Source organism: Peromyscus leucopus, chromosome 8b (assembly GCF_004664715.2).
Source record: "Peromyscus leucopus breed LL Stock chromosome 8b, UCI_PerLeu_2.1, whole genome shotgun sequence".
Classification (NCBI taxonomy): Eukaryota; Metazoa; Chordata; class Mammalia; order Rodentia; family Cricetidae; genus Peromyscus; species Peromyscus leucopus.
The window spans coordinates 37,751,697-37,809,521 of NC_051086.1; the positions used below are offsets into that span (position 1 = coordinate 37,751,697).

At 48.3% G+C, this 57,825-nt stretch overlaps 1 protein-coding gene across 5 annotated transcripts; it reads left to right on the forward strand.

The window, feature by feature from the left end:
* Positions 1–13,617: 13,617 nt before the first annotated feature.
* LOC114700410 (proton-coupled amino acid transporter 1) lies at positions 13,618–56,594 on the forward strand. Of its 5 annotated transcripts, XM_037201526.1 has the most exons (12): positions 20,090–20,235; positions 30,932–31,077; positions 37,282–37,372; positions 37,920–38,008; positions 38,716–38,811; positions 40,421–40,505; positions 41,798–42,016; positions 43,787–43,885; positions 45,256–45,422; positions 47,559–47,728; positions 52,674–52,774; positions 56,341–56,594. In XM_037201526.1, the coding sequence occupies exons 4-12, from the start codon at positions 37,968–37,970 to the stop codon at positions 56,344–56,346; spliced, it is 984 nt and encodes a 327-aa protein (XP_037057421.1). In that variant the 5' UTR covers positions 20,090–20,235; positions 30,932–31,077; positions 37,282–37,372; positions 37,920–37,967; the 3' UTR covers positions 56,347–56,594. The 5 variants fall into 5 exon arrangements, with proteins under 5 accessions (XP_037057419.1, XP_028735871.1, XP_037057420.1 ...); XM_037201524.1 differs by lacking the exons at positions 20,090–20,235; positions 56,341–56,594 and adding an exon at positions 13,618–13,698 and having other exon boundaries at positions 52,674–54,301; XM_028880038.2 differs by lacking the exon at positions 56,341–56,594 and having other exon boundaries at positions 20,089–20,235; positions 30,932–31,064; positions 37,270–37,372; positions 52,674–54,301.
* The last annotated feature ends 1,231 nt before the right edge of the window (positions 56,595–57,825 follow it).

The window sequence follows — 57,825 nt, forward strand, 5'->3', positions numbered from 1 at the left end:
CAACTGTGGCCCTGGCTGTGGTTTGCAAAATGTCCTTTCTTCCCTTGTCTGGCACCATCACACGGTGCTATTCCTGGTCTGTGGAGTGGCAGGCTGCATAATGGGGCCTGCAATTGAAATTCCACGGTTCGATTCTAATTTTAGATTTCATCTTGCCGATAAAGCTCGGCTCCCTCCAGGCAATGAGATCTGTAAATTCAGAGTGTCGGAGGCTTAGGGTCAAATTGGTTTTGCTTTCCTCTCCAGATTGATTAAGAATCTGGCGTTAATCTTCAGATCTTTTGGAAAGGGGTGACCGGAATACTGGTGTCTGACTCAGGGCCCTTCATGGACATCAGCCCAAAGAAACTGTGTTGGGCGGGGTGAAGGTGTACACTCCAAACTTGCAACACCACTGGTCAGACAAGAGGATGAGGACTCCAACATAAGCCAGTGGGAGTCAGGCATTTGGAGACCTGGATTCCAACATAGTGTCCCCAAAAAGCCATTGGGACCCTGGGAAGGACACTGTCCCTCTCCGAGCCTCACCCTACACCATGAAGAAGATAACAGTACACATGACTTCTAAAGGCCTGAGGGCCAGAGGGACATGGGTGGGGTTCTCTCTAAAGCTGACCAACAGGCCTGGCTCCTCATGGTGGGGCCCATGTACTCTGTGTGAGAACAGTGTGCCAACAGTGTGTCCAGCTGAGAACAATGTAGAGGGTGGGAGAAGTGAACACAATTTAGTTACACTTTAAAAAATTGTGTGTGTGTGTGTGTGTGTGTGTGTGTATGTGTGTGTGTGTGTGTGTGTGTGTGTGTGTGTGTGTGTGTGTGTGTGTGAAGGAGTGTGCCATGGCTTAAGTGTGGAGGTCAGAGGACTACTTGCAGGAATTGGTTCTCTCTTTCCACGTGTGGGTTCTGGGCTTGCATTCTTGCCTTTTGGCTTGGTAGCAGGTGCCTTTCCCCTCTGAAGTATCTTGCTGACCCCAAGTACAACTTAAATGATGATGATGTATCTGGTTTTTCAAGACAGGGTTTTTCTGTGAAGCAGTCCTAGCTGTCCTGGAACTCACTCTGTAGACCATACTGGCCTCGAACTCTTAGAGATCCACCTGCCCCTGCCTCCCAAGTGCTGCAAGTGCTGGGGTTAAAGGTGTGCACCACCATTGCCTGCCTGATAAAATATTTTTTGTGACAATGTAGAGTTGAGGTGGTGTGGGGGGCTTCTTTCATTCTTGTATGGCAGTTCGAGGCATAGGGTCTTGGAGGTGTACTGAATAGTCTATGGAGATATGAAGGAATGTAGGCATGCAGGCTTGAAGGGGCCTCAGATATGGGCTGTGTGTGTGTGTCTTCTAAATTCACTGGACTATTTTGAACCTGGCCTTGGAGTTAGACTGTTCATCTGGGTAAGAGTCATCTCTCTTCCTTTTAAACTAATATAACCATACATCTTCATGGTCATTATGTGGTTGGTGTTCTAGATATATATAGACTCCATATTGAGCAAATCAAGACGCTTAGATTGTTCATCATTTCAAATATCTATTGTTTCTTTGTGACAAGACATTAGAAGTATGCTCTGGCCTGGTATGCCTTTAATCCCAGCATTTGGGGGTACAGAGGCAGGTGAATTCCTGAGATGGAGGCCAGCCTGTTCTATATAGGGAGTCCCAGACCAGCTAGGGCTACCTTTGGAGACCCCGTCAAAATTTTTTTGAAGTAATTGTACTTATTTTACAAGATACAAGATGGCTGGCCATAAATAGCCTTCTGTAATAGTGTCAGAAGTGTACTCCTCTGCTGTTACCTTGTCACCTGTTGTACTCTGAGGTTACAGTGTTCCCTGCTGTACTCTGCGGTTACATTGTTACCTGCTGTACTCCTCTGCTGTTACCTTGTCACCTGCTGTACTCCTCTGCTGTTACATTGTTACCCGCTGTACTCCTCTGTTGTTACATTGTTACCTGCTGTACTCCTCTGTGGTTACATTGTTACCTGCTGTACTCCTCTGAGGTTACATTGTTACCTGCTGTACTCCTCTGTTGTTACAGTGTTACCTGCTATACTCCTCTGCTGTTACAGTGTTACCTGCTGTACTCTGTGGTTACATTGTCACCTGCTGTACTCCTCTGCGGTTACATTGTTACCTGCTGTACTCTGAGGTTACATTGTTACCTGCTGTACTCTGAGGTTACATTGTTACCTGCTGTACTCCTCTGTGGTTACAGTGTTATCTGCTGTACTCTGTGGTTACACTGTTACTTGCTGTACTCCTCTGTGGTTACAGTGTTACCTGCTGTACTCCTCTGTGGTTACAGTGTTACCTGCTGTACCCTCTGTGGTTACAGTGTTACCTGCTGTACCCTCTGTGGTTACAGTGTTACCTGCTGTATTCCTCTGAAGTTACATTGTTACCTGTTAACCAGTGTCTCTCCCTTGCCAAGCCCCCTACCCTTCCTGACCTCCCCTGACCTCTCCTCTGTCTCTAGTTTAGGGTTCTGGGGTTATTTATCTTTCTGTGTCTGATTTGTTTTACTTAACATTAAGATCCCAATGTTTCCACAAATGACACAATCTCATTCCTTCTAATGGCTGAATGGTATTCCACCATGTCTATGACCATATATAGATTTGTCCATCCATTCTTTGATAGACACCTTCCTTGACTCCATATCTTGCCTCTTGTGAACAATGCTGCAGTAAGTAGCTTCTTAGTGCATTAGAAAACAGATGAGGAACTGGGAGTGGCTCACCTGAGATCATATAATCTGGTCCAAACATTAGTACCTAAAAGTGAATTCATCACCCCACCCATATTCCACCGGAAACTTCCTCCGGCCTGTGGCTGAGTGTAGCTGCCCTCCCTCTCTGCACCAGAGTGACAATAGCAATCTTGTGTATGACTTTATCCTCTACCCCAAGCTCCAGACCAAGGGTGTTACTTGAGGTAGGTGGTTCCCTCTCCCATTTGACAGATGAGAAAAATGAGTCTCACAGGAGTTATTTTATGGTTAAAGAGACCAAGTTGGGACTCCAGGTAGAGTTTTGGTGTGAGTGTAGAACTCTTCAGATATGTCTCTGAAGAAGCTGTTTTATTATTTCTGTGTCTACCTGGTACCTTGTAGAAACTCAGCAATTTCTTTTTTTTTCTTTTTTGGTTTTTCAAGACAAAGCTGTGTGTAGCTTTGTGACTCTCCTGGAACTCACTCTGTAGCCCAGGCTGGCCTCGAACTCACAGAGATCCGCCTGCCTCTACCTCCCGAGTGCTGGGATTAAAGGTATGTGCCACCACCGCATGGCTAGCAAATTCTAAAACCCCTTCTGCAAGCTTGGCCTGTGTGGTCCAAAGCTTAGGAGTTCTGGGTATTACTCAATTCTCCAAATAAAATTTAAGGGCAGCATAGATGGCCACATTCTTATTTCTTTCTCTAAGGGCCTTTGCATTATTTCTTCTGTTCCTCCTCCTTCTCCTCTTCCTCCTTCCTTCTCTTGTTCTCCTTCACAGGGTTTTGTGTAGCCCAGGCTGGCCTCTACCTTGCTATGTAGCCAGTCTTGGCATTTGAACCCCTGGTCTTATCGCCCCCCAACCCCCAAGAGATTCTAGGCTTGTGTCACCATGCTGGGCTTATTTTTTATTTATATGTTTGTGTATGTATCTGTGTGTCTGCCATGTGCATACAGGTACCCATGAAGGCCAGAGGAGTGTGTTGGGTTCCTCGGGACAGGAGTTATGGGGTCATTGTGAGCTGCCATTGGTGTTGGGAACTGAACTTTGGAAGAACAGCCATAGCTCTCAACTGCTGAGCCATCTCTCTAGTCTCACTATTATTATTTCTTTAAAAGAAGGCTGTTTGGGGGCTGGAGAGGTGGCTCAGAGGTTAAGAGCACTGGCTGCTCTTCCAGAGGTCCTGAGTTCAATACCCAGCAACCACGAGGTGGCTCACAACTATCTACAATGACATCTGGTGCCCTCTTCTGGCCTGCAGGTATACATGCAGGCAGAATACTCTATACATAATAAATAAATAAATAAATAAATAAATAAATAAATAAATAAAATCTTTTTAAAAAATGGAAGGCTATTTCAGAGCTGGGAGGGCAGGGTAGAGGAGGGGCGTAGGGAGGGAGAGCTGACACTGAAGAATGATGCTCTTAGCCTCTGGTGTTCCTCCCTTTGGGGGTCACCACTGTGCCATGTGTCTGCCAGTTATAAAGTACCAATGGGTGAGATTGGTTGAGAAAAGGAGCAGGTACTGTTCCTGGGTCACAGTCCTGCCCACAGAGGTCACTGAGTTTGCTTGTTTTTTTTTTTTTTATTGATTTGTTTTTCCATTTTCGTGTGTGTGTGTGTGTGTGTGTGTGTGTGTGTGTGTGTGTGTAATATGAACATGTGTATACATGTTTGCCTGTGTGTATGCACTCAGAGGCCTGACATTGATGTTGGGAATCAGCCTTGATCACTCTTCTACCTGATTCACCTTATTGAGGTATTGTTTCTCAATCTAATCCAGAGCTGGTCAGTATGGCTAGTCTCGACAGCCAGCTTGCTCTGGTGATTCCCCATCTCTCCTTTTTTTTTTTTTTTTTTTCTGGAATCACAGGAGGGCCTCTATGTCCACCCCTCATTTATGTGTTTTCTACAGATCCCATCTCTAGTCTTCATGCTTACACAGTCAGGGTCTAACCACTGAGTTACATCCTCACCCGGCAATAAGAGGTATGAGATCACTTGCAACTGGAGAGAACTTGGGGTCATTTTCTTGAGTTGTCCTGTGTTGGGGAAACTGAGGTCCAGAAACAGGAAAGGACACAGTGACTGAAGAGTGATTCCATGGCATATCAGTGGTGACTGGGGTGGAGACAGCTCACAGCAGCGATAGTCTGCTGTGTTCTCCTCAGAGACCTCCACACAGTTGAGACAGGGGTCTGTGCCTTCAATGAGAAGAACTCCAAGGCTGGCCGAACAAAGCAGAGTTTGGTTTTGTTAAGAGTAGAGAGAAAGTGACTCAGAGAACAGAGTCCCAGAGAACACAGGTGTCAGGGCTGTGCTCTCTCAAAGGAGAGTTACAATGAGGTCTCTCTTTTTAAAAAGAATGTACTTTTATTGTATGTACACTGGTGTTTTGCCTGCATGGATGTCTGTGTGAAGGTGTTGCATCCCCTGGAGCTGGAGTAACAGTTGTGAGCTGCCATGTGGGTGCTGGGAATTGAACTCAGGACCTCTGGAAGAGCAGCCAGTGCTCTCAACTGCTGATCCACCTCTCCAGCCCATGAAGTCACTTTATAATGGGTCTTTGGTAGCTCTTAAGTCGTATCTCCAGAGGTGGTTCTGTATCCCGCTCTCCTCTCCTCCTCCTCCTCCCCCTCCTCCTTCCTCTCTCTCTCTCAGTTGAAAATAGATCCTTCTCTCATACAATACATCCCAACCACAGGTCCCCCCCATCTACTCCGCCCAGCTGTCCCCACCTCCCCTCTCCCCCAGATCCACTCCCCTTCCGATTCTCTTCAGAAAAGAGCAACAACCAAACATGGGAAACAAGATACAAGGAAACAGGGCACAAGCCCTCGTATCGAGGCTGGGCAGGCAACCCAATCAGAGGAAAAGAGCCCCCAAAGCAGGCCAAAGAGTCAAGACCCATCTGCTCCCATGGAAGGAGTTAGGAGTCCCACAAAAACACCAAGCTCACAGCCAGAGCATATGCGCAGAGGACCTGGTGCAGACCTGTGCAAGCCCTGAGCTTGCTGCCTCGGTCTCTGGGAGCCCATGTGAGCCCTGCAGAGCTGATTCAGTGGGCCGTGTTCTCCTGGGGTCCTCCACCCCCTCTTCTGACTCCTACAGTCTTTCATCCCTCTCTTCTCTGGGGTTCCCCGAGGGGAGGGGCCTGATGGAGATCTCCAGTTTAGACTCTCTCTCTCTGCATAATGTCCAGCTGTGGGTCTCTGCTTCCACTCCCATCTGAAAGCATTTTTTTTTTAAAAGACAATATCTTAAGATGAATTTATCAGGGGGGTATTGTTTAGGTTTAGGGAAGGGCTAGAAACTCAGGGTTCTACATCATTTGGGCTCCATGTGAGCTCAGTTTATTTATTGCCTTAGACAAGATGTCTTTTGGGAAACATACACTATCTCCTTGGGTAGTTAGGGTGTTATCAGCAGCATCCAAAGTCTCCTGCCTTTCTCAGCAGAAAAGCCCCACAGGGATGACGGGTTCTTCTCTTTCCCATGCTTTTCTTCCTATGTCCATAGGGCTTTCCTGGTCTTTCTACCGTGGACATTGTGACCCAGCCCTTGGCCCATTCCTGCTACCCAACCATGAGGATGCCTGGCTGCCTTGTTACTAGCTGCAGGATGGGAGGATGTGCACATCCATTCAGTTAGTACTGTCTGAGTCTCCCCAGCTTGGAGTGGGGGAAGGAGTCGTGTGGATGTTTCTTCTTGCTTTCTTCAATTTAGCTTTTCATATTTCTTATGTTGGAAATCAGGTGCCTGATATTGTAGCATGAGTCTTAAAAGTTCTTATTAATAAAATCAAACCTGAGCCAGGTATTGGGGTGAATGCTGGAAGATCAGATAGACAGAACAAGCCACAGCTAACCTCACCTGGCCAACTTCTCAGCTGGTCTTGTTTCCTCAGACTGGAAGCTTCTGAGTCCTCATCCAAATGGATCTCAGCTGAACTGCTGTAGAAGCCTGAATGCTTAACCAGCCAAATGCTTCTAGTTTCTGGTCCTCACACCTTATATACCTTTCTGCTTTCTACCACCACTCCCCTGGGATTAAAGGCTTGCTTTCTGGGATTAAAGGCGTGATGAGTCACCATGCCTGTCTGTATCCTTGAACACATGGATTTCTGCCTCTGGAATGCTAGGATTAAAGGCGTGTGCTACCACTGCCTATCCTTTATGTTTAATATTGTGGCTGTTCTGTCTCTGACCCCGGATAAGTTTATTAGCTTGCACAGTATTTGGGGGAATACAATACCACATGATATTCCTCAGGTAGGTCTGGTGGGGGTAGTTTGGGAGCAGGGATGGGGCTCTGTGGGGAAAGATGGAGGAGGGGCTTGCGCTGTGCTCCTCTCGCTCTGCTTCTCCTCCATGGATGCTTTTGCATTGGTGTATGTTGTCTACTTTCATGGGGAGACGCCGATGTACTGTGCTGTTAGGTCAGGGTTCCGGAACAACCACTCCCCAGGAAATGTCTGTGTGCTCAAACCCAGGTCCAAAAGTTCATCCCAAAGAAAAGCCAGTGCCCCAGTGTCCAAGGGACAAGCACCGGGGTCAAAAAGGACTTTATTCAATAGCCAAAGAAAGGAGAAGCAGGGGCCTTGCTCGTGAGTTAACTTGTAAGCCAGCAGACTGGGGAGAAGAGGGGCAGGGCAGGCTAATAAAGGGGAGGGACATGTATGTTCCTTCTGGGAAGAGGTGGCGACCTTCTAGGAGGTGGACACTACCTCTCCTTGCTTCTCTCCTGGTGTTTACAGTCACGGTGGCCCATAAGTGATTTGAGCCTTAAAAGGGAGGGAGGTAAGACGTTAGACAAGTCTAGGTGGAGTTAACCCTGCCTTGTACTTCGGGACAAAATATTTCTCAAATGGTCATCATGTCTACAGGTAGGGCTGAGAAGGCTCTGCTGTGAAGTGTAAGGTTGATGAGACAGATACAATATGATATATGTGTGGTTTTCTTTTTTCTTGTTCTATTTCTTCACTGGGCTTCTGCAGGCCCAAACATTAAGCTGTTATTTAGGCAAATGGCCTTTGAGACTCCAAAGAGCAAGCCTGATCATCGTTATTGCCATAAGCGACATGGTAGGGTTAGTGAGGCGACTCAGTGCATAAAGGTGCTTGTTGCCAAGCCCAGAGACCTCTGATTTGTAAGATGGCTCATCAGATAAATGGGCTCGCTATGCCAGCCCAACAACCTGAGTTTGCTCTCCAGAGCCCACAGGAAGGTGGTAAAGAAGAGAATCAATTCTGTAAAGTTGCCCTCTGACCTGAGCGTGTGCTCTGCAGCATGCGTGCAGGCACACACACACACAAATAAAAAAAAGAAAAAACCATACACATGAACAACCACCAGCTCAAGACAAATGCACACCAGAGTATCAGTTGTGCACATACATATGTGCGCTGGAGAAGCAGGGGACTTTAGTGGAGAGCTAGGCTGAAATTTCACATTGACTTTGACACTTCTGACTTTTGAAGCCATGTAGAGTTTTTTTTGTTACACAACTAAGAACTTTAAAGGGAGGACTAAGACTACAGGACGGCCCAACAAAATACTGTAAGAAAAAGAGAGAGGGTCTAGAAGGACTGTCAGGACTTCTGCTGTCAGGCCTTCCCAGGGAGCCGCTGATGTTTGCAGGCGATGAGATATGTTTTGATCACCCCTACTTGCCTCCTTCATTCTCTCCGGGTCCCCTCTTTTTTCCCCACCCTTTCCTTTTTCAGACTGGGTCTCACCTAGCCCAGGCTACCTTAAATTCCCCTGCAGTGGAGGATGACTTAAGTTTCTGGTCCTCCTGCCTCTGCCTCCCTGGTGGAAGATTTTTCGGGAGCTGGGGACATAATCCAGGGTTTGGTGTGTGCTAGGGGAACACTACCCACTGAGCTCCGCCCCCAGCCCTTTCCCTGCTCAGTGCTGTGTCTGGCACACACTGGGTGCCCTTAATGCGCTCTATTATTCTCCTGAATTGACTCTTTCAAGAACTGGTTGTCGTTCTGAAATCTGCAGAGGGAATGTCAAACACTGAAGCCCAGATTTGAGCCCCACCCTCCCACCCACTCACAGAGACAAAGATGGAACCAGTTCAGAAAATCCTCCCACGTCTAAGTTTGAGGCTGAGAAGCCTGTTCTTGGCCACAGAGCTCCATGAAGCAAGGGATAGGCAGCTGGAAGCATTTCCTCCTCAGCTTTAAGCATAGACAGAATGTTCCCTTTTACTTTTGAGTGTCCTTGTTCAAAGGTGTGGACTGATAAGGGGGCGGGAAGAGGCGCTGTTTGGGATCTAAGGAAAACGGCAGACAGAGTGTGCTTATGGGTGCGGGGTTAACTTTGGTCTCCAGTGTCTCCAGGTGTGCAGCTCACCCAGAATCCAAGACATCCACCCTAGGAGGAAGACAGGTAGGAGTATAGTGTTCCCGATACAGATGAGGACCATGAAGCCAGAGAGAGGTATGACAGCATGCCCAAGAGAGGTGGGAACATCTGGGAAACGGGTGTGCTCAATGCTGGTCTCTCTGACTCAGGGTGCTACCCAGGTGACAGATACTATGGCACTGCACTTATGACATCTTCAGCCAGGGTGCCAACATTCTCCTCAAGAAGTTAGCTCATTGGGCCGAAGGCCCAACAAACCAGGGCCGGGCCAGCCTCCTGTTAAGAAGTCTTTGAGACTAGAAGAACAGAGGTAGTGGGACACACACACACACACACACACACACACACACACACACACAGAGGCATGCACACATGTATATATATATACACACACAAACAAATAAATGTAAAAGAAAAAAGAAAGAAAGAAAAAGAAAAGACAACTACAATTGTGCAAGCCTCCTTGCAGGGGTTGCATTTCGTGTTCAGCCCAGCAGGGGGAGCACCATGATGGTTAAGATTGAAGGTGACTCACGCGCCTTGGGTGGAGAGTCTATCTTAGCCACCAGAATATATAGCATCTCCGTATCAACGGATGGAAAAGCAGCAGAGGCTACCCTGGCCCCAAGATTGAAGAAAACCCTACAGTCCTCGTTCGTGCTGCTGGTTGTTGAGAAAACTCATGGTGCTCATCTTTCTTCCTGGATGCCTGCACAAGTTCCTGAGAGGAGACATGGAGCACGACTCTGACTCACACTCTGCTGCTGATGGAGGACCCAAATGAAGCTGTTGAAAAGGAACACGAAGGGCAAACACAGCAGAGCACTTAACACACACACACACACACACACACACACACACACACACACACACACACGAGGCCCTGGGGTTCAGTCCCCAGCCTGGCCTTAGAAAGAGAGAGGAGGATGTGTGAGGACCCGCCAGGGCGAGCATACGGCCTGCAGCCAGACACTGGGACTGTAAGTCCCAGTTTTGGAACTGAACAGTTTTGTTGTAGACAGTTATTTATGCGTGGACGGGGCAGCCTCCTGGGGACAGAGTTCTGACCATGTGTGTTGGATCCCACATTCCCTCTACCAGTACTCAATAGTTTCTGTGTGTATGCATTTAAAATACATTGATATTACATATGTTCGTACATATTAATATATATTCTCACATGTATTGGCTGTATCTAGTATTTTTTGAGTCACGCAAGAATATCTCTGACTTACTTATTCATTTACTATCTGTAGGGAAAAGGGGCTGGCTAAAGAAATCCACCCTAGCCCTGGAGCCCAGAACTAGGGAAAGATGGCTCAGATCAGGGCAGAAAGAAACACAGTTTGACTCAGTCAGATCAGAGCCATCTCTGCCCCTGGCCAACTGACTTGTGAAACCAACCAATCACAGAACAGGACAGTAGAACCCTGGGCCCAAAGTCAACCCCCTGGTTGACTCCACCCCCAAGACTTCCTGTGTAAACCGCCCTGCCTAGTCAGTTAGAAAAAAAGGTTGTTCTCCCCACCCTGGTAGAGGCAGCTACTCTCCTGGACTCCTCCTTTCCAAATAAATCTCTTTCTCAAAAGAGTTTTGGGTGTGAAGATCTTCATTCACTGGTGTAGAGAAGATCCTTGCTGAGACGTCCCCCAGTGGACAAGACAAGGGAGAGCTGAAAGAGCAGAGCAAGGAGGAGCTGAACAGAAGATCTTTGCTGAGACGTCCCTCAGTGGACAAAGAGAGAGAGAGAGCTGAAAAGTAACACTTTTCTCCTGAGCGGGAGGAGATTGCTACATTTCTGCAGGGGTTTCCCCTTTTGCAGAGTGAAGCAAAAGAAGCAACATCTTAGACCGGAGAAACAGAGCTCTGCTAGGAAGCCCTTAAGTGGGGACTGAGCAAAGCTCAGCTGTAGCCGCTCTCCAGGAGAGGAGCAGGATTGCTATATCCTGCAGGGAGACCATCCCCCACCACACCAGGTATACCTTGACTTTCCTGAACAGTCAGGATACCCTTCCCTGCTGAAGCAGTTCCAGGCCTAACTCTCCCAAGAGAAGTCAGCAAAATTTCCCTTCCAGGGTTGGGCTGCTTCTTCGCAGTTCCAGCCATCAGAGCTGAGCTAAACAGCTCTAGGTGTCCGGGACATCTTCAGGGCAGAGCTGTTGTTCTGAGCAGCTCGAGGTGTCCGGAATACCTGGCTCTCCAGGGCTGAACTCTCTCCTTGCAGTTCAGCCATCAGAGCTGTCCTAAGCAGCTCAAGGTGTCGCCTGACTCTCAGGTAGTTAGGACACCTTTCCCAGAGTTACAAAACTCACATTTTGGTGCCAAAATTCGGGACCAAACCCAGAATTGTTGCAACTAATTTACATTTTTGTTGCCGAAACCCAGGACACCAAACCCACAGAGTTGTAAAGCTCACGTTTTTGCAACCAATTTACCTACACTATCATTCTAAAACTTTTTAGTTTTGCTTGTGTGTATGTGTGTGCAGATATGTACGTGAGTGCAGGTACCTGTAGAGGCCAGGAGAGGGTATCAGATGCCTCTGGAGCTGGAGTTAAAGGCAGCCATGGACACCTGACGTGGGTACTGGTAACTGAACTCAGGTCCTCTGGAAGAGCTGGAAGCTCTCTTAACCACAAAGCCAGTTCTCTAATCTCCAATCATTGTTATTTTTTAATCTTTGATTTATTCTTTGATAATTTCATATATGAATACAATGTATCTTAATCATACCCCTACCCCTAACTGCCCTTGCATACTCCCTGACCCTCCCCCCCCCAACATGGTACCTCACTAACTTCATGTTCTCTCGTTTTTCTTCTTTGGTAATCCCCTAAATCCAATTAGTGGAGCTTGCTGGAATGTTGACTGATCTCACGCAGGTAACCAGAGATACAATGTGGCCATGGGTACAATGGCCTGTCATGTCTGGAAGTCAGGGTTTTGCAACATCCCTCCCCACCCTCCGGCTCTTACAGGTTTCCAGCTGTACTTTAATTCAAAAGGTTCGGGAGAGGAGGAAGACTTGAAGCTGATTTCGAACTGCCTGCCTTCCAGTGATGACTTCTTAATAACACTCTCATGCCAACATCCACATACACCAGTTGAAGATGCTCCAAAGTCTATAGAAACTTAATTTGAACGCCACAGTGCTGGAATTGTCACATAGGGCCTTTCCATTCTCCTGATTCACAGATGGATAAAACGAGGATCACTAAGAAAAGATTTTCCCATCATCCCACAGCTTTCTCTTACTTTATTATTAATGCCCCACTAATCATACAAGTTATTGGGGTACACTATCTTTACACACACACACACACACACACACCACTACACACACAATGTGTGGATTTTGTCTATCTCTTCTACCCTCAACCCTTCTTCCCCTCCCCTCCCCGTCAATATCCTTCCTAGTCTCTAGAAGTCTGCATTAGTTATTTTTTGCTGCTGTGATAAAATACTGGGACACATACAAACACAGGTGGCAGTGGGAAAGATAAGACCCACATGACGTGCATCCTTGTATCCTCCTGACACTCAGTCAATGAGGGAATGGAGGAAGAGGATGTATGCATCAGGGCTCTAGAAACTGCTCTCTGTGCTATCAAAGACCTATCATTCTGGCCTGACAGCTGCCCTTGCAAAGATGTAAAATAAACATCCCTAGTGTCGCTTCTCCGAGTCTCCAGTGCTCTTATTATGAAGTTGATGTCTTTGTTTCTCATTGTCATCACCCCTGGACACATAGGCTCAATGACACGCCTTAGCTTCTTGTCACCTTAGCGTGTGCCCCGTCCCAAGAACTTTGCCTTAATGAGATAGTTTCTTGTGCTCTTTTTATTATTTCCAACCCCTGTAGTACCGGGAGGCATGTGGAGGGCAGTTGGAATTGATGTTGACAGCCCTCCACACCTCACATTCTGTCCCTTCTTAGGGCAGGTTGTGAGCAAGGACCCCTCCAGTCGGAGTAAGGGGACATGCATTCTCACCTGAGCACACGATAAACTGTGACCAGAGAACTCTGAGGCTGAAGTGAGGGATCACGGGAAGACCCCAGGTCTTGACAAGTGTCAGGAAGCATGACTGCGCACAGAGGTCTTCACTGAAGGCCTGGCTTCCCATGGCTGTGGTGAACCTGCTACAGCAGGCTGTCTGAAAGCAACCCGGGAACTCGATAGGGAGTGGTTCTGAGGCTGACCCCACCCATCACCTCAGAGAGACACAGTTCTTGAAGCAGGGGAAAGAAAGGCCCAGAGAGCAGGAAGCCTGAGGAAAACGAGCTTCCTTCTACTCATTTTATGAGGGAGGAGTTGGAGTCCCGAGGGGAGGGGACTGCTAGCAAGCGGCAGAGTTGTCTCTGCCTTTCCTGTGGCTCCTACATTAGTGCTTGAACGAGACATAGGACGCACTGCCCTCATCTAAGTGACCAGGGCCCTTTGTCGCCATTGTGAGGTAATGCCAGGTCTGCCAAACCCGCAGCTGGGGATTTAGGGCTTTGCTCGACGTTTCATAATCTGCCTGGACCCGACCCCTGGAATAGTCCAGTGTCTTTTTCGGCTAATTGGCCCTGAAGACTGAGTCTGGAAGCTGTGGGCTGAGTAAGAGGTGAGGGACGTGGAGGGACAGAGGGAGGGGCAAAGTCTGTAGACATTTTCAGCTGTGGTGTGGCTAGAGCCGTGGAGACCCTGACACACACAGTGTGTTCTTGGAGCTGGCCCCCCGCACAACCTGACTTTAAAGATGCATTTTATTATTCGTGTGTGTGTGTGTGTGTGTGTGTGTGTGTGTGTGTGTGTGTGTGAGTATATGAAGTACAGGTGCCCCTGGAGGCAGAGGAGCAAGTTGAATCCCCCTAGATGTAGGATAGATGATTGTGAGCCACCTTACATGGGTCCTGGGAACTAATCTTGGGCCGTCTGCAAGAGAAGTACCTACCTAAAGACTGAGTCGACTTTCCAGCACCCAAATTTGTTATAAATTATAAATAGTGCTTGTTTGAGTTTCCTATCCTTCTATAATAACTACACACAGATTTTTAAAACACAAGTTTATTCACTCATAGCACCAGAGGTTGGGAGTCCCAAAGCCATGGTGTCCTCAGGACTCGGTCATTCTGAGGCTTTAAGAAAGACACCATTTCTTTGCTTTTCAGCTTTTAGAGGCTCCTGTAGACACTAGGCTCATGGCTCTTCCTCTTATCCTTCCAACTGGTGGGAGACCATCTTCCTATCCCACACTCTTCCCTTCCTCCCTCCTATATACCCAGCTAGTCCTGGATAATCTCATGTCAAGTTCTTTAATTGACTCACATCCACAAAGCCCCTTTGCTATCAAAGGGAGTCTTCTCACAGGTTCTGAGGTTAGGAGCCATCTCTGGAGGCCATCATCATCATTTTGTCTACATTAGAGTTTCTTAAACTTCTTCCCAACTCTGACCCCTTTCTGCCTGAGAAAGTTTTTGTTTTGTTTTGTGAATTTGGGTATGCAGGCATCTAAAATAGATATAAGCATCAAATGTTTACTAGTAACAAATCATAAATACATTTACTTTAAAACTGTTCTGTCTCTGGGCATGGTGGTACACACCTTTAATCCCAGCACTAAGGAGGTAGAGACAGGCGGATCTCTGTGAGTTCGAGGCCAGCCTGGGCTACCAAGTGAGCTCCAGGAAAGGCGCAAAGCTACACAGAGAAACCCTGTCTCGAAAAAACAAAAACAAAAAAAACAAAAACAAAAAAACAAAAAAACACCCCCCCCCAAAAAAAAACCCAAATATTCTGTTCCACAACAGTGGAGGGCAGAAAAGAGCATGGGATCCCCTGGAACTGAAATTACTGGTGGTTGTGAGCCTCTGTGTAGGTAGGTGCTGGGAACTGAGCCTGGGTTCTCTTCAAGAACAGCAAGGACTTTTAATTTCTGGGCTATCTCTCCAGTCCCAAAAACCCAATTTTAAAAATTAAACCTAATCCAATCCAATCCAATCCAATCCAATCCAATCCAATCCAATCCAATCCAAAGACAGACTGATTTGACACATGCTGAGTAGTGATCCTAGGTAAATATTAAAAGTCTTTGTTTTTCATAACTCAGCTTTATGTTTCTGTAAGAGTAGGAACTGAACATACAGTAAAAACATTGCAGTTTATAACATATAATGCAAAAATTTGGAATATAACTGAGGTGTTTCATGCTACATTCCTTGGTGTTGTGTGGCCATGAGCATGTACACAGCATGTGTGTTATGTTCTCAGAGCCAATCCATTTCATACAACTATGGTAAAGACTCATAGAAATGCCCCAGACTCAGGGTAAATTTGATTTTGAAGCATTTTTTTTGTCACTGCACATTTAGAAACCTTTGACTAGTACTACGTTTTCACAACCCCACAGTCAGTTACAAGATGCTGTAGAGGGCCACAACCCACGGTTTAAGTGGCTGTGTTTTACCCCATACAGCCCTGATTGCCTAGGATAATTCCATTATAGTCCTGAAGGTCACACAGCCTCTTTGATTCTTGTGTCTCCAGCTGAACAAAACATACTTAGAATGCTTCTCTTGCCCAGTGCTTTCCCGACTTGCCAACGTCCCGGCAGGCAGAAAATGATAACATTTTGAAAGCTCTCGAAATAAAAGAACAAGACTGATGCTAGCTGTGCCAGCCTTGGTTTGGTACCAAGGACAGGACGTGCCTCACCTGGGCCCACGGGCTCTGACACTCCTGTCATTTGGTTTTGCCTTGGTCGGTGCATGTTGTAAGCTGGTGCACCCCTTGGCATTTTGGCGTCATGCTCCTACCCCAGCCTGTGTTCTCCAGGATCCTCCACTTCTCCTTCACACTAAGTGTGGGGTGCTGGTGTTGCTGTCAGTCGATTAACCCAGAACAAATGACTCTTGATAGTTTGCAGACATTTTCCTGGATCATTGCTGTTCGTAACTCGTAATAGGGCTGCTAATTCATTGTTCTGGTGACACTGCATCTTGTTTTATCACATCACATGATCTAAAAGCCAATACAGGAAATAGGCAGTTTTCCTGACTGTACTAGTCCTTGAATTGTGTTTATGCTTTACCATACAGCCTATTTAGTAATTCTTTGTTTACAGACATGCACTGTGCCTGCACCGGGGGCCCACGGGCTCTGACACTCCTGTCATTTGGTTTTGCCTGGGTCGGTGCATGTTGTAAGCTGGTGCACCCCTTGGCATTTTGGCGTCATGCTCCCTACCCCCAGCCCTGTGTTCCTCCAGGATCCTCCACTTCTCCTTCACACTAAGTGTGGGGGTGCTGGTGTTGCTGTCAGTCCGATTTAACCCCAGAACAAATGGACTCTTGAATAGTTTGCAGACATTTTTCCTGGGACCTCAATTGCTGTGTCTGTAACTCTAATAGCTTTTTTTTTTTTTTTTTTTTTTTTAAACTGGGAATGGAGTCCAGATGCTTCTGGTGACACTCACCTGTGTTTTATCACATGAATGATGCTACACACACACACACACACACACACACACACACACACACACACACACTCACCCCAGGCAGGCTCTCTGCCCCTGAGCTGTAGCTCCAGCCTTGATTGTGTCTTTGATGCTTTGCCATAATGTATCTTCAAAAATATTATTTGCAGTATTTTTTTTTAAATTGCATGGTCTCCTTCCACGGTCTCAAGAACCATAAGAAAAGAGTCAAAACAGGTTAGGCAGATGGCTCGGTTGAGAAAGTGTCCACTGTGCAAGCGTGGAGACTCCAGTCTGATCCCCAGCACCTGTATAAAAAAGCTGGACTCAGCGGCACTGGCTTGTAACCCCAGGGCTGGGAAGGTGAAGACGGGCAGATCCCCGGGGCTCAGGGGACACCAGTACAGTTTACTTGGTGAATCCCAGGCCAGTGAGAGACTCTCTCTCCAAAAACACGGTGAGGGCTGGCAGAATGACTGAGCTGCTGACTGGGGGCAGACACCTCCCAGGCCCGCGGAGCTGGCTCCAGTCCTCCTGATGTTTGCTCCCTCAAGCATCACTCTTGCCCCCAAGGCCATTTCACTGCTGTTGCTCGCTTGCTTTGTATTGTAGCACAGCCCACAGTGTCCTCATGGAGCCTAGCCTTCTTCAAAGCCATTTTCTCTTTTCTAATTGTTGTTCCAAAATGAAAATGTGTCTACATCATTCACATTACTTAATGGGTTCTTGAATCGTGTTGCTGTGGCTTCCAAAATATTTGAGTCTCTAGCAGTGCTGAATGCTTCTGCTCTAGCAAAGGTCCGTGAACAGTGACATTTTGTTCTTGGGATACCGACAAAAGAGGGCCTGGCTTTCTATGTCCCAGCCTCCGTGGTTACTGTCCTGCAATAGGAGCATGGTGTTTACTGCAGCCGGGGCTTGGAAGCCTCCTCTGGGAAAGTGGTGCTGGATTGGCCACTGCCAGTGTTCTGACATGTATCTTGAAGGTCCACATGGTGACTAAACCAGTTAACATACAAGGGAGCTTTGCATGGGCCCAGGCACGTTGTAAGATACAAGACCTTCAGCACAAGGCATGGAAGCTGAGTGTACCCAAAATGGAACAGAGAACAATGTACCAACCAGCAAAGGAGAGCGGATCTGAGCAGAGTTCATGACATTTCAGGACCCATCACCCTTGAGGGTGGCGCATGGGTAGGGTTTAGGGGAGAATAGAAGTGACCCCCTACTGTTAGGTGCAGAAGGAGGCTTCTTTAAGTGACAGATGTTATGTGATTTGCGAATGACCAGGGAAGGGGAAGAGCTGAGCATTGCTTCCAGATGGGGAAAAGCAGTATTTTCTAGATGGGGAACCTACAGGGAGCTTAGAAGCCACCCAGCGGGAAGTGATGGCGACAGACAGGCCTGGGGTTCCTCTCTGCCACGCTGCAGCAAGCGCTGGACTGACACTCAGCACTTCCAGCCTTTCCGCTGGCTGACAGGGCTCTCAGCAGGGGAATCCAAATCTCCCTGTGTCTTTCCAGATACCACTCCTGGGTGGGGATCTCCGACCAGCCAGTGTGGAGAGGGACTCTGCAAGTTGTATTTTTCTTTTCCTTTCTTAAAAAAGTAGTCTTTCACATTTATTTGTTAATTACTCTGTGTGTGTGTGTGTGTGTGTGTGTGTGTGTGTGTGTGTGAAGTATGTGTGTGGCGTATGGAGCATATGCATACGTGTAAGGAGTATGGAGTATATGTATGCATAGGTATATGTGTGTTTGTGTGTGTTGTTGTTGTGTGTGTTTGGTTATTATTGTGTGTGTGTTTTTTTTTTTGTGTGTATGGAGTATGTGTGTGTGTGTGGTTTATGGAGTATGTGTGTGTGTGTGTGTTGGTAGTTGTGTGTGTGTGTTGTTGTTTTTGGTTATTTGTGTTTGTGTTGGTGTTGGTGTTTTTTTTTTTTTTTTTTTTGTTGTTGTGTGTGGTGTATTTGTGTGTTTGTGTTGTTTGTGTTGGTGTATGGAGTATGTGTGTGTGTGTGGTGTATGGAGTATATGTGTGTGTGTGGTGTATGTGTGTGTGTGGTGTATGGAGTATGTGTGTGTGTGTGGTTTATGGAGTATATGTGTGTGTGTGTGGTGTATGGAGTATGTGTGTGTGTGTGGTGTATGGAGTATGTGTGTGTGTGTGTGTATGGAGTATGTGTGTGTGTGGTGTATGGAGTATATGTGTGTGTGTGTGGTGTATGTGTGTGTGGTGTATGGAGTATGTGTGTGTGTGTGGTGTATGGAGTATGTGTGTGTGTGTGGTGTATGGAGTATGTGTGTGTGTGGTGTATGGAGTATGTGTGTGTGTGTGGTGTATGGAGTATGTGTGTGTGTGTGGTGTATGGAGTATATGTGTGTGTGTGGTGTATGAGTGTGTGTGGTGTGTGTGTGTGTGTGTGTGTGTGTGGTGTATGGAGTATATGTGTGTGTGTGGTGTATGGAGTATATGTGTGTGTGTGTGGTGTATGGAGTATGTGTGTGTGTGTGTGTGGGTATGTGTGTGTGTGGTGATGGGGTATGTGTGTGTGGTGTATGGAGTTATGTGTGTGGTGGGAGGTGTGGTGTGGTGTATGGAGTATATGTGTGTGTGTGTGTGGTGTATGGAGTATATGTGTGTGTGTGTGGTGTATGGAGTATATGTGTGTGTGTGTGGTGTGTGTTAGGGACGGGGCAGAGGGACATCAGATGGTGATGTTCTTTGTCTCCTGGAGTTGCTCCCTCCACCTTTATTTATTTATTTTTTCAGCCAGGGTCTCTCACTGAACCTGAAGTCCACTGTTTTGTCTAGATCAGTTAGTTGCTGAAAACGCCCAGGGATCTCTGTGCCTCTGGCCCCCCACCCTGGTGTTATGGCACACATTGCCATGCTTGCCTTTTTTATGTGGGTGCTAGGAATCTTAACTCAGGTCCTCATTATACCCAGTGAACCATTTCTCCAGCACACACACCCTCCATGTAAAAATACTTAAATGAAGGCTGGAGAGATGGCTCAGCGGTTAAGAGCACTGACTGCTCTTCCAGAGGACCCAGGTTCAATTCCCAGCACCCACATGGCAGCTCACAACTGTCTATAATTCCAGTTCCAGGGGACCTGACACCCTTACACAGACATACATGCAGGCAAAAATACTAATTCTCTTAAAATAAATAAATTTAAAAAAATTAAGTTGAAATAAGGTGTTTTTAAGTTAACCAAGCTGGCCTTGAACTCACTCTGTACCCAAACAGGTCTTGAACTTTCCTTTTTCCCTGCTCTGGGATAGCAATCTTTTACCACCAGGCCTGGCCGCATTATTCCCCGTCCCCCAAAGGTGCATATTTGTGATTATAAACGTGTCCAAGCTCATTGATATACGTTGCAAAAATGGGGACAGCCCCTCCCCCCCAACCCAGTCAAGGTCGCCTTAGCTGTGGTGGTCCCAGGAGTGCGGCCCTTTCTGCAGCAGCGGCTGGACACCGCCAGGTGGCGCTGCGGAACAAGGACCTGGGAGGAGGAGCGTGGAGCGCGGCAGCACATGACTTCGGCTAGGGAGCCGGCATCACGTGACGGGGCCCGGAAGCGGCTGTCCGGGCGACTAAGAAACGATGGCTAGGGGTCGGCGCTGAGGCTGCGCGGGGTGGGTTGAGCTGGAGCGGAGCCCGGGCCGGACAGGGCCGAGTGGTGAGTAGTGCACGCCTTGCGCTGCAGTCCGGAGTCAACCTCCTGCTGCAGCGCCCGGCGCCGCGTCCTCCCGCTAAGCCAGTGCTGCTGCTCAGGGATAGGTCACCCGTGGGGTGGGGTCTCCCGAGCCCCTTTGACAGGTGTGTGGTCGCGGTTCCCCGATGGAGAGGGTCTCACGGATGCCCAGCTCCGGTCAACCCCACGTTTCCCAATGAGGCTAGACGAGCCGTGCCCTTGCCTTGGGTCACAGGGTACCAGACTGCAACTCCCCTCCTCCGATAGGAGGGGAAACTGAGGCCCAGGGCTGTGTGGGGGCTTCCGAGATACCCCCGCGGCAGGGTGTCAGTTCCGGCAATTGTTTGCTTTCTGCCGCGTCTCCTGCGGGGAAACTCGCCCTGAGAAGAGCCACTTGTCCCTTCTGCCGTGGGTCGCGTCCTTGTTTAGTTCTGCTCTGCCTGGGTTCTCTACGCCAGGCTTGGGCTCTGGGTGTGGTTCTGTTCGCTGATGTGTTTTTTTTTTTTTTTTTTTTTTTTTTTTTTTTTTTTTTTATCTTTTTTGCACACTCATCAGTCTGTAGGCTTCGTTTTTAACAGTCCTGCAGTTTGTGGAAGTCACACGGAAATATGAAGGAGGAGCTGAAACAGGCTAGAGGGGCCAGGGCGTGGAGAAGCCCTCACGTGAACTTGAAGACCGTTTGCTTTGTTTTGTTTTCCTTAATTTGGCAGCTTTTGGTAGCGACTGCTTATGTGGATGGATTTTGAGGGGAGGGCGTGGGGGGAAAGCTTGTTGAAACAGGATAGCAACATAGTGTCCTGGAAGAAACTGACACTGGGGGATCGCATAGTGTTTTAGCTTTTACCTCTGGCTTGACGCCTTAGGTGACTCAGAATCCTCAGCTGGTTTACATTCTTCAGTGTACGGTAATAGGGCCGATAGAGTTCCCTGGGTTTTTTTTTTTTTTTTTCTCTCAGCATTCTCATCTTTGAGGTCTGTGTAAGGAATTTTACCTGTACTTATTTCCTGATTGTCTTGAACGCACCTCGCTCCCCCTGCCCCCCCCCCCCATTATGATTAAACTAGACACTGGCAACTTATCCTTCTCACGACCAAGACTTCTTTCGGCTCCTGTTTGAATTCTAATTTACAGTAACTAACAGGTCTATTTAGCATAGAGGGTTTTTTGTTTGGATGGAACCCAGGGCCTTGGACACACTGAGAAAACACTCTTCCACTGGACTGCATCTCAGCCCTTAGTGTTCGTCTATGGACCATGTTTCTTTACAGATGTTCTTGAGGTTGAAAGAGGCGCGGCTCTCAGCACTTAGCTTTTACTTGAGGCTGTCTCTGCCCTGGTGACGTATGTGCTCGCATGCTGCAGCCTCTTTGTTTTGTGTCTCTATTTTCTCCTTAAACCCTGTGGCTGTTGGTTCGGCCTCATCTATGTTTAGCTGGCTTTGTCTAGCCCTGAGTCGGGAAGAGAGGGATTTATTTTGTTATTCTGGAGAGTACAGTTGAGATCAGTGCAGTCAGGGAAGTGGTTTTGAGCATGAAAACTTGCAAGGAATCAGTTCTCTTTTGTGTTGGGACACCGTGTGGAGTTCCTTGTCGCCACATGGAATTGTCATTGGGCATTTCATTGATTACCTTGGGGGATGTTGCAGGTGAAATGGCCGTGCTGGGTGGAGAGCTGACCTGAATACAGTTATGTTTTCCTCCTCTATCTCCTTTTCCCTCTTTCCTAATCCTTTCCCCCTCCTACCCCCTCTCTTCCCTCTTTCCCTGTCCCCCATCCCCCTCCCTCTTCCTTTCTCTGTGTGTTTGTGTGTGTGCACATGCATGAGTGCATGCGTGTGTGTGTGTGTGTGTGTGTGTGTGTGTGTGTGTGTGTAAGTCAGAGCACCACCTCAGGTGGTGTTCCCCAGACAGTCTACCTTTGCTGAGACAGAGTCTCCTTGGCCTTGAGCTTGCTGATTGGTTAGGACAGGCTGGCCATGAGCCCCATGGATTCACCTGTCTGCTCCTCTCCGGCACCAGGATTATGAGGGCATCATCGTGCTGGCTTTGTCTCTTAGATTCGGGAATTGAACTCAGGTCCTTGTGTTTGCAAGGCAAGATTTTACTCGCCAGCACCCCGTTTTCTTCCTTTTTGCCCCAACTTCCACCTCATGAGGGTCTCAGCTCTTAAGCTTCCTGACTGCTGTTGCTTCTTCTCGGTCTTGAAGCCAGACCTTGTGCTGGGCTGGGGAATGGCTTTGTCTCTGTTTTTACCGGCCCCCGAAGCTTCTGCTAACCCTTTCTAGAACTGTGTTCCTGAAGTGAGTTTTCTTTTTCCTGTGAAGGAGAGTCATGTTTATTCTGTTGACCTAAACTCAGGCCTTGGAGATCTCATGCCTCCTTCCTTTGGCCAGATGCAAAATGCCGACCTCCACCTCACAGATTGGTACGTCAGGTACCTAGCTAGCATGGAAACCACAGAATGCTGAATCTGAGGCTACCCCCAAACACATTGCTCTTGGAAGCCTGGACACCCAAGCCAGGACTCAGTGACCTGTTCCTGTGGGGAGGGGATCAGGGGGGGTGCTCCTCTGTGCTGCTTTCTCTGTGAATTCGGCAGTCTGCCTGTGTGGGGGCATTGCAGGGCTTTGGCACTTAGCCCACCATTTCCAAGTTAGAGACCCATCTCAGTCCTTGTCCTAGTTAGCTTTCTGTTCCTGTGAACAAACACCGTGGCCAAAAGCAACTTGGGCAGGAGAGGCTGTATTACATTTATAGCTTATAATGAAGGGCATTGGGGCAGGAATCAGCAAGGCAGGACCCGAAGCAGAGACCATTGAGGAACACTGCTTCCTGGCTTGCTCCCCATGATTGCTCAGTCTGCTTTCTTACACCAACCAGGACCACTCACTCATGAGTGGTACCAGCTATAGTGAACTGGACCCTCCCACGGTCAATCATTAATCAAGGAAATGCTTACAGATGTACCTATAGGACAGTCTGATGTCGGCATTTTCTCAATTGAGATTCCCTTCTCCTGAGTGACTGTGATGGCCATTCTTTGTTGTTAACTTGACTACAGCTGGAATTAACCCAAACCCAAGCAGCTGGGTACATCTGTGAGGGATTTTTTTTTCTTAATTAAATCATTTGAAATGGGAAGACCCACTTTTAATCCAGATCTTTTGAGATGGGAAGATCCACCTTTAATCTGGGCCACACCTTTTGCTAGCAGCCTATATAAAGGACACGGAAGAAGGAAGAGCTCTCTCTCTCTCTCTCTGCCTGCTTGCTCTTGCTGACAAACCCATTCCTTCACTGTAATTAGAGCCTACTTCTTTAGGATTCTGGCATGTACCGAATGAAGACCAGCACTGAGACATCCAACCCTGTGGCCTGAACAACTACTGGGTTCTTCTAGTCAGTTCTGGAGAACACAACTCTAGAGAATCCGGCTAATACAGTGACCCTGGCTTGAGGTGCCAAATTGTCGAAAACCTGGACACTCCTGTAGAGTGTTAACTGGGAAAAGCACTGAAAAGTTTGTGTAAAGAATCTTTGTCCGGTCCAGAGTGTCTCCATGGTAACAATCACTACTCTCACTGAGTCCACTGTGTGCCAGGCAGCGCGCCTGCCGTTTATCTTATCTTCCTAACAGTATTTTAGCTTGGTGTACTGGGAACGTCTCTCAGGTGAAGGAAGCCAGACAAAAGCAGAGTGAATGACTTAGCTGGAGTTGCACTCCTGATGCCAGCCTGTATATATCATGCAGAATACCCTCTGTCTACCCAGCTCTGGGACCAGTTTGGGGCTAGGCATGTTAGAGCGTGTACCATCTGGTGATAGAAGGGTATTGGTCTGGGACTGTGGTTTGCTGGCTCAGAATCTCAGGTGATCTTTCAGCATCTGGTGGCTGGATGGGGCCATCTCTGCATGTGCCTTGCTTTGCCTCTGGGTGAGAAGCTGGAGTAGGCTCTTCTGAAGTCACGCCTGGCCCTGGCATTTTGTGTGTGTGTGTGTGTGTGTGTGTGTGTGTGTGTGTGTGTGTGTAAAAACTGAGCGTGCTTGCCTGCCCCTTAGTCGCCGTGCACTGTGGACAACAGCAGCTGGCCTGGGGCTGCCCGCAGCATGGGACTCCTTCGGGCACGAGGCTGGGTTGCAGAAGACACTGTGGTGGCCGTGGTGGAGTGCTTCCCGATGCTGTTTCTAACTGTTCTTGTAGATGTAACAAGTTTTCACTTCCCTCCCTCTAGACCGCACTGGGCAACTCAGTCTGTGTCCTCTGCTCATGTCTTTAGAATTCTAGCACCAGAGAAAAGGATTTGCTGCTTGCTCTGCGTTCCAGAGTCCAACTCATGGCCTGGAAATAATAGACTGTGCTTTTAGCTTGCAAGCAATCACCATGGTGTGCTGGAGAGATGGCTCAGAGGTTAAGCACATTTGCTCATCTACCCAGAGGGCCAAGCTTGGTTTCCAGCTCCCACCTTGGAAGGACGCAGCTGCTTGTAACTCCAACTACAGGGGCTCTGACACCCTTTTCTGACATATATTCACACAAAGTGCACATACATACACGTCAGTAAACTAAATCTTAAAAACTATTTTTAAAAATTGCCACCAGTTCCTGACTGTGGTGGGAGGTGAGGCCTGAAGTATAGACATCATAATAAGATTATGTATTTTGAAGCCCTTTATGTGAATTACTGTGGTCAGGGTCACCTAGGAAGTCCAATAAAACCCAAACTGCTGAGTGGTGGGGTGCACACCTGTAACCCAGCACTTGAGTGGCTGACACAGGACAGTGGAGAGTTTGAGGCCAGTCTGGGTTACAGAGAGAGGAGGCCCTGAGTCCAAAAGAAAGAAAAAAATTTCAAATAAGGATTCCTAGACTTGACTGAGTAGAGCCAATGGGTAAGAATGCACATTCTGTCTGATTTCTAAATTTAATGTAATAGTATTAAAATCTAGCAAAAAAAAAATCTTTTTCTTTGCAATTTCTACTTCTGATCTTAGTCAAAAGGCCAAGAAGTAATTTTTTGCATTTTAATATTTAACTGAGTATATTCCAAAGTAATATTACTGTAACACATAGGCAACACAAAATTACAAATTCATGAGGCATTGTGTCATTTTTATTCTGGTGTGTACGGGGTTCACTTTTGGTCCCTGAATTTGTGTCGTCTCACTTTGTAGCCCATCCTGGCAATCCTGCCTCAGCCTCCCCGGGGGTACTGCCGGGTGGAGGTTTTACCCTCTGTTGATGGACCACACATCATCTATAAACTGTGGCTATCCTCAAGAACCTGAAAGACGAGCCTGCCTCAACTTTCTCGTATTACACAACCCTCATTTCACATTAACAGGCCCCATTAACTCTCCCGAGGGGGCAGGGGTTGGCAATTGCTGTAGCTGGTGTGGATGCCTGGCTTCCTCAAGGGAGCCTGGGGGTGGGGGTGGTGGGTGCCCAGCAGGGGAACAGGAAAGGGAAGAGTAAGAGGAGGCCCTGTGTAGATTGGGGTGGCTGTGCGCACCCTCCCCAGTGTACCAGCTGAGGACGGGCTGCTGCCCAGCCTTGCTGGGGATGGACTCTCTCTGTGCGCCCTCCCATTCCCTCCTTTTCTCTGTCTCTGAAACAGGGTCTCTTGTAACCTGGGCCAGCCTTGGATGGCCTTGAACTTGTGATCCTTCTTGTCTGCATCTCCTGAGTGCTGGATTACAGACCTGCACTCCCACACTGGTGCTGGAGATGGAACCAGGGGCCTGGTGCATGCTAGGCAAGCAATCGTCTCCCACCAGCTGGGGCCTATCCCCAGCCCTGGGAAACATGCCTTCTCCCAGACTGGTCTTGTCCGTTTGGACAACTGTGCAAATATAATATAAGGTTCTTCCTGAACAAGCAAGCACCTCCCTCCTCCTTCCCACCTGTCCATCTCAGCGCAGAAGGATCTTTAAGATCCCGAAGAAAAGGGCTAATATATGTGTCGGCCCTTAGAGACTGTTTCTGTGGCCCGGCCTGGGAGCGAAGGCCTGTAATCCCAGCTACTTGGGAGGCCGAGGCCAGAAGATCTCATGAGTGAGTTCAAGGGCAAGACCCTGTCTCAATACTACCAACAAAATGGGGGTGAGAGGGGTACCAATGATACAGCCTAGTGGTAGAACATCCATGGATTTGATCTCTATCACAAAACCAGAAACAAACAAGGCAAAACAAAACAAATGTAGCTCTTGAGTCACAAGGTTGGATGTTCTCATTGCCTCCTTGGTTATTAGATTTCTACCCCTTTCATGGTCCTGGCCTTGAGCCCTGGATGTACAGTGTGTTGTAACTTCATGCTTCTTTCAGCGCATTCCTCGGTTACACAATGCAACATATGTCCAACCCATGTGCTACTGTCGTCTGCCTGCTTCTTCTTCCCCTTGCTGGTGCAGCCGGGAATCACCTGCTTCTTTATCATGTGTTATTGATTTATTTTAAGTTTATCATTAACCAGCACCTATAAGTGGCATCTCCTCTGTTATCAATATGCATGGAGTTGCTAAGTCATATTCCCCTATCGGTAGTTGCCAGATCTAGAGATTTCAGTTTTTTTCTGAGTAGTTGCCTTAGCTTCATCCTCCTGCGAGGAACTTCACTTTTTACCGAGGACACAGAGAGACCTCTTTACAGTGTCAGGGATAAACTGAGAGTCTGTGCTGCATCAGTTTCTTTAAAATAAACTTTCTGTATTTTATTATTAAATTGTATTTAATTTTTTTTTTTTTTTTTTTAGATGAGATCTCATTATGTAGCTCTGACTAGCCTGGAACTTGCTGAGATCCACCTACCTTTGTCTCCCAAGGGCTGGGATGAAAGGGATGAGCCACCATACCTGGCTTAATTAGGTTTTTGAGACAGACAGGGTCTGACTGTATTGCTCAGGCTGGCCTTGAATTTGTAATTTGTCTCCTGGCTGCTGAGATTATAGGGTGTGCCAGCACACCCTGGCTTCAGTGGTTTTGGTGATGGGTTGGGGTTGGGGGATTTACCGTCGCCCTGTTTTGTCTCTGCCTTCAGCCACACTCACGGTTCACATACAAGGTTATGTTTAGCTGCATCGGGTGTGTTGGCAGAGACTAGAAATAAGTTGATATTCACTTAAGTAAGTACATCCTCTGATCGGAACATCAGCGCCGCAGAGGAGCCCCAGTCTGAACTTCCCACACTGCTGTTTGCATTGGCAAACTAAGATCAGAGGAAAGAAAATTGTTCAGAGTCACCAAGCAAATCGGAGACAAGAGGCCGACGTCACACCCAGGTCTCCTCGACTTATTCTTAGCTCTTGCTTGTATGACGAAGAGGTTTTCGGCTCTCTACATCAATGTAGGTTTTCCTTTCCTGGCCCACGTGTGAGTTTACTTTCCCCGGATACGCTGGAATCTTTGCATCACATGAGTAAGTGGAACCCTTAGACTCTCAGTGGGTACCCGGGCAGTGGAACAGGGAGCTTCCTCCCTGGGGTTGCAGGCACTGTGTGGATTGAATGTGCTTTATCTACACCGAAAGTCATGTTGAGGCTCTGACCCCAAGTTGATGGCCTTGAGAAACACTGGGGTCTTTAAGAGACCCATGGGACTCTACTCTCATGGAGGGATTAACGTAATTGCCCAGCAAGTGGGTTAGTAACCGTTAGTAACCGTGGGAATAGACAGGAAGTGAGCATGGCTCCTCCCCTTGGTCTCTTTTCACCTTGTGACCTCTTCTCACTCTTGTGACCTCCTTTCCTCACTTCCCTATGAGTTTCTGGTTTTCTGCTGTGCCTAAAGCAGTGTGAGACCCTTGAGGGAAGCCAGCAGTTACCTGAACCCTTAGAATTGTGAGCTCATTTCTCTCTCTCTCTCTCTCTCTCTCTCTCTCTCTCTTGATTTATTTATTTTATGCATGAGTGCTCTATCTGCATGTACACTTTTTTTTTTTTTTTTTTTTGCCAGAAAAGGGCATCAGATCCCACTAGAGATGGTTGTGAGCTACCATGTGGTTGCTGGGAATTGAACTCAGGACCTCTGGAAGATCAGCCAGTGCTCTCAACTGCTGAGCCATCTCGACAGACCCTGCTCATTTCTTAATAAATTACCTAGCTTCAGATAGTTTGTTACAGCGACGGAGAGTGGACTAAGACAGGCCCATTACTGACTTTCCACTATGCAGTTCCTTTGTGAGGATGCACGGATCCTTTCCTGACTTGCAGTTGGTAAAAGATGATGTGTCCCTGGACCACTCTTGTGCTGGAGGCAGGGCTGGTTTTCAGGCATCCCCAGAGGGGAGCCCTTAGCAGAGAGACATCTTCTGGGCAGCTGGTGTTGGGGTGGCAGTTGGAGAGGCAGCTTCTCACCCTGAGATAGCATCTCAGAGCCAGGCTGGTGTCTGCGTGCTGGGGGAGAGCCTGATGGAGAAGGGATGGGTTGTCTTGATCATTTTTATTGCTAATGTACTTTCCACCCTTATTTGACTGCGGATTCTTGAAGGATATGGAGTTGACTTTTTTCCATTTAGTTTCCACAGCACCTGGCGCTGTCATCAGTAGACATTTCCACACAGGAGGCAGTCAGGAGGGACATAGACTTCCTGCCTTGCTAATGCTTAGCAGGACAGGTTCCTCCATCTTTGGGGGAGAGCCTTTATCTATGCAACGAGGGGCTTGAGGTGACCTGTGAAGGCTCCTTAGCGCTGGGCTAGGATTCTAGGGGCTTCCACAACTTTCACCTGGCTGAGAGAAGCCCTCCCCTCCTCTCTTTCCCAGAGCCACATGGAGAGGACGCATCCTCACCACCCCTCCTCAGTACACGACAGGGAGGGTTACTTCTTTCACCACCTTTTAAACATGAGCAAATCTATAAAAATTTAAGAGAAGGCCGAGGGCTGGAAAGGCGTGACACCGTCCTCTCCATCATGAAGGTCACGGCCAACACTCCTGTAACAAGACAGGTTAATGAGGGCGCAAGTGTTTATTCAGTCAGCATTTTGTGTGACATGGGAGCCTTCAGAGGAGACTATGAAAGGATCCAGGGGGAACAGCCCACCCTGAGCTCACATTCCCATCTGTATGCTCCGATTTGCTGAATTGTGGGCAGCTGTGTGGAGAGCTGGTCACAGTGAGTGTGTAGTGGAAGCCAGCTGGGCTCCACCCCGGCAGTCTGACCACTCAGTCCTTTCTGCCTCCGTGTGGATCTTTCTCTCCTTCCAGGACAGGTCTACGAAGGCAGAAGGGACAGAATGGCCATTTTAGGTTTTGTGGCTGCTTTGCAGAGAATTTGGGGGAGACTTCTGGTTTCTGAGATTCACTCCAGGGACAAAGGTTGGGAGGGAGGCACGGGAAAGGAGAAGGTCAATGGACTTTGCTGTTGGGGTCGTTTCTGTGGCCTTCAGGTCTCCTTTAGTTCAACGTGCTTGGCATGCCAAAGCTGTACTTTCGTACTGTACTTTTGGGGTATCATTTTGTGAGCCCCAGCACAGCATCGTGGAGAGGAGCTCCCGAGACAGAGATGGAGTATCTCATGGTCTCTCCTGCTCCTATTCCTTTTCCTCTGAGCTGTGGTCAGCCACCCTATTCCAGCACTCAGGTTGGTGGCAAGAAGAGAGCCCAGGGTGAGGAGACCAGCCCTCCTGATCACTCCAATCTTAGTTTCATCCCTGTTGCTGTGATGAAAGGCCCGGATGCAAACAAGCTTGGAGGAGAAAGGGTTTAGTTTAACTCATAATTTTAGGCAGTAGCCCATTCATTTCAGGGACGTCAAGGTGACAGAAACTTGAAAGAATTAATTTCATCCACAGTCAAGAGCAAAAAGAAATGAATGTAGACATGCTCTCTTGCTTGTCTGTGCTCAGCTTGATTTTTCTAGGGAGTGGTGTTGCCCATAATGGGCGGTGTCTTCCCACATCAGTTAACTTAATGAAGACAGTTTCCCCATAGACAAGCCCACAGGCCAACCTGATCTAGACGGCCCTTTGTTGAGATTCTCTTTTTGGGCGATTGTAGGTTGTGTCAAGGTGACAACTAAAATTAACCATCACAGCTTCCAAAGAGTGGGAGATGGCCTGAGCCCATGGTGGGAAAGAGGGGGTTGTTTGTGGTCTGGGACCCTGTGGAGCTGGAGCAGAATTGGGTGACCCAGAGGGGATTTCATGACTATAACCGTGCTCTCTGCTGAAGGCAGAGGATAAAAAGGACATCTGAAGAAACATCCAGGTTCATGTCACCTCACGAGAGCTCGCTCTCATGATTGATTGAAACAGTAGTTAAATCATGTGTGATTTAACTACTGTTTGAGGTCCAAGAGATAAGGTCGGAGGAGGGTGGGGGTGGACCAAACCAGAAGACCAGGGAAGGCGTCCTGGAAGTGCACACTTGCATTCCCCTGCCCTGCCCAGCATTGCCTCACCTATCCGTTGCCCAGGTGCCCTAGAATGAATTTAGAAATTTATGAGTGTGGCACCATGTGGGAAGGTGGGGAGGCAGAGGCCAAGCAGGCCCAGCCTGCCCTGTGGACTTTGTGCCTCTTGCATTCTCCTTGGTTGGCACTGGGCATTCTGGTTAGACCCAGTCCGTAGGGCATCCATCCCAGGGAGCAGCTGGGACAATGTCTACCTCTGCGGCTGAGCCCACCCCACACTTGGAGATGAAGGCTCCAGCTCCTGGAGGTCTTAGCGCTGCCCCTGTCCCCGCAGCTACCATGTCCACGCAGAGACTTCGGAACGAAGACTATCACGACTACAGCTCCACGGACGTGAGCCCCGAGGAGAGCCCATCTGAAGGTCTTGGCAACTTCTCTCCCGGCTCCTACCAGCGCTTAGGGGAGAAACAGTAGCACGACGTGAGTACTTGTGACTTCCTGCCATGGAGTGGGCTCTCCTGTCCCCAAGTCTCCCTTGGAGCAGTGTGGGCCTCCGTCTTCCCATTCTGCATACCCTCCCTGTTTGACAGGGGAAAGCAGGCTATCGACGACGGGCAGGACCAGCAAGGGGCTCCTCCCCACCCTAGTCATTTCTTATTCCTTGTTAGTTCCAGGAGGCTGGTGGCCAGGAAGAGCTTTGGCTTAAAAGCCTCTAGAGGATAATCTCTTGGGCTAGAACCAAGTGTCAGATACCTCCCGGCCCCATTAACGCCTGCTCGGCAGAGCCTCCTGGCAGAGCTGAGGGAGGGAGTGGCAGCTGTATTTGAGAGCCCTCCAGAGTTGGTAGGGAAGAGACACTTTGCGTCCCATAAGGAGGCTGCAGTCTCAAACCTGGAAGCGGTACCAGTCTCCTCTGTTACAGTCTGGCCCTCTGGTTCTCAATCTCTCCAGATACGAGGACGGGTTGAGAAGCCCGCTGGGAAACTGGACTGGCTGTAGGAGGTTTACTCCTTGACTTGCAAACTTCAGAGGGAGGGGTTCCGTGCTGAGTTTCCCAGCATGCCCCTGGCCTTTTCCAAGGTCCCAGGACCCTGTCCTTGGTAGCCCTGTCGTTCATCCCCAGGCTCAACTGTCACCCTTTCTGTGTTCCATTGTGGGTTGGCTGTGACTTAAGGGAGGGCTGCTTTGTGCCTTAGTGTAATGCTACACGCCCCCACTCTCCATGACTGCTCCAGAGGACTGTGGAAGTTGTGGGGACATGCCCTCTGCCTGCGCTCTCTCCCGAGAGGGGCATTTTCCCCTGTGAACTGAGCCGGGCGTGGAGAATGGTCTGTTCACACGATTGGCTCCTTGCCTCTGCTAGCACAAGGCTTCTGGCTTGTAGCACATTACCATACAGCACACTACTGTAGAGTCCTGATTTATTTGCATATTTAGGTGGTGGAAAAGGTTGCTTAAGGTGTTGCTGGCGACAGCCAGGACCTCCTTCCTGTCTTCCCTCTGGCCTCATCCGCCCCATCAGTGTCTCCCAGGGAGAAGGAACTCCCTTCAGGGGTTGTGAAATACTTCTTCCAATCTTCAGTTGTTTGCACAGTGCTTTCTGTGCACAGTCTAAATTTTCACTTTTATAGAGGTCTTTCTGAAACTCAAGACCAGCTGCCCAGCCTTTCCGGGCCAGCCGTTCAAGGACACATGCCTGGACTGTCCTCAAGGTTGCTTTTATCACTTTCTCTGGTCTCTTGGAAATCAAGCCAAGCAGACAGTTCCCTCCTTTGGCTCGTGTTAGGACATTTTCTAAGGCACAGGGCAAAGTAGGGTCTTAGAGTGTCGGTCACTCCGGTCTGGGGACAGGATCTACCCAGGCATTTATTCAGGAAACATGCCAGGTGGGCCAAGGTGGGACCCTTGTTAATCTCTCCGAGTAGTGTGAGGGACATGATGTGAAGCCCTCACCCTCCCTTATCATCTACGTTATTAAGGAGCAAAGTACCTTGGAAGAGCTGCTTAAGCATACCCAACTCTTCTAGAAGTTAAAAGCCGAGAATAGTGAGTGCGATAAAATCGAGATCTTAGGCATTTCTGTGCCAGAGTGTCGTGACTTCCGCCAACGTCCAGGGCCATGGAGCTGTTGTTAACACTGACAACAGCCTCCATTAACGCTCCAGGGCGGATCACACACACTAGGGCACTATTACACACAGTAGGAGAGTTTACACACAGTAGGGCTCATTTTCCTTCTTGTGGCCCTGTTGAGTCCTTCGTAACAGTTCTCTGTCCCACCTCAGTGGTGCTTCCCCAGGCCAGCAGGCTGAGACACCAGCTAGCTGCCTCCTGGTCTTTGTTGACTTGGAACAGCCTTTTGCCAAATTTGCTCTGCAGAGCTTTTGGGGTCCCAAGACCATTTCTCTTCCTAAGAGTGCTAAGGTGTCATTTGCCTTTCGCCCTGTTCACATGTGCATGAGGACGCAGGAGCAGTGTGTGTCTGCAGCTCCCTCCCCATCGGGCCCCCAAGTCTCCACTCCCCTAGTCACCTGTGAGTAGAAGGAAAAGGCCAGTTTCACTTGAGATCGTCCGTGAGGAGGGCTGGGGCTGTAGCTTAGGCGGCAGAGTGCTTGCCTAGGTCTCATCACACATAAACTCAGCGTGGTGACATTTGGGAGCTGGAGGCCGGAGGATCAGAAGTTCAAGGTCATCCTGGACTACATAGGGAGTTCAAGGCCAGCCTGGGATGCATGAGACCCTGTCTCCAATAATCAAAAAAGTCCTTGATGAGATAGTGAGATCATTAATTCTTATAAAATTGCAACCCTTAGCATGGGTCTCTTGGTAGTCACTATATAAAATACCAGATCCCAGAGTGCGAGTATTGGCAGTTGCCAACTAAACTAACTGAAATTTTTGTTCTTTTTTTTTTTTTAACAGAAAAGGTTTATTTTACTAGAAAGGACAACTAGTTAACTAGGTTTCTCATACCCTAGTATTTAAGCATTTCCTTTGAAAAATGAAAGAAATGAACCCATTAACTCAAGAAAAACCATCAACAATGTTTTTGTGATTCACATGAAATTTGAGCTTTCAAGAAAAATTAGAAAACAAAACAAAAACCCCCAAACAAACAGAACATCCAAGCCACCCTATTACCCAGCACTATGAGCTCACACATGTTTTCCCATGAGGTCAAAGTGTGGCTCTGAGCTGCTGTCATGAGAGAGGTTGGTATTCAGAACCTTGGAACCTCCACGTATGTTAGGAAATTGTGCGTGAGGGAAAGGTTGCTGCAGACAGCTGCAACAGTGCGTTAAAGGAAGGGATCATGGAAGGTTCAGAGTCCACATTGCAGCTAACTGATAAAGAACCCATGCATAGAGGCAGGTGGATCTGTGAGTTGGAGGCCAGCCTGGTCTACAGAGCGAGTTCCAGGAGAGCCAGGACTGTTATACAGAGAAATCCTGTCTTAAAACAACAACAACAACAACAACAGCAAAAAAGCACCCATGCATTTCATTTTGGAGTGATGTCAGAGAAGAACTGCCGTAGTTGAAGAGGCGGTTAAAATGTTCCTCCTTTTTCCAGCTATGTGTCTAGGGAGAGCACACTTTCTCATAGACTTTCAGCAAAGCAGCACATGTAGATTGAAGGCTGAAGCAGAAACCCAGCTGTCTTCTGTTAGGTGAGACATTTAGGAGATATTTTAAACAGTGATGGGGGCGAGGTGGTGCTGGAGCGCAGGCTCGGTGGTTAAGAGCATTTGTTGCCCTTGCAGAGGACCTGAGTTCTAGTCTCAGCACCCACATTTGAGCAGCTCACAACTCCCTTTAACTTCAGCTTTAGGGGATCCCATACCCTCTTCTGGCCTCTGAGGGCATGCTCACTCATACGTGAGTGCGCATACGCACACACATAAATACAGTTTTAAAAAGATGAGTGCCTGGAGGTCTAGATGGTTGCTGCTGCTCCAGGGGACCCGGATTTGATACTCAGCAACCACATGGTGGATCAACTGTCCATAACTCCAGTCCCAGGAGATCCGACACTCTCTTCTGGCTTGTGAGAGCACTACGCTTACATGTTTCACAGACATGAGTGCAGACAAAACACTCATACACATAAATTAAAAAATTAAGTGACTCTTTATAAAAACAAGAGATGCAATACCATTCCCATATTTAACGTTAATCATTAAACTATTAGTATGTATTAGACTTACTGTTATTTTAAATTTTAAGATTTAAAATTTGGGTTTTAGTAATATAACTTACCTTATGTAGATAAAACCTACATAAGCAAAGATATCAGGGGTCCTTAATTCATCAGAGAATAAAAGAAGACCTGGGACAAAACAAAACAAAACAAAACAAAAAACAAACAAACAAAAAAAAAAAAAACAAAGAAAGAAAGAAAAGAAAAGCCTAAGAGCCACTGACAGCACAAACGAAAACTAGAGGGGCCTGGTAGGTCTTCAGAAGCTAGCCCACCCTGTGGCTAGACTGTCAGCCTTGGAGGTGATACTGTGATGCCTACCTGGTGCTGAGAGGACATCATGTTGGACAGTTTTGACCCTTGGCCTAGAATCCTGATGTTTCTGAGCAGAAGGGACTTCGGGATCACCTTGCCCCAGTCCCGTTACCTCACGGTTCGGGTGAGATAACAATTCCCAGAGTAGAAGGGAGTGGCCACGCAGAACGACAGACAGCCAAGTCGGGGCCAGGAAGCCCAGCACAGCGGCGGAGTTTGGGGAAGGATTCAGGGAGGAGGGAGGGTGTGGTACAAACTTACCTTTGTCCTTCAGTGGGTTAGACATTTGTTTGCCAGGACAGAGACTTAACAGTCCGTTGTCTCCTGGCTGCTGGCTGCTGATAATGCGGTTGGACCCTTGCAGGACTCCTGGGAGTCAAAGGCCTTTTCTCGATGGTCCATCCTGCAGATGCTAGAATGGAGGTAGATCAGATGACCTTCCTGGTAGACCTGAAGGAATGGCCTTTGTGGGCAGCAGTGTTGTTGACTTTTGATTTCTGCCAAATGCAGATTTGTGTGCAAATGTCAGTTTTGAAGGATCTTGAGGGCTATTTGTGCAAAAGGATTTTTCCGTTCAGGGCCAAGTCTTGAGGGATTGAAGGCACCTCACTTGAGCTGTTTCCTACTCTGTCATGGGGGAACAAGAGGCAAAGAAAAGCACGACCAGCACCCTCCTGTGTGGTCTGGGTTGCCTCTGCCTACAGAAGGGGAAACTCCTGACTCACCCTTGCTGTTACCACAACCCATTCCTCAGGTGATCCTTGTTTCTCAGCAGGGCCTGTAGCCTCCCCTTGCCTGTGGCAGTGAGCTCCCCCATCCCACCACACACACTTCACCTTTTGGCCTCAGGTCTCTGCCCCTCACTCACCTGCCTCAATTCTCCCTGGCTCTGTCCTCCTACCCCTTCATCTCTTCTTTCACTTGAGATATTCCATATCTCTAGAGGCTGACATCCACATCTGACTCATCCATATCCACCCAAGTATTTGTGGAGTGAAAGAAAATGAATGAGAACACATGAGAGGCTTTATATGAAGTCATAAAACAATGGGGGCAATCTGTACAAATTTAGAGGGACTTCTGTCCTTAGGGCACAGGGGTGAACCAGGGACCACTGAAGAGGGCTTCTCTAGTCCTGAGCCCAAAGTAGCAGTTGGCTTTTATTTTTTCAAACACAAAGTCCAATAGAAAATTTTTGGTGTCTTTTTTTTTTTTTTTTTTTTTTTTTTGAGACAGGGTTTCTCTGTGTAGCTTTGCGCCTTTCCTGGGATTCACTTGGTAGCCCAGGCTGGCCTCGAATTCACAGAGATCCGCCTGGCTCTGCCTCCTGAGTGCTGGGATTAAAGGCATGCGCCACCACTGCCCGGCCGAAACTTTTTGTTGTTGTTGTTTTAAGACAGGGTCTCTCTATTTAGTTTTGGCTGTCTTGGAACTTATGTAGAACTTATGTAGATTCTCCTGCCTCTGCCTCCCAAGGGCTGGGATTCATGGTGTGTGCCACCATGCCTGGCCTAGTAGGAATGTTGAGTTCCTCATGGTACTGGCTGACTGACTGTTAGAGGAGTTGGGCTTTATTTTATTTATTTATTGAGTAGTTTTTTTGTTTATTTGTTTTTAGCTTTTAAGACAGAGACTCACTATATAGTCCTGGCTGGCATGGAACTGGCTGTGAGGATCAGGCTAGCTTTGAACTCTTGAAGCTCCACCTGTCTCTGCCTCCTAGGTGCTGGGATTAAATGTTGTCACCACCACAGCCAGCTTGGACTTTTATTTATTTATTTATTTATTTATTTATTTATTTATTTATTTATTTATTTAATTACCCCTGTTTCCCCACACTGAGGTCTACCCTTCATAGTTACATCTTGTCATCCTCTGTGGCATTTTGGGAGTCATCAGGGTGGTTCACTCAGTGGTCAAATCCAGCCCTGAATGCAGCCAGAAAAGATGGGATGCCTAGAGAGAGCCTCCATTATCCCTCTGAACTGGCTTCTAAGAGAGGAGGGCTCAGGAAGTGCTGTTCCTGGGAGGCATGCCCCTTGAACAAGTTGGTCCCTCATCTATGAAATACGACATCACAAGATTGTTTGAGAAATCAGATAAGATAACGTGCGGATAAGCATCGGCCCTAATTGTAACTAATGCTTCCTCCTTGCCTTCCTACCTCAGATGGTTCCAGACCTTGGTCCACCTGCTAAAAGGCAACATTGGCACCGGACTCCTGGGGCTGCCGCTGGCAGTGAAAAATGCAGGCCTCTTGGTAAAGGTTTTAGACATTCATGCTTCGAAAGCTGTGCATTAGGGCTCTCTGTGTGCCAGGCACTTCCTAGGCTCTGAGCCGGGGCCAGTGGCTTTAGCTGGCAGCCCCCCCCCCCTTTGACTCACCACACGTAAGCTGCTTGCTTGCCTAGCGCCATCACGGTTTCAGAGTGTGTTTGGTCCCCAGTCCAAATCCAAGTGCGACCTTGCTGATCACCCTCAGGATAACTCTACTCCCTTTTTTTTTTTTTTTTTTTTTTTTTTTTTTTTTGCTACATCTCCTCATGAGCCTATTATCCAGAGACTTCATGCCACTGGATCTCAACTTCAGTCCACTGTGGATCCATTGTCCACAGATCAACCGTCTAGACCAGGGCTGAGGACACACACAGATCCAGTCCCCTGGATCATGCCTCTCTCCTGCTGTCCTGGCGCTCTGTCCCTAGAAGTGCCTCATAGCATTGTTACCATCTGCACATCCAGTCTCTTTCGGGCTCTCTCCTAATTCTGCTGCTTCTCTCTCTTTTGTCCGCAACCTCGGTGCCCAGTTGGGTCCTCTCAGCCTGCTGGTGATTGGCATCGTGGCCGTGCACTGCATGAGTATCCTGGTGAAGTGTGCTCATCACTTATGCCGCAGGTGAGAGCCCCGAGCCACTTCCCGAGGGGCGGAGATTGCCAGCGTGGTCCTTCTTCCGGGTTCGTCACCTAGCTGGGGATTGGCTGCTGACACCGTGGTGTTGCTTTTTTTTTTTTACCTTTTTTTGGGCTCATCTGTTAAATTTACATATGTCCAGTGGGCAGAGACCACATTCTAGTTATTGCACTTGTTAGTTTATTGCATCGAAATATCTCTAGCTTATGGATTAGGATGAGGATTCCATCCATTTACTTAATACCTGTGACCCAGGGCTTGGAAGAGGGCTCATTTGGTAAAATGCTTAGTGTGTAGGCATGGGCATCTGAGTTCAGAAACCCAGTGACCATGTTAAAAAGCAGAAGAAGAAGGTGGGTGCAGGGGTGAGCTCCTGCAGTGACTGCCCCGGCGAGGCAGAGACAGGAAGCTCCCCGGACAGCTGTTCTAATAGTGGGTAAGCCCCAGGTTCAGGGAGAGGTAGAGAGCGATTGGGGAAGACACCAGCATCCACAACTGGCCTCCATGTGTGTGCACCTGTACACACATGAACATGTATGCATGTGCACACACATATGTACGTGCACCCCACGTGTGGTCCTTGCAGGACTCAGAGGTCCCCTGGGGTGACAGGCGGAGAGCTGGCCCGTGTCTCAGTGTCTCCGTCTTTTCTTTTGCCCTCGTTGTCTAACCCAGACATTCTGCTTTTCCAGACTGAACAAACCCTTTTTGGACTATGGGGACACAGTGATGCACGGACTGGAGTGCAGCCCCAGTGCCTGGGTCCGGAGCCACTCCCATTGGGGAAGGTGACTGACCCCTCTCTTCCTCTTGACCACAGCTCCCAGCGTGGGGACCGGAAACAGGAGGGTGTGATGTGGGGACAGTGCCAGGAGCAGAGGGTGGCGTTGGGATTAGCTCGACATGGTAGGCCGTGAGCCCGGCCTTCTTTGGGCCTCAGTTTCCTCATCTTCAGTATCTGGCACCTGACCTGAAGGACCTCTGAAGGCTTCCCAGCCCCGAGAGCCTGAGGATGTGGGCACTCTGAGGCCCCCCGAAGGCTGTGAGTGCTCCGATCGTTCAACAAATGTATCTTATGCCGTCTCTCATAAGTGGCACAAAAAAAATTCCAGCTTAAAAAAGGAGCTTCCCTGACAGAAATGATGTTGTCCCCACCCTGCAGGGGCTTCATAGGGTGAAAGGTGCATGGGAAGGGAAGAGAAGTCAGGAACAATGGAGTCAGCAATGGAGTGTGCAGACGAGAGGCCGGAGGGTGGATTCTGGCCGTGTGGGCCGAAGGGCATGGGGTAGGCAAGGGCAGCATCCAGAGCAGGTGGGGAGCTCTGGGGGATTTCTCCTGACTTTCCAGGTGACTGGAGAGAAACAACCCACTTTCTGTTCCTGTGTAGATGGAGAGAATTCACACTGTCAAGGGCCTGAATCCTGACTTTTGTTTCAGTGAGGAGGGTGCTTGCCATCATGTACAGCTCTACCCTATAACATGGCGTGTGCCTCCCCCCCCCCCCTTCCGTCCTTCCTTTCTTTCTTCTCTGGCAGAATCATCTGTTGAGGAGCAGCCAGGTCACCAAGTGTCCACCATAGTTTGTCTGTCTGTCCCCCTCCCTCTTTTTCCTCTATTCTCCCACACACCCTCCCTGTTCTCATAGGGAGAACACTGTTTGCATTTGGCAAGAGGGCACAGTTTGAAAAATAGAATTACATACTGGCCACAGTCCGGTGGCATGGGTACCCTTCTGGTTCTTCTGGAACTTGCTGTATACGTAGAAACATGCATGTGCTCTTGCGTTTATCCTTTTTTGGCAAGTGGCTCTTCCTGTGTCTGCTGTTTGGAAACTTGCTTTTTGTCCTTGGATGCCTAGGATAGTTTCCTCCAGAAATGGTTCTCGTTCTTTCTAAGTGCCGTGCCGTGTTCCATTTGAGAAGGGTCCGTAACCCTGTTCCTCTCGCTGGGGCTTCAGATCGTCCCCAGCTGTGGCCACGCTGCTCTAACAGCTGTCTGCTTCGGCATACCTGTTTCTGCTCATTCACCTGCAGCTAGGTCGGTCCTTGGGTCCCGGTTGTAGGAAGAGCTGAGAAGGGCCTGCTTCCTGGTCTTTCATGCCGAGGGCTCTCTGTAGCTTTAGGAAGGAAGAGTTGAGTGTGGTGCATGGGCAGGAGAAGGCCAGGTGCCAGGCTGTGCTCTGGTGATGCCCTGAGCTCGTGCAGAAAGACAAGAGCCCGGGGAGGGACTTGCAGAGCATAGATGCCCCTCTGCGCCCTCCTTCCCAAACGGTTCTGGTGACACTGGCATGCTTTGTCCTGTCACTCCAGCTTGTCTTATCACTGCTGCTCAGGGGCTCGTCTCCCGGGCAGCCTTGGGATCTGATGGTCTGTGTCTTCCTCTCGCCCCCTCTGCAGGCACATCGTGGACTTTTTCCTCATTGTCACTCAGCTGGGATTCTGCTGCGTCTACTTTGTGTTTCTGGCTGACAATTTTAAACAGGTAGAGTTCTTCTGAAAAACAGGGAAGGGCGAGAATCGAGTAGATTTTTGTTCAAGACTCCTTCCAAGCCACAGTGGTTTGGGTTTGAGCCTTTGGTGTTGGCATCTCATCTGAAAACCTGTGATGTAAAGAGACTTTGCCTTGTCTTGCCTGTGTGGCCATCGGCTGGCTCCAGGTCCTTGGACTCTACCTGGCTGAAGTCACCCCTGTGTAAGGAGGAGAAGCTCTTCAAGACCTGGGCTTGGGTAGCTTTTGTAATCCTTGGCAGCAGGCTGAGGGAAGCCTCAGTAGTCGGCGCCCTCTAGTGTTACTCCTGTGGAAGCCTTTAGTGATGGAGCCTTTATCTGTAGACATGCATAGTTCTCTCTGTAGAGGCTGCAGGGCAGACTTAGGTGTCAGGATCCTTCAGTCCTTGACAGAAGCCAGGGTTGTATCTCAGACATGGGGTGTCTGAAACCCTTGGCCCTAAAGACTGTGTTAATGGAGTTAGGGTCAGAGCCTGTGTCCTAGCTCTCTAATAAGCTAGGTTCAGCCTCCTGTCCTGAATGAGTCAATTAAAAGAGCAGAGTTGGTATTGAAGAGCAGAAAAAGACTTATTCAGTATGGCCTCACTGAGAGGAAGGATCCATGGGTCCCCACCAAGTACATCTCCAGGGTCCCGACAGGAGATTAAGGTTTAAATAGAAGGAAAGAGAAAGATATAATGAAGCAGCCCTGGTCAAGGTGTGGTCCTGTTGTCACTGACCCGTCATTGTTTCTGCTCCAGTCTCTCCTGCAAGGTGGTTGGACAGGTTGTCTTGTTGGCACTGTGTGGAATCCCTGCCCTTTCCCAGGAGACTAGTTCCCCATCTGGCTGGCACCAGGGCTCTTCCTTTTCTCAGCATTAGATTACTGGGGGAATTCCAACTGTCTAGGGTTCCAGAGTCCAGACAGCCAGAAGGAGGGACTCAGGTGTTAGAGCGTCCCCCTTCATTTCAGGCATGAGAGCTCAGGGCCTCCAGGCTTCTCTGCTTCCCGAACACCAGCAGGAATGCTTAGGACCAGAACGGGAAGAACTTACCGTTAAATTGCTGCTCATCTGTCTCCCACATCCTTCTGTCTTTTGGAAACATGATCAGACCCAGCTCAGATGGTTTGCAACAGTGAAGACTCCCAGGAAGGTTCCTCAGCCATCGATCGGTGCCTACATAAAATGCCGAGTTCACACACCTGACCCTCCGTCAGGACTCTCTCCAGCTGGACACCCGCTGGCTCTCGTCACCTACGGCTTTTCTCCTTCCTTCTCATTCCAGGTGATAGAGGCGGCCAACGGGACCACCACCAACTGCCACAACAACGAGACTGTGGTCCTGACGCCCACCATGGACTCTCGACTCTACATGCTCGCCTTCCTGCCCTTCCTGGTGCTGCTGACCTTCATCAGGAACCTGCGCGTCCTGTCTATCTTCTCCCTGCTGGCCAACATCAGCATGCTGGTCAGCCTTGTCACAATCTACCAGTTCACCATCCAGGTACAACCCCAAGGCCTCCCCCATCCTGCGGAACATGAGAAATCAAAGGGTGTGATCACGCACTACTTACATGATGTATATTTAGATTAGATGTTGCACCACTTCCTGGGGAGATGGGGATAAATATTGACTCCAGATGGGCCTCCAGTGACAGATCAAAGAGATCATCCCACCTAGGTCTTTCGATCTATGTATTTTATGACACTTCTCTTGAGCTTTTATTTTATTGGTCTTGTTGTAGAGTTGAGCTTGTGTTTATAATTTACAAGCTCCTTTGGATAGGGAACTTACTCTACTTCACTGAGTTGTAGATCAGTATCGTCAACATCAATCACTCCATTGATGGAATGAATGATGGCTGTCCTATCCGCCTGTCTCAGTCACCCAGCACCCATAGCTGTGAACTGTGAAACTCCCTCCTCACAGCTCCAGCTGATTGATAGGTAAACCTGGTAGCCAGCTGTCAGTCACTTACCTATGGGCAGCACCTGTTTCCAGTATCTTTTCATCTGTGACTCAGGAGTAATTACTAGCGAGCTTGTGCTCAGGTTTCATTTTAGAGCAGAGATACCTATTTGTCTATATCCCGAATACCAAAATGTCCTTTTTTTTTTTGTCAAATTTTAAAAAATAAAATTATGCATAATATGTGTGGGTATGTGTACATGAGTACAGGTCCCATAGAGGTCTCAAGAGGGTGTCAGAGCCTCCTGGAGTCACATAATAGTAGTAAGGCACTCAGTGTAGTGCTGGGAATTGAACCTGGGTCTTCTGCAAGAGCAGTGTGTCCTCTTGTAACGACCGAGCCACCCTCATCCTCAGCTTTGACTTTTATGTTTAAAAAAGAAATTGTTTTGCTTCCTGTCCTCAGCATTCCTCAGCATTCTTCCTGTGTGCTTCTTGATATTTTTAAAGTGCTCAGTCCAATTGATGAAAAAAAGGAAGGTGGAAGAGACCCATCTAGAGATCACGTCTTCCAGCTTTATCCCTGCCGATGTTTGCATAGTTGCAGAATGATTATTAAATGACTTTGTGGTGGTAGTTAGTTAGTTAGTTAGTTTGTTTGTTTTTTAGACCAGGTAGCCCAGGCTGGCCTCCAGCTCACTATATATCATAGGTTCATCTTGAACTCCTAATCCTCCTGCCTCAGCCTCCTGAGGACTAGGATTACGGAAATAAGTCACATCACCTGGCTATAATGTACTAAGTATTTCCTCAATATTATCCAATAGTCAGTTTTTCATGTTCTTCTTCTTTACTGTCTCACATACCGAGTCCCAGCTGACTTCAAACTCCTGATCCTCCTGCCTCAGCCTCCTAAAGTGCCGGGTTTATAGGCATGCACTCCCAGGTTTGCCTTTAACTTTTACTTTTTATATAGTGTGTAATATTCTGTGATATGTTCAGCATGTGGTTAATTGATCTCTTCTTTTGGAGTATTCAAGATGTCTTTCCGTTTCTTTGCTAAGTAGCTTTGCTCAGTTTCTCTTATCTCTTGAGTTTCTTATATCAAATGTCTAGGGCTGGGCTCACCTAGTGAAAGAGTGAGGCTTTATGCAGGCGTCAGCATGTGAGCATCTGGTATGCTGGGCAGATGTTTATCCACAGCAAGTAGGGGCTTCCCAGCCTGAAGAGAGAGAAAGGCTGACTGTTCCAGCTTGCTCGTTAGCTTCTTCCTTTTTTGAAATCTTGGATTTAGGAGAAGGTGTGCCCTGACTTGTGATTCAAAGTCTGAATCTCTGAATAGCCCTTGAAAATCATCTTTTCCAGAGGATCCCGGACCCCAGCCACCTCCCCTTGGTGGCTCCATGGAAGACCTACCCTCTGTTCTTTGGCACGGCAATCTTTGCTTTTGAAGGCATCGGCATGGTAAGAGGGGTACTGTGGATTGGGCCTGAGTGCTCCCTGGTCCCTCAGCATTCCCACTGTCTGCTTTAATGCTTAGGAAACCCCAGTGGGGATTATCTCTTGAGCTGGATGTGGTGGTGCGTGCCCGTTGTCACAGCACCCAGGAGGTGGGTGTTTCAGTCATCACTGGCTACATAGCTAGTTTGAGGCCAGCCTAGGTACAGGAGACCCTTCCCCCACACACAAAAAAAAAATGAAGAAGGGAAGCTCATGCTTAGAAAAATTGGCTGGAGGCTGTAATCTCAGGACAAGCATCAGAGTCTTGCTGGGCGCCATACTGCTATGAGGTGAAGGCGCCCCCAGCCTCTGACGTCTTATACTTCTCCTCACCCCTGGTTAGACGGTGGCTTCTGAAGCCCGTTGTAAGCCTGAGAGTGTAGTTGCTGACAGAATAACTGACTTCACTGTGCACTGAAGGAAAGCACACTTTGGGGTCTGGCAATGAAGATTCTATTTTCTTTTTTTGTTTTTTTGAATCTATATATTTTATTTTACAATACCATTCAGTTCTACATATCAGCATGGTTCCCCTTTCTCCCCCTCCCCTCCCTCCCCTACCCCAGCCTACCCTCCATTCCCACCTCCTCCAGACAAGTCTCCCCGAGGACTGTGATCAACCTGGTAGACTCAGTCCAGGCAGTCCATCCCTTCCTCCCAGACTGAGCCAAGTGTCCCTGCATAAGCTCCAGTTTCAAACAGCCAACTCATGCAATAAGCACAGACTTGGTCCACTGCCTAGTTGCCTCCCAACTGATCAAGCAATCAACTGTCTCACCTATTCAGAGGCTGATCCAGCTGGGGCCCTCAGCTTTGGTTCATAGTTCATGTGTTTCCATTCATGTGGCTATTTTTTTTCAATAATTGAGTAAAACTGAAATTTATTATATGCCACAGAAGATTCTATTTTCTTTCAAGATGCTCTGTCTGTGTGTGTGTGTTCATGTACATGTGCTTACGTGTGTGTGTGTGTGTGTGTGTGTGTGTGTGTGTGTGTGTCTATGCTTTTGTGTTTGGAAGCCAGAAGTCAACATCACGTGTCTCCCCCTGGCACTGTCTGTTTTTGGACATGACGTCTCTCACTGAACCTAGAATTTCCTGCTTTGGCTAGACTGTTGTCTGGTCACCGAGCTCCATTGATCAGCCTGTCCTCCCACCCCACCCCACTTCTGTCAGGTGCCGGGGTTATAGATTTGTGCCACCACACCTGGCTTTTTTGTGGGTTCTGGGCATCTGAACTCAGGTTCTCATGAGGCCACTGATAATGCATTTCTGTGGTGTGTCCACTTTTCTTTCTCACATGCTTTCTTTCCCCTTATCACGTTTTTTTATAGGTTCTGCCCCTTGAGAACAAAATGAAGGACTCCCAGAAGTTTCCATTCATCCTGTACTTGGGGATGACCATCATCACTGCCCTCTATATCAGCCTGGGGACCCTGGGGTACCTGCAATTTGGAGATAGTATTAAGGGCAGCATCACACTCAACCTGCCCAACTGCTGGTATGTGGCGGGGATGGGGGGGGTTGGAAACTTCCAGAAGGTGATAGGTCAGAATGTCACTTTTCCTTGTCACTTGGCTACCATGAGCTTGTGATTCCTGCAGCAGCTTGTACTGAATTCATGCATGAATCTCCCGTCTGTTAAGGCATTTCTCCTGGGAAATATTGAGCCCAGAAGGACTGAGCATCCGCTCTGTGCCTAAAGTCATTCCAGACACCTGTGCAGGAGGGCAGGCCTGTCTGGACAGTCCACAGATGGGCCGTGCAGGTGGGAACATCTCCCTGTGGACTGCTGGCTCTTGGGAGTCCTTCCTCAAATGTCTTTCCTCGGTGGACACGCTACAGGGAAAAACTGAGACCTGCAGAAGTGCCTGGACGTCCCAGAGCATGTGCGAAGCAGCCTCTGTTTGGAAGTTGAAAACCTCATTGTAGAGAGCAGTTGTTTTGCTCACATGAGAAACACCCAGGGACCTAGAGCAGCCTTTCCATGCAGCCTTTCATGGCACTCTGAATGGTGAGACTCTGGGTGAGGGCAGATAGAGAAAAATGCTGACTTAGTAAGGTCAGTGTGTACACAGGATCCTCGTCAGCGGGCATCTGAGGGTCAGGTTCACCACACTTCCAACCAAGGGGGCTGCTGTTCAGAGCGATTTCAGTCTTTCCCTCCAGGCTGCTTTTAAATGACTGAATGTGCCTTCGAATGCTGGGTGGGGCTGTGTCCCCGTTCCCAAAGGGTGACTAGGTCAGGAACTCCTGACACAGCTAGCCGGTACCGTCCGACCCCAGTGAGCAGCAGTCTTCCCTTTTGTGCCCAACTCAGGTGCGCTCGACTCACCAACCCCCCCCATGCTTCCGTACGGCTGCATTCACCTGGATGTCCCTGCAGGGGACGCTCCTGACTCCAGCTTTAGCAGCTCTCTGGAGGGCTCAGGATCTTGACTCAGAGCACCACCAGCTGAGTTATTTTTTACCCCTCAAAGAGTTTTTATTGTCCATGCTTAGCAAGTGAGACTTTTTACCCATACCAGTCTTTTCCAGGGTGCTCTCACAGCTTAAGAACCTCATCTTGGTGTTTAGTCCAGTTATAGAGATGACCTGTTCTCATTACACACATAAGACATTTAAATCAATCCCAAGAGTGGCCAGTGGCTCTCGCTGCCATATGCACAGGCCTTGATGAAGGTGGAGTTCTGTTAAGACAGAGTGGCCCTTCCTGTATATACTAAGTCAGATTAGCAAGCACTGTGCTCTGGGGTGGTAAGTTGGAGTACCTCATGGCATGTCAGTGGCCTCCATGTGGAGTGCCAGATATCTGTGATAAAAGGCCCAGGGGACCCCCTCGCCACTAGCTGATTCGAAGATGCCTGAATTGCGTGGGAAGGGCAGAAGTAGTCTTGTTGGAGTCTAATAGTTATTTTTGAAAGGTATTTGCTCCTGTTCACAGGGCAAAGGTTTCAGATATGCAGGTATACAGAGAACGTTTTACCACACCATGAGGACACAGGCTCTGAGCTCACAGTGTATCACTAGGAGGTGTGTAAGTGTGTTGTGTGTGTGTGTGGAGGAGTTCTTCCTTTTTTTTTTCCTTTTCTTTGTTCTCTCTCTTTTTCTCTCTTTTTTTTTTTTTTTTTTTTTTTTATTTTCATGTAGCTCAGGCTTGTCTGAAACTCACTGTGTAGCAGAGGCTGACCTTGAACTCTTGACCCTCCTACTTCCTTCTCCAGAGTGCTAGGGTTATGATGTACCTGGCTTGCCTCCTTGTTTTGAAGAGCTATGTGGCGGCATTGTGACTGACTTAGCCAGTTTTCTGTGAATTAACATTTCATTTTTGTAGGCTTTCCTTATATAAAAGCTATGGGGGATTGTTTTTTTAAAAATCAATTTGCATTTTGTGTGTGTGTGTGTGTGTGTGTGTGAGAGAGAGAGAGAGAGAGAGAGAGAGAGAGAGAGAGAGAGAGAGAGAGAGAGAGAGAGAGAAGAGAGAGCCAGGCCTAAAACTTGTGAGTCTGAAGCCATGTTGAAGCCATGTGGGTTGGTGACCTTTCCCGTTGTCTCCAGGGTGCAGGGGCGGCTTTGGCCTCTGTCCAGGGCTGTCAGAGTGTGCCATCAGGCTCCTGAGAACACCCACTCTCTGCAGGTTGTACCAGTCCGTGAAGCTGCTGTACTCCATAGGCATCTTCTTCACGTATGCTCTTCAGTTCTATGTCGCTGCTGAGATCATCATCCCAGTCGTCACGTCCCGAGTACCTGAGCATTACCAGACAATGGTGGACTTTAGTGTGCGCACTGCCTTGGTCTGCATAACATGTGAGTAGAAAAGATTATTTCTGCATTTATTTAAAGCAGTGGTTCTCAACCTGTGGGTCATGACCCCCACAGGGGTCACATAGCAGATATCCTGCATATCAGATGCTTATATTATGATTCATACAGTTAGGAAGTAGCAGCAAAATAATTTTATGGTTGGGGTCACCACAACATGAGGAACTGCATTAGGAGGGTTGAAAACCACTGACTTAAAGCCTGCAGGACATCTGAAATTGTTCCCACTGAGAGCCTGGCACACAGCCATACTGCTGAAGTCAAGGCATAAACCAGGGCATAAAGAATTGGTTCTCAGTGACCCCAAAGAACTCAGAAGTGAGGACAGTAGTTTACAGATGAGGTCTAAAGTACAATGGAGAACAAAGACACACTGTTACTGTCCCAACTGAAATGAGTAACAATCTAAAAGCCACTTCAGAGGGCTGGGGATGGAGTCAGTTTGTAGCATGCTTACTGAGAATACTTGAAGCCCTAGGGTTCCCTCCTCACCAAATCAACTGGGTGGGGTGCACACCTACAAGCCCATCACTGGGGAGGTAGAGGCAGGAGGATCAGGGGTTTGAGGTCATCCTGGGATATATGAGACCCTGTTTCAATAAATGATAGACAGACAGACAGACAGACAGACAGACAGACAGACAGATAGATAGATAGATAGATAGATAGATAGATAGATAGATAGATAGATAGATAATCAGGAGTTTGAGGTCATCCTGGTATATATGAGACCCTGTTTCAATAGATGATGGGGGGAGGGAGAGGGAGAGCAATAATCAAGAGTTTGAGGTCAGCCTGGGATATATGAAACACTGTTTCAATAGATGATAGATAGATAGATAGATAGATAGATAGATAGATAGATAGATAGATAGATAGATAGATAGAAACACTGTTTCAATAGATGATGAATAGACAGACAGACAGGCAGACAGACAGACAGATGGCCTAGGTAGATAGATGATGGATAAATGAATAGCTGGCTGGCTGGCTGGCTGGATGGATGGGTGGATGGATAGATAACTGGATAAAAAGATGGATGGCTAGATAGATGGATGGATACAAGAGTTGATGGTTGGATAAAAGGATAGCCACTTCATCCACATCCATAGTGAGGACTGGGGACTTTAATAGAAAACACTGTTACTATTCTATCTAAAATAGGCAAATATCTAAAAGGTGCTGCAGAGGCCTGAGGTAGTAGGTCAGGTGGTGGAGGGCTTGCCTGGCATGCATGAAGCCCTGGGTTCATCCCCAGCACCACATAAATGGATATGGTGATACACACCAAAATCCCCACACTAGGATGTCTAGGCAGGAGGGTCAAGAGTTCAAGGTTAGCCTGGTATACACAAGACCTTGCCTTTCTCAGTCAATCAATCAATAGCTAGCCACTTTACCTTGTCTGTAATGAAGACTCATTATTGTTGTTTTAAATAGCTGTCCATCTTGAGCTGGGAAGATGATCCTAGATATTTTTTGTTTTTGTATGTTCATCCTTAAACATCTGTCAATTAACCTGGCTGTTTACCTCTTTTTTTTTTTTTAATTCCCCTTTCCCCTATCCTGAGCCATGGGGTACAAGTTAAATTCTAAACTCAGAATATTACCTTATGCTCTGTTTGATGAAAGCAAGGTCAATTTTTAAAAATTAACTTTTCCTCATTGCTTCTGTGAGTTAAACTGGGGAATCCCTAACCAAGTGATCCCTAATTTCTGATTTGGATTTTCAGGAGAGTCACAGTTTTCCAAATTAGGCTTTTATGTTAGTTTTATTGTTTTTGGGCAAGCATCTCATTGCTTATTTTATTAAGACTTCCCTGGTAATGTCCTTAAATTATTAAATCCAAGCCTCCACCTTTGAAATAAAGATGGGTCTGTTAAGACTTTTTCTCCTCCCTCAGGTACATCCATATGTATATAAATATATATATGTATACGTATGTATATGTATACATATATATATATATCTGTAAACCACTGAACTGGAGTTGAATGTTTTTTGTTTTATTTATTATTATATGCAAACATGATGGCAGGATCCATGTAGAGGTCAGAGGACAACTTCTGGTATTAAATGACCTAGAACTCTGATCTTACTGGCTCACTATTGTTTTCCTGCAAGGACGGTGGGGAGAAGGAGGCCAGCTTTCTTGCATCTATGTAGAAAGAATTCTCTAGAACTAAGGAGGTGACCTTGATCCTCTCACGTAACCTTGGGCAGCTCTACTAAGGATTTCTTGCAGGCTGGGTCTGGCCATCATGGGTTCCCCAGCCCTTTGGAGAGCTCATATCACTGAGAACTGTGCCTTCTCCTTCTGCTCTTTGGCAGACTGCAGCCCCTCTCCGGGTGGAAACAGCCCGTGAGACAGATAAGATAGGGAGGGTCTGGAGCAACCAGCCACACAGGCTGCATTTTGCCCTCACCTTCAGCAGCTCCCGAAGCATGCTCGGCTGTGTGTCCTCCAAGGACTGACTAGCTTAAGCGTCGAGGAGACTGCATCTGTGTGCATAGTGGCTTGTCTCGTCAGCTCTGAGGGCCTGCTTCTTGAGTCTAAAGGGTTTCTTCACGACAGGATATGGAACATTCAAATAACTTGCCTTCCCAGTGTGGATCCTCCAGAAAAGTCTCTGTAAAATGTCCCGAAGCATAGGATCTGCTTCCCCACAGGCTTATCCTACCCTATCCTGCAGGAAGTGGCAATCCCTGGTCCAGACATCATCCTGTCCTTAGATTCTCTTGGTTTTAATGCTTTGTTTCCCTGGCTCAGTCTGTGCCTGACTCTCCTCCTTTGTGCTGAAGGACACTCACAGGGCCGGCCTGGGTTTGATCTCTGAGAGCACATTCTGCTCTCTCATCTCCCGTGAGCTGTTCTGGTTCATTGTCCTATAAAAGGAGGCAGCCCTTCATCTTGCCAGCTGCACAGCTTTTCCTGGCTTCCCTGCAGACTTTGAAGTCATTGTGGGAGGCAGAAGAGGCCTCTCAGGGTAGCACCAACTCAGGTGTACTTGTGTGGGTTCCTTTCATTCTTTCTTCTCTGTTTATTCAATCCTTGTGGCAAAGTTGATTGATGAATCACTTTCCATCTTTATTTGACTGTTTTCCATTGTACCTGCACATTTTATTAGCGGCCCATTTTTATTGCTGTCTCTAATGTTTTCTTTCCTTTCCCTCCTCTTCATCAACCTACCTATCCAAGAAAAATGGGGAGATCTCGGCTCAGCCTCTTATTTTATTTAATTTTATAGGTACGGATGTTTTATCACACGTGTGCCTGGTGCCTGGGCATCAGATCTCCTAGAACTGGAGTTATAAACACCATGTGGGTGCTGGAAATCAAACCCAGGTCCTGTGGAATAGTGGCCAATGCTCTCAACCACTGAGCCCTCTCCAGTCCCCAGCCTCCTTTTAAAAAAAGATCTCTTTTAATGTGTGTGTGTGTGTGTGTGTGTGTGTGTGTGTGTGTGTGTGTGTGTGTGTAGTGCCCACAGTGGTCAGAAGCGGGCTTTGGGTTCCCTAGTTACAGGTAGTTGTGAGTTGCCTGACATGGGTGCTGGGAGCTGAACTTGGGTCCTTTGCAAGAACAGTAAAGACTCTTAACTGCTGAGCCACCTTTCCAGCCTCTGTAGCATCATAATTTTTGGTTTTGGACGTAGGGTTTCTCCATGTAGTCCTAGCTGTCCTGGAACGAGGTAGACAAGTAGACCTGTCTCTGGTAGACCAGGTTGTCTTGAACTCACAGAGATTCACCTGTCTCTGCCTCCTGAGATTAAAGGCGTGTGCCACCACCGTCAGGCTCTTTGTTATTTTATAAGTTTCATTGTAGAGATCTCTCTCTTGGCTCTCACCTGGTTATGTTTATTCCAAAGTCATTCATTCATTCATTCATTTGACACCTAAGCATTCTTAAGTTTTTGATGTGAGTGATCCCCCCTTTGGTTACTGCTTGGTAATTGGGAAGCATAAGAAGGACTGTCTGGTGCTGGAGCTGAGAGGCTGGGCACTCCAAGTCCAGAGCCTACACCCCAACCTCATTCCTGCTGCACTCCCTGGGCTCAGCTCCTTGACTGCTGGCTTGCTTAGGTTTCCACCCTGCAACTCATATAGAGCAGTTGCCATGAGGCTGACACGGGCAGAGGGAGACTCAGACCCCACAGTCCAGGGTCCCGGTACAGCAGCTCCCGAAGTGCCCCGTGGTGAGAGCAGTCCACTGTGTTCCCCTCCAGCTCTCATCCGCTTCCATTGCAAGGCTCACGGTCTGTCACCAGCTGTCTCTTCAGCCCAGTTTTTGCTTACAAGACACGTTCAAAATCTACACTACACACCATCTCAAGACTGACAGGGCTTGCTGATATGGTGGGCTTTCCCTAGAAGACAGTCTTCAGGAAGAACCAGAACTGCCCCCTCCACACATGAAAGCACTTGATGAAATTATCATGGGTTTTCTCATGGTGTCTTCTGGAAAAGGAAGTGTTGAGAATGTATATTCCTTTCTCTTTGGCACTTGACGACTGATATATTTGTGGTTCCATCAGTGTAGGGAAGTGAGTGGTCTCTCAGGAAGGCACAACACTCTTCTTCACCCCCCGCCCTTCCCTTTGGGGAGAGACTCAATGGAAGACCAGCCGGGAAGTAGTACACAGCTGTAATCTCAGCGTTTGGGAGACTGAGGCAGGAAGATCTCCAGTTCAGTGGCAGCCTAGAATACATACAGGCAATCATGACATAGTAACTCGTGGGCGGTACTGTCACAAGCCAGGAGACCATGGTAATTCTGCATCTCTGGTCACATATTGCCCAGAGATTGGACTAGATAGCGTCTTGATTTCCTTCGAGCTCTCTATTCCAAATGTGGACCCAGGCTGAATTTTCTGACCAGTGAGCACAGTCCCAGGCATTCTTGACCAAAGATGTCCCCTCTCTCTGCAGGTGTTCTGGCCATCCTCATCCCACGCCTGGACCTGGTCATCTCCCTAGTGGGCTCCTTGAGCAGCAGCGCCCTGGCCCTCATCATCCCGCCCCTGCTGGAGGTGACCACCTACTACGGGGAGGGCTTGAGCCCCCTGACCATCATCAAGGATGCCCTCATCAGCATCCTGGGCTTTGTGGGCTTCGTGGTGGGGACCTACCAGTCTCTGTTTGAGCTGATCCAGCCAAGCCAAGTCGACATCTCTACCAATTTGACCAGTGCCTTCATATAAGGATCTGGGTGTGTTCCCTGCACCTGCCCAGCCCCGCCCGTATGTGTCTCCCGATAGTGTCCCCACAGCCTCAGGTATGGCTCAGCCTCTGCAGAAAGGGCAGGACTGCTGCCTGGGCGCCCCTCCACCGGGCATTGGACCCTTGGGTACCCTGAGCTAGGCGAGACTGAGTTTGTGGGGAAGGTGGGGTTCAGTCACTCCACGGGTGACGGCACGGTCACTGCTTTCCTTCATCATGCCTCCTCCCCCAGCACCGGCCCCCCTCATCTGCCCCGCCACACCTAAATTATTCCCATAGCACAGCTCACTTTATTTAAAAGGTAGAGTCCTGCTCCTGACGTCTCCTCCTTTCCAGGGCCCGGTCTAGAGGAAATAAGGGGGGACTCTTAGGTTTTACAGAGTCAGGCCTCTCTCTCATCAGGCTCCCAAATGCTGTACCTCACCCTTCCACCCCAGCTGAGTCCCGAGAGGCTCTGGCCCTCCGAACCCGCAGGCCACCCCGCCTCCTCTCTCATTTCCTGTGTAGGTCACAATACTGCCCTCTTGATTCCTGTAGCTCTTAAAGATAATGAGATGCTGCTCAGATTGGAGGTATTTATAATTTATTTAAGCTTAGGTTTTTGGGATCTGAGTTCAGACCTGGCATCAGATCAGACATGGTGGGTTACTTCTCCTTCAGCAGCTTGCACTTGGCTTCTCCTGCCACACAGAAACCTCCCCGGGGACCACGGTATATGTCCTCCACCCTCTTGGCTAAGTGGCCTAGGGGTCATTCTTTTTGTTTGTTTGTTTTGTTTTGTTTTTGTTTTTTGAGACGGGGTCTCATGTCACCAAAGTTGGCTTTGAACTTGCTATGTCAAGGATGACCTTGAACTCTTGGTCCTCCTGCCTCTGCCTCAAGTATTGAGATTCCTAGCATGAGCTGCCACACCCAGCTGGCTCAGAGACCTTACGCAGACCATGTGGGCATGCACTCTGCGTGCGCAGACTTCCATTGATGAGACTGAATCCGTATGGGCATTCGGAAGTACTTGTGGTATGCTGGCTGAGGCAGGGGTGTGGGTTCTGACTTCCTCTTCCTAGACACTACGCACAAGGGTCATTGTTTACAGTTCCTGGGGAGAGGGCAGAAGCCCCGCCTTGTCCCAGGCTGCCTGTGTATCCTGGGCTACCAAGGAACCACTAAACACTAACTGACCTGTATCCTCCCCCATCAGACCTCCCGTAGAGTCACATGGCTTCTAGGTCAGTCACCTCGGGGTGGACCTTTGAGGCAGCTAAGAAAGTCGGTGGCTCGCCACTGCTTCCCTCTTGGTATAAGAAGGATTTTTCAAAGGACAGTTCATGTAGCTCCCTCATCTTGTAGAGTTGTGCTCTGCGTGTGATAAGGCTGCGCACACACGTGTGCATGCACACATACATACACGACAGAGTGCTTTATGTCTCCTCCACCCCGGTTACCAGGCTCATTCTTACCTAGAGATAGGATTTGCCTTGAACCTCAGTTTAGAGAAAGGAGTAAGAATTTAGCAGGGTCTTGTTTTTGTGTTTTGTGTTTCACGGAAGCTAGAAGCACCGTGGCCCAACCTTGCAGCTAAGTCTTTTCCCTCTCTTCTGTCCGGAGCCTGCCGAGTGACTTCCAGGGCAAGGGATGGGAAGGGTGGCCTCTGGCGTACAGCAGCAGCGATCCTCTGGTCAAAGCAGCGATGCTGGGAGGAGGCACGGCTGTCGTGCTGACCCTTAGTCCCCCTCCCTCCCGCCACCCCAGAGCAGCGCTTTTTACCTTCTCCGCTCAGTAGCGTCTCCACGGGTGCTTGCTTCTGTGGCCAGGTGCCAGCTGGGCTTCACAGACACCTTGTTTTCTGAAGTCTTAGGCTGAAAAAATGACCAAAGTAGGTTCAGACACTGACCTGCTATCTCTGAGCTTGGGTTCCAGTAACCCAACTGTGGGCCAGACTCTCTCCTTGAGGCCACCCGAGCATGGCTTCCTGGTTGGAGGGACAGTGTATTCAGAATTGTTAGCGGCACCCCTACCCAGGTGGCTCTGGAAGTCAAGACCTAACGCACAAGGCCAGCTGTCTCTTCAGGGCCCCTAGCCTGAGACTGTGTGGAGTGCCTTCGTTAGCATTAGGCCAGGGGCAGCTTCCTTGGGGTGACCTCTTGCTATGCTCCTGGGGCACTGGCAGTGTGGTGGCTTGACTCTTTCTGGAAGATCAGGGCCTTTCTGGATGGACACCAGGCAGCTGCTAAGCATATAGTTATAGGTATATATATAGGTAGAAGAGGAAGCGGGTCCTCTGCTGCACACAGCCTAAGGGCTCACAGGAGCCTTGAGTCAGGGCCCTCCTGGTCTCTCCTGCTCTCAGTTGGAAGCCAGATGGCCCCTGGTGAGAAAACACTCAGATAAATGGAAGCTTGCTCAGATCAACAGGCAAGGCTTTGTGAAGAGTACGCCTTCCTCCAGATGCCCCAAGGGCAGACAGGCTGCCTGATCCTTGCCAGCCTGCTGCTTTGCCTGTACCCGCAGTTCAGAGACCCGTTATCCCAGACTTGAATGTGAGCACTTGCTGGGGAGAGTGTGATCCAAGCTGTGCAGCTCACCCTGCCCTTATCAGTGGCATCTTTTGCAAGGTGCTGTGGTCTGGGTCAGGAGGGGTATGGGTTAGCTTAGCCCCGCCCACCTGACCTCTCTAGCCACACCTCTGGGCGGGTGCTCACTGTCTGCTGTTCACCCTTGGAAGACATGATTTAGGTGTGATCAGTGGTCTGAAGACAGATCCCAGAGCCTGTCTTTAGACTTTTTCATCCTCAGATTTCTCCCTGTCTTCGGTGTCATGCCTTGGGACACTACTGTTTCACCTGATCCTCAGGAAGGTACTGAGCTCTGGTCATGTTTACAGCATTCTCTGTCCTCTGTGTATGTCTAGGACTCTGGATGTGGGTTTGCTTTCTCTACTGGCCAGCCCCAGCCACCACTCCCATTGGGACACTGAGACTTGCTGAGACCTGATACGGGAACCAGACAGAGTGGTGGGACATGGCCGCCAGGAGGGTGGCGCCAAGTCGACTTTAGAATTTCATTTTCTAAAGCACATTACAAATCAGAGACCATTAAGGGAGAGCAAGCCGTCTGGCTCGGCTTTGAAACTGTGGTCAATACTTGAAGGCACTTTAGTCCCATGGTCGCGCCAGCTTCTGCCTGGTTGGTTTTTCCTTTTCCATGTAGCCTGAGTCATTCCCTGGTCAGAGACATTAACCCGTGCTCATAGGCAGTTATCAGAAAAAAGAAAGTGGAAAATGAGGCTGGAAGGTGCCTGGTATTTGCCTGTTCTTTGGTTTAAATCAAGGTGATGTTGAAGAAGCTGTTTTCTTTCTTTCTTTTTTTTTTTTTAAAGGAATAATAAAATCCTGTGTCTGTATTGTAAACTGCCAGTGGATGTGCGAATCAAGGAACAAGAGAATTGCCATACAGAGAGTCTTAATGGCCAGACAGCACTATGTGTTGTGTGCCTACTTGTGTGTGATTTCAGTAGGGTAAGCGTATGCATGGGGGGCATGCCGGAGCATCTAGGTCTCAGTTGGGTTGAGCACATGGATCTTGTGTTAAATTTCCACTTCAATAAATGAATTTTATTTTTTATTTTTGAGAGATTGTAATCTGTGTCTTTGTTTTCATACTTAAAAAAAAAAAAGTATCCTCAGGGTAGGACCGTCTGTTGAAGGGAGAAAGGAACTAGGGATTTTATTCTGTTAAACAGTCCTGCTTCCTTAAACCACCGCAGCGTTCCCCTGAGATCCCGGGGAAGCATTTCCAATGCCCTTTGCATATTTCAGTGGGTAGTTTTAGGCGTCAACTTGGTTTTCAGTCAAATAGGGGCCTAGGGGTTTGCAAATGTTAACATTTATAGCAGTTGACTAAGTGAAGATGGCCCTTGCTAATGTGGGTAGCTTCATCTCATCTGAAAGTTCTTGAGCTGTGGCTTCCCTGAGAAGGAACTGTGTCTCTAGACCACAGTGCCAGCTTCTGAGCTTCCACGCTGGGCCGAGGCCAGCCCACCCTGTCAGCCATGGCTAAGCTAGTTCTTTGAAATTTGTTTTTATGCATGCACATATATCTATACACACGAAGAGTTTGCTTACACTAACGGGGTGGCTACTAATTCCCATCGCATGTGTACCCCGTCACTGATGGTGCTTGGCTGGCGCATGGCTCTGTGTGTGCACATATACTGAGTCAACCCAAAGTCCCCAAGACTCAGTCTTTACAGGCCACCAGCTGGCACAAGGAACTGTAACAGCGGGTTTTGGTACCAGAATTCAAGCACTTCTCAAGGTACCCGCCCCTTCTCTTTGCTTACAGCCTGGGGGCGGGGACGGTTGTGAGTGATTGTTGTGAGGGTAAAGGGAATATCACGAACAGATGAAAGGTTTAGAAAATGAATTCGGGAATATTAGTTGTAGGAAGTCAAAGCACTTGTTTCCATGCTCCACATCAAGATGTCATCCATGCCTAATGGCCGTAATCCGCACCCCCAGATCTCCAGGTCCCTCAAGGCAAGCCGGTGCTCTGATGGAGTCATACGTGTGTGACAGTGCACTGACTCTGGTTTTCTAGGTAGACAGCTCCTCCTTTGTAGATGCGCTTGGAGACTGGGAACCTCAAATGGTACACTTTCCTAGACCACGGCCATTGTCTCCCTCACCTTTCTAAAAATAAAAATAAAAAAGAATGGATTCTAATCTACATTTAGAAAAATTTGCCTGGTTTTCAGTGTACAACTTGATGAGTTGAGACCATCTCAATAAAAATGTAGAACATTGCCTTGATCTTAAATGCTTATTTGTTTGTTTATTTATTTATTTATTTATTTATTTATTTA

Excerpts from the sequence above, each read along its gene's own strand:
- LOC114700410 (XM_028880038.2), top strand. The coding sequence starts at position 30,937 with ATGTCCACGCAGAGACTTCGGAACGAAGACTATCACGACTACAGCTCC. Across the intron at positions 45,423-47,558 it reads CTCAACCTGCCCAACTGCTG|GTTGTACCAGTCCGTGAAGC; the intron begins GTATGTGGCGGG and ends CACTCTCTGCAG. Across the intron at positions 47,729-52,673 it reads TGCCTTGGTCTGCATAACAT|GTGTTCTGGCCATCCTCATC; the intron begins GTGAGTAGAAAA and ends CTCTCTCTGCAG.